Consider the following 72,089-nt stretch of genomic DNA (forward strand, 5'->3'; position numbering starts at 1 on the left):
CAGGCGGTCTCTCAAGTACCCAGATCCAATACCATGAAGGGCTTTATAAGTTATGACTAGCACTTTGAAGCATAAAAATAAAGCTATTTCTCTCGCACCTTCATGGTCTCGAGTCCTAGTTTTTCGTAAGTAGATTGCTAAACAAACCTCAATCTGCTGCTACAATATAGTATGTATTCAAACGAATAAATAAAGTTATTCTAAGTTCTAAAGTTCTAAATTAAAGAACTGGAATTTTCAATAAAGCTACAACAATAGGTAAAGATAATAGTTAAAAAAGGTGCCCAGGATGATGTTTTCCTTCTCATAGTAGTGACCACTGGACACTTATATGAAATCCTTTCCAGGATTTGTGTCAGGCTTAAAATGTGCTGTCATTTTTCTAGCAGTTTTTCTAAGGATATCTCTCTGATTCTGTATAGTGAGGGTGTCAAATCCACAATGCGGTTGGATTCAGCCTGTGGGGCCATCCTGGAAAATGTAAGGGGCCATCCTATGGTGCTTCGGCCAGGTCTACCCAATGCAAAGAGGAAACACCAGGCCAGCATGGCTTCAGCCCCGTCTACCTGGTGGAAAGAGGAAACACGTCAGCAGGTTGGGGAGAAGCATCAAGCTGGCCACGCCCATCCAGTCGGCACATCCATCCAGTCATACCTGCCCAGTGAGGGATGTTAAACTGGCCATGCCCACCCAGTTGGCCACACCCACGCACTCAGCCATACCGACTCAACTCCCTGAGGTCAACACCAGCCTTGATATGGGCCCTTAATGAAATTGAGTTTGACATCCCTGCCCTATAGCTTGAAGCCTATTATATTTACTCAAAGGCAGAAGAAGATCATAAAAGGCTCTATTGAGTCTGTGACTTTAACGAAGGGATAATTAAAGTGACATTACCCCATCTTTCCTAGATATTTAATGTTCGATAGCAATGTTGGCAAATCTTTTCGGCACTGGGTGCCAAAACAGGAGCATGCGCTCGTGTACGGCTGCCAGAAACCAGAACAGTAGCCGCCCCATGCGCATGTGCGTGCCGGGAAGATATCTTCTGGTTTCTGGTGCATGCACATGTGTGCCAGCCACCTGGTTTTCCAGTTTCTGCTGTGCATGCCTGCACAAAGATCAGCTGGCTTGTGCACATGCACACAGCAGAAACCAAAAGAGGAACTGCCTGGTGCGCATGGCACTGGGAAGATGATCTTCTGGTTTCTGGCGCACACATGTGCAGCAGCCAAATGGTGTTTGTACACACAGACCAGTTGGCCAGCACGCATGTGCACCGGGTGGCTGCTTTTCCTGCTTTCGGTGATCCTGGTCGTGTGAAGACCAGCTGAGTGGCATGCCGGAACCTGAAAGAGAAACGGGTGACAGCTCGCGGGCCCAGAAAAATGGCTCTGCATGCCATTTCTGGCATAAGTGCCATAAATTTGCCATCATGGTTCTATGTGGAAGGGGGCGGAATTGCTACATAGCTGTGTGTGGGGGCAATGCACTCAGCTAACTGGTTGTTAAACCGTTAGGATCCCACCCATGGATAAATTGTAGGCCACCCAGAGTCCCTCTCTGAGGAAGATTGGGTATTAAAAAGTATGAAACATCAATAAATAAAAGTAATGTAGAAGAGGGATAATTGGTTGAAAACTAGGTTCACTTGAATGCAAAACTTCTGATTTCTTTCTTTAAAAATGCCTGAATAAAATCTCAACTGTTGTTTTAATTTCTCCAGTTTAATTCCCTCGATAGGTTGGAAGAAGGGAAGGGAAAATCCTAAGGAAATGATAAAATGCTGCCTCTAATGCATGGGTACCCAACCTTTCGGACCTCAGGGTCAAAATTTTAATCCCAAGGATCATTAATGGATCTGCCTAATGGCTGGTGGGTGGGTGTGGCTAAGTGTCATGTGACTGGTGGGCGTGGCCAACTTGATTTCACTCCCCTCGAGGGGTGCCTTGCTAGCCTCTACTTGCCCCTCCCCTCCCAGCCGTCCTTGCACGCCCACCCAGGCTCCTTAGGGCCCCAACAGGAAGCAGTTGTTGGAGCTAAGCAGCCACCACGAGAAGAGTTGGCAAAACAGCTGGTTCGGTTCAAATTCGATCTGACCAGAAGGAGGCTCAGTGGAAACACCTCATTGAAGACTATGAGCATAAGCTTTCCAAGCAGAGGGAAGACTTGTATGAGTGCAAGTCCCAACTACTGGTGCCTGGAAGCTCAGTGAGCTGAGATGATCACCCAGTCCCAAGCCATGATGCAGTTCCATTGGAACAAGGCCCTCTGGCTTTTTGTCACCAGCTGCACTTCCCTCCAGACTTCGCCCAAAGCCCCACCAGGAAGCTGAAGCAGACCCTTTGGAACGATCTCCCCGTGGAGATTCGTACCCTCACCACCGTCCAGACCTTCCGCACAGCCCTTAAGACCTGGCTAGCCCGTCAGGCCTGGGGACAAAGATAACTGTCCCCACCCGAATGATGAATGAATGTTGCTTACTATTTTACTTCTATGTATTGTTGTGTCTATTGTCTGTATACCCCCCCCCCTTATTTTATGTAAGCCGCCCTGAGTCCCCTCAGGGAAAAGGGTGGCCTATAAGCATTAATAAATACAAAATACAAATAATACCCCAAGTCAGAATTTCTCCCCCACTCCAACCCACATAAAAAGACCCCAAAGGGGGAGACTCTCTGCAGCAACACAAACATTCATTGCATGTATCTGTCCTAGGGGCCATAGTTTGAGGACCCCTGATTTAGTGCAATATAAAAAATGCAAATAATTTTTCTGCGGACCACCAAAATGTTCTCATGGACCATGAGTGGTCCACGGACCGCCAGTTGGTGATTGCTGCCCTAATGAATCCTTCTATGAAAATATTGGCACGATTAATAACTGAAGGTTCCAGATCTTGGAATGGAGTTTAATAGTTGACTCCAATAGACTCTTGAGTTGGCCTTCTATTCAAATCATAAAACTTTTATGCCCAAAGGCTGGATACTCATGGGAAATTAGAGAGACCCAAGATTGTCTGCCAATTTACTGCAGGAAATGAGCAGGTTTTCTATGATGCAATCTTTTGGATCTGCTTTCAATGCTAAGGGCAATATTTTAAAGAAGTAAGTAGGATTTTTCTCAAAGGCAAACTGTGCTGCTGTTCATGGGCACATCAATGACTGGTTTAATACTGAGGGAGCATAGGAGAACACATGAAGAAGAGATGAACAGGTGGGAATGATTCATGAAAAAACTAAAAACTAGTTGTGGAGAGGTCTATGCATTTTGCTTTGGTGTGGCTAGTCTAGAGAGAATAGAATAGAATAGAATAGAATAGAATGGAATGGAATGGAATGGAATGGAATGGAATGGAATGGAATGGAATGGAAAGGGATGGAATGGAGTGGAGTGGAGTGGAGTGGAGTGCAATGCAATGCAATGCAATGCAATGCAATAGAATTAGAATTAGAATTAGAATTAGAATTAGAATTAGAATTAGAATTAGAATGGAATGGAATGGAATGGAATGGAAAGGGATGGAATGGAGTGGAGTGGAGTGGAGTGGAGTGCAATGCAATGTAATGTAATGCAATGCAATAGAATTAGAATAGAATAGAATAGAATAGAATGGAATGGAATGGAATGGAATGGAATGGAATGGAATGGAATGGAATGGAATGGAAAGGGATGGAATGGAGTGGAGTGGAGTGGAGTGCAATGCAATGCAATGCAATGCAATGCAATGCAATGCAATAGAATTAGAATTAGAATAGAATAGAATAGATAGAATAGAATAGAATAGAATAGAATAGAATAGAATAGATAGAATAGAATAGAATAGAATTCTTTATTGGCCAAGTGTGATTGGACACACAAGGAATTTTCCTTTGGTGCAAATGCGTCAGTGTACATAAAAAGACAAGATTCATTCATCAAGAATCATAAGCACAACACTTAATGATAGTCACAGGGTGCAAATAGGCAATCAGGAAACAATCAATATCAATATAAATCGTAAGGATACAGCAACAAAGTTACCATCCTGCAGCGATAAGTGGGAGGAGATGAGTGATAGAACAATGAAGATTAATGTCATAGTAATGCAGACTAGTGAATGGTTTGACAGTGTTGAGGGAATTATTTTGTTTAACAGAGTTCAGGGGGAAAAAAACTGTCTTATCTCTAGTTGTGTGCAGTGCTCTAGAGCGTCATTTCGAGGGTAGGGGTTGAAACACATTTGTGTCCAGCACTAGGAGTGATATGATCGCAATGTTATAATATTTGTGGGGCTGTCACAAAGAAGAGGGAGGGGGTGAAGAAGCTGGTGTCAGAGGAATTCTATTGTGAGTAGAGGAGTGGAGTACTCTTCTCGTGAAGTACCTCTGGACCTGCTCAATTGCATTAATGGCCCCATCCTCTTTGTGGCAAGAACCTCATATATCTCATCTCTGGCTACAAGGGACAGAAATATAGCAAAAGGTTGACTCAATATAAATTCTGATTGCTTTAGTAGCTAAAGAGAAGGATGGATTTGACAATGTACAAGACCTGCCTATTCCTCCTGGTTGGATTGTCCACATTTGGGACCATGGAAAGCATGATGTACACCAGTGTCTTTCTCCTCTACCTCCTGATCTGATGGGCAACGGCTCATCATTATGATGGTAATTGTGGACCGACACCTCCAAAAGCCATGTATTTCTTCCTTAGCACCTCTCCTTTATAGACATCGGACACACACACATCCTTCATCCCAAGCTGTTTGCTCAATTACCTCTCGGCTAGCAATTCCATCTCTGCTTTACTGCTGCGTGATTCAGTTGTGTTTCTATTTTCTTTTCGGCGTCACCGAATTTTTCATTATCACTTTGATATCCTTGGACAGATATGTGGCCATTTGCCATCCTTTGAGATACCCACCATCATGACTTCGGGGTCTGCCTCAAACTGGCAATAGGAGCCTGGTTTGGTGGTTTCACCTCCATCATTTGTCAAGTAATCCTGATTGCCAACCTACCCTACTGTGCCTCCAATGTTATCAATCATTTCTTTGTGATGTTGGACCCGTGTTGAAGATTGCCGGAGGAGACACACGTATCATTGAAACCCTTGGTTTCCTAGTTTCCATGGTGGTGATCATGTCCTCCTTGATTTTCACCCTCGTTTCTTACCTCTTCATCATCTACACCATTCTTCGAATGCCTTCAACCTCCAGACAGCAGAAGGCTTTTTCTACCTGTGCTTCCCACCTGATTGTAGTTTTCATTTTGTACGGCTCTGTCTTTTTCGTCTACCTACGGCCAACAGTCAAGAACTCTTCCTTCAGGGTGATGAAGGTGGTCTCCATTGTCTACACGATGATCACCCCGGTGCTCAACCCTTTCATCTACACCATTAGGAACAACGAAGTGAAAGAGGCTGTTCAGAAAATGATAGCAAGAAAGCTTCCAGCCCTCTCCTGTGTTACAAGGAACAGGAATTGATCCCATTTTCAAGGAAATTTCCTGAAGACAAAGCAAAATCTAAACTCTAAGTTCTAACCTTATGTCTTTTTGAAGGACTCCTCTATTTGTAACCTTTTCTTCCAGTTGGGGAAAATGTCAGAAATACAAATCAATATTGTTGAAATATTTCACCATGCCTGTCATAATAAAGGAAAAAATGAGTGATATCCAGGTGGAAGGCAATAAGTTGTTTTCTGCTTGATGGAAGCATTGTTTAGGAGCATCCATAAACACTGTAGAAGATAAGGTTAGGTACTTTCATCTATTGTTTGCCCATGTATTATTGTGGTTGAAACTGAAGTAGTCATTGACAGGTAGGTCATTGTAGCAGACAATTTTGTGTCCTATGCTTAGACCGTAGGTGGCAGGGGTGGGTTCCTCCTGGTTCGCCCCGGTTCGTGCGTACCGGTTGGTTGGTGAACCTGGAAGTAATTAACTTCTGGGAACGCCGGTACAGGTCCTGGCCCCTGTTGCTGCAAAGCCAGCGTGTCGCAGCTCGCTGTCTCGTTCCCCCACCCATCCGCAGCTCGCTCACTTGCTCCCCCACCCATCCGCACTAAGCCCAGCCTGCCGCTCACTGATTGGCTGGAGTTCTCATATCACTCATTCTTTTCTCTCACTCTTCATAGTCTAGTACCACTGTCTTATAGTGTACAATGTATATAAGATGTCTCTATAAAATGAATACCCTCTGTTTAATTTGACAAATGCAGCAATTGCTATGTGACTTTATCTATCTATCTATCTATCTATCTATCTATCTATCTATCTATCTATCTCATATATTTATCAATCTATCATAGATGATCTCTCTCTCTCTCTCTCTCTCCCCTACCTACCTACCTGAGGTCGGTTCCTACCAGTTCAGACTGGTTTGGCCAAACTGGTAGTTGTTTGGTGGCCTGGGTCCCTGGAATTGGCAGTGACCCAGGCCTGCCATGCCACTGAACCGTTTTCCTAAGGGGCCACCATCTTGATTTTCAGTTCTGTGCATGCGCAGGACAATTGTAATTGCACAAATTTAATTTTATTTCTTTTTTTAATGTTTTATGCATGTGCAGACCTATTTTTGTGCAAATGCGCATGTCCGTGCAGACAAAATTTTTGCATACACTGAACTGGTAGTAATGCTGGGAGCTACCCCTGTGTGTACGTGTGCGTGTGTGTGTCTCTTTATCAGTTCTCAGTTCAAAGTGGCTGCGAGCCAAAATAAATTAATTAAAGTCTCTGCCAGAAGATAACGAACTGAAAAACAAATCTTTCTTACGGCAACACACGTTGAACAAAATGAAAGCAAAACATTCCTTCCAAAGTCTCTAAGAATCAGGGTTACAGAAATCCAAAGCACTTATCCAAGTGTATCTTACATAAACCACGACTGACGATCAAGCAATGTTGTACAAACCAAGGAACGCACGAAGGACGTTGACCTCCTGCGACTAGGGCGTGGCAGCATCCATCCTTTTATCTCCAAACCTGCCTCTCACAAGCCCCAGCTGCATATGAATCTTGTATCCCGAAAAGACTTACAGCAGACATCTGCTGAGTCACAAGAGGTTTGTATATGTGGTAAAGGAGAAGTGGAAGATAATTCACATGTACTATTACACTGCGAGCTATACAGAGCGTGTAGGTCTGCATATATTCTCCCCTTATTAGAGAGATTGCCAGGGAGGGCAGACAATTTTTATCTAGGCTTTCTCCTCCAGGACACTAACCCAGTTACCATATATGCAGTGGCAAAGTTCTGTGCTGCTGCAATGTCAATAAGAAAAAAAATTGGCTACAGTATAGTACCATCTTGTACCAATTATCTGGACATACCTTTAACAATTTTTGGACCATTATGTTATTATCCACTTTTAGTGTCAATACTTTTAATTATATTTTAATGTCAGTATTTTTAATATAGTGTAAAACTAATGTGTATTGCTGGTCTTTGACCGTAATAAAGATTTTATTTACTCTGCATCAGTGGTGGTGAGGGCATGATCCAGTTGTTTCCACCAGTGAGAGGGGTTGCAAAGCCTGTGGCAGTAGTACCAACAGCAGGAGGGCCAGTGATGGGTTCCTCCTGGTTCAGACTGGTTCGGCCGAACTTGTAGTAGCTTGGCGGCCTGGGTCGCTAGAACCGGCAGCGACCCAGGCTTGCTACGTCCCCAAACTGGTTCTCCTGGATGCGCTGTAGGCACCACCATCTTATTTTCTGCTTCAGTGCATGCACAGAGCAATTTTTTGTTGTACTGTGCATGTGTGCGTGACGTGCCCCTGAGCAAACTGGCAGTATTCTCTGCTGGAACCCATCCCTGGATGGGGCATTCCACATCTGCGGTGGGGAGTATCCTTGGAGGGCTTCAGACGTGGCCAGTTCCAGTGACAGCAGCGGAGGCAGAGCACACCATGGAGATGCCAGCTGGCCACTCATCAGGGGTGGGGCATTCACAGCTGGATCCAGCTGCAGCAGTTTTAGCAGGCTGCATTCACCCTTGCTCAAACCTCACCATTGATATTGCCACTGCCTTGGGGATGGGATCCAAGATACCGAAAAATGACCACCTTCCTTAGGTTTTCTTTGTTAGGAATATAATCTAACGGTTGGGTTGGCAATATATAAATAATGTAGCAATGTTGTACCTATTTCTTTAAATCATACTGTAAAATGTGATTGGTTGCTGTTTTCCTCAATCAGCCATAAGAGGAAGCCAGAATGACTGTTAGTTCTCTCTGTTAGATGCTGGGCTGATCTGATCTGAGTGTTTTGGAAGCTGGCTGTTAGAAAGTGCCGTGAGCTATTGTAAGTTTTGCAATTGCTAGCAAACATTGAGTACTGAACTGATTATATGATACTGGACTATGTTATTTGGATTAACCTTTAACTGAAAGACATTGATGACTGACTGTCTTATCCGTGTATGACTTGGACTGTTTGATGGACTCTGTTTCCATGAAAGTAAAAGCCTATTTAAACTGCACTGTCTCTGTATGCTGGTTTGTGTGTTCTCCAACAAAACTCTCACAACACTTCTCTGAATGTACTCACTCTCCCAACGGGGAGCTTACCTAACATTCTCCATTGATTTGAAGTGTTCCAGGGTTGGTGACAGTCTCTAAGCAGGGATGGGATTCTACCAGTTTGGCCCTGTTTGGACAAATCAGAAGCTTTCTTGGATGAGAAGCAAAATGTTTTTTAAAGAAAAACCCCAAAAGTTCAGTTGCCTCTTGAAAAAGCACCTTCGGGAAAATATATACAAGACTCTATTTCTAAGAGTGGCACTTGGACATTGGTTTAAAAAGAACTACCATATTTTTCAGAGTATAAGACGCACTGGAGTGTAAGATGCAGCAAAGTTTGAAGAGGCAAATAAAAAAAGTTTTTGAACTCTGCAAACCTCTCAAAACTGGCCCATTTTTTGTGAAAGTGGGCCTATTCCCACAAAAGGCAAGAATTTAGGGGGCTTGCAGAGTGCTCCTGGGGGCACCCCCCCCCAAAACAAGCAAAAATGGCCCATTTTTCACAAAAATGGCCCATTTTTCACAAAAATGGCCCATTTTTCACAAAAATGGCCCATTTTTCACAAAAATGGGCCCGTTTTTTGTTAAAAAAAGGATATGAATAGCCTTTAGGAAGCTTAAAGAGTGCTCCTGGGGGCTGGGGAGTAAAAATGAGTAAAAAACCGCTCATTTCTGCCCTCCCCAACCCCCAGGAGCTCTCTAAAAGCTTCCTACAAGATATGCATGGCCCTTTTGATGAAGGGGCGGAGTTTTGGGAGGCAAAAAATGCTGCATTCAGTGTATAAGATGAACCCAGATTTTCAGCCTCTTTTTTTAAGGGGAAAAAGGTGCATCTTATACTCCCAAAAATACAGTAAGCATGAAGCACGCTGATTCCAAATTACCCATTTCGGGCCATAATCTATGAATACTGATGAGAACTGAGAGACAAATATTTCTAGAAATGGTATCTCAATCTTCTATTCAAAATTAAGTGAAAGTCCTACATTTTCTCTTTTTTGCAATGACAGAAAAATGGGAATCAGGCCAACTATACAAGAGTTGCAGAGTTTATCATTGTGGTGTATCTCCAGGGGGCCTCTTATTTTGCAATGGCACTTGACATCGTTCCAGGGCCCATAAGTCTTGTGCATATTTTAGATATACTACATGGATACCCACGAGAAATTAAAGGCAAATATCCATAGAGACTCTTATCCATGCTTCTGTAGAGAAGAAGTAAATAAACCTTCTATGATGCAATCTGCTAGATACTCTTTAAATGTTAATAAAAATATTCTCAAGAAGTCTACTATTTCCCCCTGAACCTGTGATGGCACCATTTTCTATGATTCTTGAAAACATTGTTTCATAAATGAATGAAAAGATGGAGTGATGGGTACTGCATTTGGCGAAGACAAGTCAGACAATGAAGTAAGAACAAATCAAGATAAGCAACAAAGATGATTAGGGGACTAAGGCTGAAACATATAAAGAAAGATTGCAGCAGTGGTGGGTTTCAAAAATTTGTGGAACCTCTTCTGTAGGTGTGGCCTGCTTTCCGGGTCCACTGGTGGAACCTCTTCTAACCGGTTTGGTAGATTTGACGAACCGGTTCTACCGAACTGGTGCGAACTGATAGGAACCCACCTCTGGGTTGCAGGTATGTCCAGTTTAATTAAAAGGACTAGGGGAGACATGATAGCAATGTTCCAAAGTTTGAGGGGTTGCCATAAAGAAGAGGGAGTCAAGCTATTCTCCAAAACACCTGAGTGTAGAACAAGAAACAATGGGTGGAAACTCATCAAGGAGAGAAGCAACTTAGAACTGAGGAGAAATTTCCTGACAGTTAGAACAATCAGTAGAACAACTTGCCTCCAGAAGTTGTGAATGCTACAACACTGGAAGTTTTTAAGAAGATGTTGGGTCTTCTTTGTATGAAGTGGTGTAGGGTTTCCTGCCTAAGTAGGGAGTTGGGCTATAAAACCTCCAATGTCCTTTCCAACTCTGTTATTCTATTCTATTCTATTCTATTCTATTCTATTCTATTCCATTCCATTCCATTCCATTCCAGTGTAGTGTAGTGTAGAGAGATCTTTAGGTCCATGATCTATAAAAACAGAACATGAAACAGAATGTCACTGTAAAAATAACCATGACTTCCTAGCATATACACACATCCACACACACATCCACCCCGCACATACATAGAGAAACACCTTGGCTTTTATATTTTTGTAGTCCTTTTTCTACTTTCATCTTTCTATCACAGCCCATATTTTGTGTTCCTCTCTTCTTTAAATAGTTAATAGTTGTCAACAAAGTTCCTGGCGGATGTACAGAACTTTTATCAATTCCCAAATTTTAATATTTCAGCCCTTCCTATCTCATCTCATCTCATTTCATCGTGTTATCCTATCTTGTCATCTTGTCTTATCTTGCCCTGTCCTATCCTACCCCATCCCATGTCACCTCACCTCTCATCTTATCTTCTGTCATCTACTATAGCTACACATAGCTTTTGATATCTTGATGTTAAAATTAACTCTTCTGTTCCTTCTGTTGAACTCATAATACTAGTTTCTGAGATAGGATTTTACAAATTTGGCAAAATCTTGATTCCATATTGTATCTTCTTGTAACAGAAGAAGAACATGAATTTGACCCATTGTGCAAGAACAATTGAATTTATTCTTGCTGGACCACCACACGTTACAGGAATGGAAAGGGTGATGTCCTATCCCATCCCATCCCATCCCACCTCACCTCATCGTATCATCTTATCTTCTGTCAGCTACTAAAGCTGTACATAGCTTTTGATATCATGATGTTAAAAGAAACTCTTGTGTTCCCTCTGTTGAACTCATAATACTAGTTTCTGAAAAGGGACTTTACAAATTTGGCTAAATCTTGAGTCAATGAAGATTCCACGTTTTCTCTTTTTGTAACAGAAGAAGAACATGAATTCGACCAACTGTACAAGAACAACTGAATTTATCCTTGCTGGACTGCCAAACGTTACAGGGATGGAAAGGGTGATGTATGCCAGTGTCTTTTTGCTTTATCTCCTGTGTCTGATGGGCAACGGGCTCCTCATTATGATGGTAATGGTGGACCGCCATCTCCAAAAGCCCATGTATTTCTTCCTTAGCAACCTTTCTTTCAAAGACATCGGGCACACCACAACATTCATACCCAAGCTGTTGCTCAATTATGTCTCTTCTAACAATTCCATCTGTTTCTACTGCTGCGTGATACAGTTGTGCTTCTACTTCTTTTTTGGAGTGACTGAGTTTTTCATCATCACTTTGATCTCCTTGGACAAATACGTGGCCATTTGCCATCGTACGTGGCCTTTGAGACACTCCACTATCATGACCTCATGGGTCTGCCTTAAACTGGCAATTGCAGCCTGGTTTGGCGGATTTTTCTCCATAATTTTCCAGGTCGTGATGATTGCAAACTTGCCCTACTGCACTTCCAACGTTGTCAATCATTTCTATTGCGATGTCGGACCCGTGCTGAAGATTGCAGGAGGAGATACCCGTCTCATAGAAGCCCTCGGCTTTCTTGTTGCTGTGGTGGTTGTTGTGTCTTCTTTGGTTTTCACCCTCATTTCCTACCTCTTCATCATCTACACCATTCTTCGAATGCCTTCAGCCTCCAGTCAGCAGAAGGCCTTTTCGACCTGTGCTTCACACCTGGTGGTGGTCAGCCTTTTGTACGGATCGGTCTTTTTTGTCTACTTAAGACCAACTATCAAGAATGCTCTACATGGGGCTGCCCTTGAGGAGCATCCGGCGACTTCAGCTAGTGCAGAACGCAGCCGCGCGAGTGATTGCGGGTGCCCCCCGATTCACCCGCATAACACCTATCCTCCGCGAGCTGCGCTGGCTACCTGTCGATCTCCGGATGCGCTTCAAGGTGCTATTAATCACCCATAAAGCCCTACATGGCAGTGGATCTGGATACTTGAGAGACCGCCTTCTGCCAATTACCTCCCTACGACCTATAAGATCCCATAGATTAGGCCTCCTCCGCATTCCATCGGCCAGCCAGTGTCGGCTGGCAACTACAAGGAGGAGGGCCTTCTCAGCAGTAGCCCCGACCCTTTGGAACGAGCTCCCCGTGGAGATTCGTACCCTCTCCACCGTCCAGGCCTTCCGCATAGCCTTGAAGAACTGGCTCGCCCGTCAGGCCTGGGGATAAGAATTGCTACCCCGCCCGAATGATGAATGAATGTTGCTTACTATTTTTATTATATGTTGTCGTCTTAATATTGTATTCCCCTCTCCCTGGTTTTCTGTGAGCCGCCCTGAGTCCCCTCAGGGAAAAGGGCGGCCTACAAATGCTAATAAACCACTAAACCACTAATAAACCACTAACTCTTCCTTCAGTATGACAAAGTCTGTCGCCATACTGTATACTTTTATCATCCCTGTGCTCAACCCTTTCATCTACAGCATTAGGAACAATGAAGTGAAGGATTCTGTACATAAAATGATAGGAAGAAAGGTTTCAAGGCTCTGAAATCTTTCATCATCTCCAACTTGAACCCTTTGTTAAAAGAAATGGGAGGTGATCCCATTCTCTAACACATTTCTTGTTTATGAAATGTAAACCTCATTTGTCCTGCATGGATGTGTGTTCCTTCAAGTTGGGACGTTCCAGAAATATCAATCAAAATTCTTTTAGTTTTTGTTGCCTATGATAACAGGAAGGTAAGAGTAAATAATATTCAAGCGAGAGTCAACATGGATTTTGTTCAGTGGTGGGATTCAAATAATTTAACAACCGGTTCTCTGCCCTAATGACCAGCTAGGTAGGTGTGGCTCGGTGGTCATGTGACTGCATGGGCGTAGCCATCTCAATGTCACTCATGTCGATGGGCACTTTGCCTTAGCTGCTACAATGTAATAAGGGTTAACCGGAGAAGTGGTTTCTGTAAGCAGGGCAATAAAGATTAGGCTAGAAAAGATACCAGAATGTTTCCTTCCTGCCTTCCTTACAGGATTAGCCCTCTAAAGTGGGGAAAAAACAAAAGGAGATTTCTTCCAACAACCGATTCTCTGAACTGCTTAGAAAGTTAGCAACCGGTTCTCCCGAATAGATGCGAACTGGCTGAATTCCACCACTGATTTTGTTGTTGTTGGTTTTTTTTTTTTCATAGAAACTTTCTTCAAAAGCCTGTGGAAGATCAAATTAGGTACCCCTGAACAGTTGGGGTTCAGAGCATCAACTGTGTTTGGGAAGGTTGGGAAGACACAGTACAAGCATTCTGGTTCTCCTTCATGACTCAGTATCATTCAGTATGATCAATCCTGGTCTCCATTTGACCACCAAACAGCCTTAGAGTGAATGGATTGGGCATAACGGTTCATACATATACCTCTCCTTTTTCTATGATAGTTTCAATTGAGGTTCAAAATTTGCGTGAGGAACTTGGGTGTGGACATCTTTCAGTTTGGGACAAGGTAATATCCAACTATGTATTTCAACCCTCAACCAACCAAGTGACTCTTTCAAGGTCATGTCCCAGTTGAGGTCTAAATGGACTGAGATTGAGTCCTAGAAAGACCCATGGCTGGAGATATTTGGACTTTATTGTCCAAATATTCTGTTCCTCCAGAATGGGACTGCATTTCCATGTCTGGGGCTAGTGAAGAAATTCTATTTGCTATTTTGTTTTGAAATATTTTGAATATTGTGCACCACCAAATGTTATTATGCAGTTGGTGGGCTTCAGAAACTGAGCAAATAAACATGTACTGTATTTTTCGGAGTATAAGATGCACCTTTCCCCCCCAAAAAAGAGGTTGAAAATCTGGGTGTGTCTTATATAGTGAATATAGCATTTTTGGCCTCCCCAAACCTACATATTTTCATATATGGTGGACTTGCAAAAAGGTTAAAGCATTTTGGATAAAAATATGGTGGATTATGCAAAATGTTCTTTAAAAAAGGATAAAGTTTACCCCTCAGTTATTCTTGTTAGGCATAATTACTGATGGTACAGTTGTAGCGACTAATCTGATATTGCATTTAATAACTGCAGCTAGATTGTTGGTGGCGCAATACTGGAAGAAGGAAGATTTGCCTATTATTCAAGAATGGGCATTGAAAGTAACAAACCTAGCCAAGATGGCCAAAATATCTGCATATCTTAAGGACCATTCAAACGAGAGATATAAACTGGAGTGGAAAAGATGGATTGATTATACTCAAAACAAATATGGGACTAAGAAATTCCAGATAGTTTATGATTAGAGATCAGGAATTATAAATTATCTTGAGTTAGTCCAGCAAGGAGGAGCTAGAGTTCAATGGAAATACGTTGGAGGGGGAAAGTTGGGGGGAGGGGGGGGGGGAGGGGGGGAACTAAACATTTTTAAAAGTTTGGTTTTTTTCAAAAATGTTCAATTAAAAAAACCCATGCCCTTCACAAAAATGGGGATGCAGAGGATGTACAGAGGGATTTGGGAGCCTGCAAAGTGCTCCTGGGCGCTGGGGAGGGCAAAAAGGAGCGAAAAACTGGCTATTTTATGCTTGTTGTCCCCCCCCCAGCCCCCAGGAGCACTCTACAAGCCTCCTAAAGGCTATGCATGCCCTTTTTGTGGCAAAAAGGGACCATTTTTTTGCTCGTCCCCCCTCATCCCCCAGGAACACGTTGCAGGCCTCTCAAACTCTCTGAATGCCCTGTTTTTCACACAAAAAAAATGAGGCATGCAGAGGGTTTGGGAGGTCTGCAGAGTTCAAAAACTTTATTTTTAAATTTACCTTTTCAAAATCTCGGTGTGTCTTATACTCGGGTGCGTCTTATACTCAGAAAAATATGGTAAGCAAATAAATATTGATTCACTTTTTCTCCACCATATGCTTTGTGTCAACTCTGAAGCGAACCTGACTGGGGCCATTTTGGAAGCTTTCAGGGTGGCCACAGTGTGAAGAAGCGATGGGGAGTGCGGAGATAGTTAGATGGGAGTTTGGTGTAGCCAACGCAAAATAGTTTCCTGTGGGAACCAAGGACATTCCAACAGGTGGCTGGGGAGAGGAGGAGTCTGGTTACCAAGTAACCAGCCAGCACTTCAACTGGACAATGTGACTGATTGTTTGGGGAAATGGGGAACATTCACTTTTTAATCAGGGGGAAACCGCAGGAATGTTCAGAGTTGGTTTCCACCAGTAACAATATGATAACTCTAATAAATTTGTTTTTTGAGGAACATGCTTGCCTTGGAGTTGTTCTTTCTATGGAGCTATTACTTGGAATCCTAACACTTTGCTCATTTGCACAATTATGCTCTTTTTTCCTAAATTATTAGTCTAAAGCAGTGTTTCCCAAACTTTTGACATATGTGTACCCCTTCTATAATTTTCGTAACGCTGAGTACCTCTCATAAAAAACATATGCTTTAATAAAAATCAAAATATATTTATTTTTTCTTTTTTTGGTACATACGCAAAATAAATGAAAGTTATATTATAAAGAACATTTATTTGATTCAATGAGAAGGATGAAATTGTTTATGTTGAGATGACAGATCATCATAATTTGGTTCCCTGGTTGTTAATTTTAATCTGAGATGCGGCGCAACATCAACTGTTAATGTTCCCGCAGTTTAAAAATGGCCGAACCTGAGCTGCGCGAAGTTCCCACCATAATGAGTTGCGATTCGATGTACGATGGCCCCAGTTCCCATGTAAAAACTGCGATATGCGCCTATTTCTTTCCTTGTTCTGTGGGCGCAGCTAAGCACGGTGCAGTGGATATTCCCACGTGATCCCCACCAAACTCCGGTGCAACGCATACCCCCACCAAACTCTTCCCGTACCCCTGGGGATACGCATTCCACACTTTGGGAAACACTGGTCTAAAGTAATGTATTCTTAAATTCAAATGGAATCCAGAATTTGTGTGGGATTTGTAAGAGCTAATAATGAAGGGGATTTATTTCCCCCAATATTTTTATTTTTATTTTCTCCTTTGGTGCATATTTGATATCTTGATTTTCTGTATTAGAGAACATTTTTTCAAATAAGGAATTAAAGATTTCCCAGAAGGTAACCTGTGCTCCATTTGCCTAATGTATCATTTTTTTAAAAAGAGGTTCTTTAAGAAGAATGCATATTTATGCACATTATGTTCATAAAATAGATGCATACTTTTATAAAATACCCGATGAGCATTCCTTGCTTTTAATATGAGGGGTGAATAACAGTGGTGGGTTCCTACCAGTTCAGCCCAGTTCGGTCGAACCAGTACTGATTTTGCAGCCTAGGTCACTTGAAGTGGCAGTGACCAAGGCCTGCCACGCCCCTGAACCAGTTCTCCTGGTGGTGCTGTAGGCACCGTCATCTTGTTTTTGGCTTCTGTGCATGCACAGAAACATTTTTATAATACTGTGCATGCACACAGAATGTGCATCAAGAGTGCACACTGCACAACCATGACGAACCAGCAGTAGCAGCTGCCAGAATCCACCCCTGGTGAATAGGTAAGTTTTGTTTAACAAATTGATTCAAAGATACCACTTTGTGTAAGTAAAGACATAGATGGAAGCCATTTTTTTTCTGAGGACTCCTTGGTTGTTTTCTTGCAGATGTTTCATTATCCAAACTAGGTAACTTTATCAGTGTTAATATTTGTTTCTTCACAATACTTGAGAGTGTCACAAATCAAGTGTCAGGCCTGCAACCATCTTTTCTTTTGAATCTTTGGTCTGCCACACTTTCTATTATTCTACTATGCATTTTCTATTGTGGTAAAATAGGAGGGGGGATTGTAAGGAGTTAGATGCTAGGTAGCCATAACAAAATTCTTTCTAGAAAGCCAAGGTCATCCTTTGTCTCTGCACTTCTGCACCTGATCGGATCTGTATGGGTGGAACTGCCGGCATGGCAGTGGGATATTGGGCCATGTGATGACTTGTGGGTGTGGGAACAAGGTCTTGAACTTTCAACTAGGTAGGGGAAACTGGGAAGCTTTCAGATTTGGGTTTTCCACAGATGTGCCAACATGTCTCTGTTAATAAATTGGAACTTTGAGCAATACTTTGCCTTGGACTCTGATTTACTTTTGGATACTATTTGGAATGTTGGCATCAAGATTGCGGTTTGGGAGATTCCATACTAGTTGAGATGTTAAGCTTATCATCATGAATTGATTTTGTATCATGATGCATTTCAATAAAGTCTTTTTTTGACATTTTCCTTGGGATGCTGTATGCTACCTGGACTACTGTAATGCTCTCTACATGGGGCTACCCTTGAAGAGCACTTGGAGGCTTCAATTGGTCCAGAATGCGGCTGCACAGGTTATCATGGGGGTACCTAAGTGCTCCCATGTTACACCCCTTTTAGGTGGCCTGCACTGGTTGCTGGTTGTCTTCCGGGTGAGATTCAAGGTACTAATTATGACCTTTAAAGTGCTCCATGGCTTAGGCCCATGGTACTTGTGAGACCACCTACTGCCACCAGTAGCATCCCACCATCCAGTGCAATTCCACAGAGTTGGCTTCCTCAGGGTGCCGTCGGCCAGACAGTGTTGGCTAGCGACCCCCAGGGGGAGAGCCTTCTCTGTGGGAGCGCCTTCCTTCTGGAATGAGCTGCCCCCGGAGCTTCGTATAATCCCCGACCTCCGGGCCTTCCGATGCGCCCTAAAAAGTTGTTTTTTCCAGAAAGCCGGCCTGGCCTGAATAGAATAAAATATAGGATTCATTTGGTTGTTAATTTTAATTTAATTTTTAAATTTTTATTGTGAATATCAATTGGGATTTTTTTGGATACTTTATTTAATGTCCCTTTTAATTTTTGTAATATGTGTTTTATTCTATGTTGTACACCGCTCTGAGTCCTTGGGAGAAGGGCGGCATATTACCTCCCAGAGACCAATAAGCCTCCTCCGGATTCCATCTGCCGGTCAATGTCGGCTGGCGACTTCCTGGGGGAGGGCCTTCTCTGTAGCTGCTCCGGCCCTATGGAACGATCTCCCCATGGAGATCCGGACCCTTACTACTCTTCCAGCCTTCCGCAAAGTGATTAAGACCTGGATGTTCCGGCAGGCCTGGGGCTGTTGATTTATCCAGCCCCATTCTAAGCTATATGAATGTTGTGCAATTTTAATGTCTGTTCTTTTTAATTGTTATGTTCCCCCTCCACATTTTTATCTGTAAGCCGCCATGAGTCTCTCAAGAGTGGGCGGCATACAAATCCTAATAAACCGTAAACCGTAACCATATAAATCCAATAAACCTAAACCTAAACTACCATGGAATGCTTTTGTGGTTGAGGAGTTGGGTTGAGAATGGAGTGGCTCAGATTCAAGTCCCCCTTCATCTTGAGAACTCATGAGTGATCATGGGTTCATCCCATCCCATACAAGAATGTATCTTGTAAGGAAATGTTGGAGGCATATCAATCTGAGAGGAAGAAAATGCTCTTGACATACTTGTCCTATTTCCTAAGTATTTACATGTAGGAGAGCATATATGCAGAGCTTTCCCAGTGTTACAAATGCATGGACTTTATTTCCATGAGGAGAAGAAATGAAACACAGGAAATAGCAATAGCAATAGCAGTTAGACTTATATACCACTTCATAGGGCTTTCAGCCCGCTCTAAGCAGTTTACAGAGTCAGCATATCGCCCCCACAATCTGGGTCCTCATTTTACCCACCTCGGAAGGATGGAAGGCTGAGTCAACCCTGAGCCGGTGAGATTTGAACCGCTGAACTGCAGATAGCAGTCAGCTGAAGTGGCCTGCAGTACTGCACTCTACCCACTGTGCCACCTCGGCTCTTGGTGTGAAATGGTAAGACTGAAAAACGGGAAAGAGTGTCCTGCAACAGAATCAAATTGTGAGCCTTGACCCATAAAATCCTTGTATACTGCAACTTTTCCAACTCCCCGTATCCTTTTACCTCAAGGATAAAACACTCAAGACACAAACTGAGCAATGTGGTATCTGCAGTACAATGCAGTGAGCCGTGTGCAAATCATTGGGGAAACAAAACAACCACTTCATAAACGCATGGCACAACATAGAAGAACAAACCCATCAGGACTAGATTCATCAATCCATCTGCATTTAAACAAAGGCTACTCTTTTCAAGACAGCAAAGTCCACATTTTGGACAGAGTGGAGTTAAGCTAAGACAGAGATGTTAAGCTAAGCCACGCCCAGGCTCCTTGCTGTCTCCTTGTTGCTCACACAGCAAATACTGTTTCCAAACAGCCCTCATTGACTGATTTAGTTGCTATGCCTATTCACTTGCTGGCCTTGTTACCATGTCTCTGCAAGTCATGAATTCTCATACACACTGACAGATTTAGTAATCCGTATATAAAAGTAAAGGTTCCCCTCGCACATATGTGCTAGTCATTCCCAACTCTAGGGGGCGTTGCTCATCTCCGTTTCAAAGCCAAAGAGCCGGCACTGTCCGAAGACGTCTCTGTGGTCATGTGGCCAGCGTGACTAAATGTCGAAGGGACAGAGAATGCTGTTACCTTCCCACCAAGGTGGTCTCTATTTTTCTCCTTGCATTTTTACATGCTTTCGAACTGCTAGGTTGGCAGAAGCTGGGACAAGTAACGGGAGCTCACTCTGTTACGCGGCGCCAGAGATTCAAACTGCTGAACTGCTGAACTTTCTGATCGGCAAGCTCAGCATCTTAGCCACTGAGCCACCACGTCCCATTAGCAATATATACTAAGCTCTATTTCTTGGAAGAAATAGAAAACTGGATATCAGTCATGCTGATTCCAAATTATCTAGTCTGGCCATAATCTATGGATACTTTTGGAAATTGAGTGACCATGTCATTCTTCTGTGCAAGATAAAGCATTGCCTCGTTGAAGGTTTTACACTTTCTCTTTTTGCAGTTGAATGAGAATGGGAATCACATCATTTTATTTTTTAAAAAATGCTTAAAAGTTTATCCTTGTTGGTCCATCTCCAAAGGATCTCCTATTTTGGGGCTGCACTTGTCATTTAGCAGATAACAGATTAACAGTGTTGGAAGGGACCTTGTAGGTCATCTAGTCCAATCCCACACCCAAGCAGGAGACCCCACACCATTTCTGACAGATGGCAGTCTAGTCTCTTCTTGAAAGCCGCCAGTGATGAAGCCCCCATAACTTCCGAAGGCAACTTCTGTTCCATTGGTTGACTGCACTCACTGACAGAAAATGTCTCCTTTTTTCCAGGTTGAATCTCTCCTTGTTCAGTTTCCATCCATTATTATTCCTTGTCTGGACTTCAGGTGCTTTGGAGAATAGCTTGACACTCCCCATCCTCTCTGTGGCATCCCACAGTTTAGATTTGATTCAAAGCTTATCAGCCCTGAGTATATTCTAGATACACTGCATGGATACCCAATGGGAAATTAAATGCAAATATCCATAGAGACTGGTTTCCAAGCTTCTGTGGAGAAGAAGTATATAAACCTTCTATGATGCAATCTGCTTGATGCTCTTTAAATATTAACGAAAATATTGCTCAAGACGTCTACCATTTACCCCTGAACACCTGATGCAACATTTCCTATGGTTCTTGAAAACATTGTCTTCATAAGTGGATGGAATGATGGAGTGAAGGGCATTGTACTTGGAGAAGACAAGGCAGATAATGAAGCAAGAACAAGTCAAGGTACGCATGGAGAGATCTTTTGGTCCATGACATAGAACAGAATGTACTGCAAAAATAACTAGGATTTCCTAGCATATATACACATGCACAGAGAGAAACATATTAGCTTTTATATTTCTATATCCTTTTATTTACTTTCATATTTCTATCACACTGCATGTTTTGTTTTTCAGGATTTTACTCCTCTTTTCTTTAGATAATTAACAAGGCAAAGAAGATTCCTGCATGGGTGTATGGAATTCTGTCGATCCAGAATTCCCAAGTTCTCAAGTTCTAATTTACATCAAAATATTTCAACGGTAGGCTATATCTTGCCAAGTTGTCATTCTATTTTTTTAAGATTTTCCAAACGAAATTTCCAACAGTGACAAATTTCACACACGACACTAATTTCAAATAGTGTTTCTCTTTTTTTTAAAAAAATAATTATTTTTATTTGTTCCAATATAAACATAACATACATTTTTTTATGGACAGTGCATTGACTGGGTCAAGTCTTATTTTTAAACAACATTAACAATAATAATACAAATGGCATGTGGAGTTCTAATCTTCCAACTTCAACAATACTAGTCTCATTTCATATTCCTTTTACATTTCCCCATTAATTCATGTAAACATAAATAACATTTCTTTGTATTTGTTATCCCTTACTAAATGGTATCATTCAATATTTTAAAAAATCATTCATTATTCCACCATAGCATCCATATTCCAAATGTGTGGGATTACTAATAATACCAATTATTAACAATATTCAATCCACTACGGGAGGATCTTTGGCCTGCCACACTCTCTCTTATTTCATTATGCTGTTTCGTTAGTGTAGTAGTTGGGAGGGAGGAATAGAAAGGAGTAGAATGGTGGAATGTGTTGTTGTCATTCTTTTCTAGAAGCCCAAGGTCATCTTTTGTCTCCGTACCTCTGCATCTGACCGGAACCAGCTGGGTGGAGATGCCAGCATGGAAGAAGAAGATTGGACCATGTGATGGATTTGGGGGTGTGGGGACAAGATCATGAACTTTCAACTGGGTGGGAATCCGATGTAACTTCCAGAATTGGGATTCCACAGTTGTGCTAAAATGTCTGATTTATTAAATTGGAACTTTAAGGATCATTTTGCCTTGGACTCTGATTTAATTCTACATGATACTTGGAACACTGACAGGGAGTGTATCTCAATGTCCCCACCATTTCTAATCCTTGGTATTTTAAATTGCCAATAAATTTTAACACACTGTTAATATTAATAATACAATTAAATTACCCAATCTTAAATGACCATCTAGTAATCTGAATTTATTGAAGTTATGGTAATTTCTCATTTTATTAATATATTTTCTCATTATCCATCATCTCTTAGTCTTTCTAAAAATCCATCATTTATTGTTTTTTTTTTAGTTAGCCTTTTATCTCACTCTCTCTTGGAATCTTGTGTCTCTTTATATCAAATAGTGTTTCTTTGATTGTGGCCATATGTGTTTTGTGGTTTCAGTTACAGTCATCAGAACTGATAAACAAATATGTATATTTAATTTCACGTGCTGTAGCTACACATAACCTTTTTTCCCTTTGATGTGTAAATTCACTGTTGTGTTCTCCGTGTTGAGAACACAACAGTGTTCTCCGTAACACTAGTGTCTTTTGGATCTTTATCCTGCCACACTTTCTATTATTCTACTATGCATTTTCTATTATGGGAAAATGGGAGGGGGGATTGCAAGGAGTTGCATACTATGTAGTCATAACAACATTCTTTCTAGAAAGCCAAGGTCATCTTTTGTCTTCGCTCCTCTGCATCTGGCTGAAACTGGATGGGTAGAACTGCCAGCAAATCAGTAGAAGATTGGACCGTGAGATGGACTTGTGGGTGTGTGGGGGCAAGATCTTGAACTTCCAAGTAGGTGGGGAAAACTGGGAAGCTTTCAGATTTGGGTTTTCCCAAATGTGCCAACATGACACTCTTAATAAATTGGAACTTTGAGCAATACTTTGCCTTGGACTCTGATATACTTTTAGATTTTATTTGGAACCCCAACAACGAGTTTCTGAAAAAGGATGTTACAAATGTAACTAAATCTTGAGTCAATGGAACTTCCATGTTTTCTCTTTTTATAACAGAAGGGGAAGATGAATTTGACCAATTGCAGAAGAACAACTGAATTTATTCTGGTTGGATTGCCACGAGTTGTTAGAATGGAAAGGGTGATGTATGCCAGTGTCTTTCTGCTCTATCTCCTGTGCCTGATGGGCAATGGGCTCATCATTATGATGGTAATCAAGGACCACCATCTCCAGAAGCCCATGTATTTCTTTCTTAGCAACCTTTCCTTCAAAGACATTGGACACACCACAACCTTCATACCCAAGCTGTTGTTCAATTATACTTCTTCCAACAATTCCATCTGTTTCTCTTGCTGTTTAATACAATTATTCTTCTATTTCCTTTTTGGAGTCACTGAATTTTTCATCATCACTTTGATATCGTTGGATAGATACTTAGCCATTTGCCACCCTTTGAGACACAACACTATCATGCCTTCAAGGCTCTGCCTTAAGCTGTCAATATCAGCCTGGTTTGGAGGATTTTGGTCCATCATTTGCCAGGTCGTGATGATTGCAAACTTGCCCTACTGCACTTCCAACGTTGTCAATCATTACTTTTGTGACATTGGACCTGTGTTGAAGATTGCTGGGGGAGATTCACACCTTATTGAAGTCCTTGGCTTCCTCCTTGTTGTGGTCTTGATTATGTCCTCCCTGCTTTTCACCCTCATTTCTTACCTCTTCATCCTCTGCACCATTCTTCAAATGCCTTCAACTTGCAGACAGCAGAAGGCCTTTTCAACATGTGCTTCCCATCTGGTTGTGGTCAGTATTCTGTACGGATCGGTCTTTTTCGTCTACTTAAGACCTACTGTCAAAAACTCTTCTTTCAGTACAATGAAGTCCGTCTCCATATTGTACACCATGATCACCCCCATGCTCAATCCTTTCATCTACACTATCAGGAACAAAGAAGTGAAGGATTCTGTACGCAGAATGCTAGGAAGAAAAATTCCAGATCCCTGAAGCCTTTAAGTATATCCAAAAAAATTCAGCTATACTATAGAATTAGAGAACTGGGAAAAATTGTGGGGAAAAAAAATATAAATTAACAATGTCAGCAGCATACGTAGAAAATTTGTATAAAATGTTTTATCATTGGCATTTACCCTCAGCAAGATTCATAAAAACGTTTCCAAATAGATCAGAGGAATGTTGGAAATGTAAACAGAAGCTGGGAACATATCACCACATATGGTGGACATGCCCAGAAGTAAAGAAATATTGGATAAGAATAAGAAAGTGGCTAGAAGAAATAATCAAACACCAAATAGAGTTAAAACTGGAGCTATTTTTGCTAGGCATACTAGGATAGGATAGGATAGGATAGGATAGGATAGGATAGGATAGGATAGAATAGAATAGAATAGAATAGAATAACTGTTAGAAAGGACCTTGGAGGTCTTCTAGTCCAGCCCCCTGCTTAGGCAGGAAACCCTATACCATTTCAGACAAATGATTATCCAACATCTTCTTAAAGACTTCTAATGTTGAAGTATCTACAACTAACGGGAAATTATAATAAAAAAACTCAATACATAATGCTACACATAATAACAGTGCCCATAATTGTTTATGAGAAAAATTGGAAAAAAAATGAAAATATACCTCTTGATGGAATAGTGATAAAGAAAATACTGATGTGCTGAGATAGGTATACATACATACATACATACATACATACATACATACATACATTGGTTTGATAAGAGGAAATTTGATATAAATTGCAAATGGTGACTATGAAAGGAAGTTTAGAAACTATGTTATTAAATATAACCAATTTTTATATAGAACATGTTATAAAGATGAAATGTTATGGGATGATATTGGGAAGAGCTAATGGAATGCCATTATGTGGTTTTGCTTTAAATCTGGAATATTTTATATAAAAAGAGGTAAAAAAAAATCATAGTCAAGGTTGAGATATGATGATAGTAACATATACACCTCCAGGTGGTGGGGGAGGCCATTTTCACCCTCTCCAGGCTTCTAGAAAGCCTCTGGAGCCTGGGGAAGCTGAAAAATGTATCAATGTATCAATCATGCACCAAAAGCGGGGGGCGGGTGGGGGGGAGGCTGCGCATGCACACAAGGGAGGGTTGCACACATATGGTTATGGTTTATTAAACTTGTATGCCGCCCTATTCCCAAAGGGACTCAGGGCAGCTGACAAACCAATAGGGAAAGGGGGCAATACAAAAAACAAAACAAGACAATGACACAATACAAAAAACAAATTAAAAACTCCTCAACAGTCGCAACAATTCGAGTGGGGCTGGGAACTCATCAGCCCCAGGCCTGCTGGAACAGCCAGTTCTTGACGGCTTTGCGGAAAGCCTGAAGGGTGGTGAGGGTCTGAATCTCTACGGAGAGATCGTTCGAGAGGGCCGGAGCAGCCGCAGAGAAGGCCCTTCTCCGGGTGGTCGACAGTCGACACTGGCTAGCTGATGGAATCCGTCTAATTAGATGGGATCTAATTGGTCGTAGGGAGGTAATTGGCATAGCATTATGGCTGTGGGCACACCCAGGCAGAATCTCCATGTGTTCCCCCCACTTTTGGCACATGATGACAAAAAGGTTAGCCATCACAAGAAGAGCCGAGGTGGCGCAAGAAGAGCCGAGGTGGCACAGTGGTTAGAGTGCAGTACTGCAGGCCACTTCAGCTGACTGCTATCTGCAGTTCAGCGGTTCAAATCTCATCGGCTCAAGGTTGACTCAGCCTTCCATCCTTCCGAGGTGGGTGAAATGAGCACCCAGACTGTGGCGGTGATATGCTGACTCTGTAAACCGCTTAGAGAGGGCTGAAAGCCCTATGAAAGCCCTATAAGAGCCAAGGTGGCGCAGTGGTTAAATGCAGCACTGCAGGCTACTTCAGCTGACTGCAGTTCAGCAGTTCGGCTGTTCAAATCCCACCAGGCTCAAGGTTGACTCAGCCTTCCATCCTTCCGAGGTGGGTGAAATGAGCACCCAGACTGTGGGGGCGATATGCTGACTCTGTAAACTGCTTAGAGAGGGCTGAAAGCCCTATGAAGCGGTATATAAGTCTAACTGCTATTGCTATTGCTATGACTGACGTAGAGTTATTACTGAATTGGGCAACTTTAGAAACCAAATAAATAAGTAAATAGACTCAATTTTACTCAATGCACAATTTTACTCATTTTCTAAATCATTTCCCCAAGTTGATGTATTGTAAAGCAGTAGTTTTGAGAAATATGTATTTCTCCAAAACTAGTAAAAAAGATAAATAGTGAAAATAGGAAAAAAAAGGCAAAGAAAATCAGCTAAGAAGATTAAAGTCCTGGAGACTAAAATATATGAAGAACGGCTGCCGCATTAGGGTTTGGCTAGTCTAGGACTAGCCGAAGCTCAGTGGCTAAGATGCTGAGCTTGTCAATCGGAAAGGTTGGCAGTTCAGCAGTTCGAATCCCTAGCGACACATAATGGAGTGAGCTCCCATTACTTATCCCAGCTTCTGCCAACCTAGCAGTTCAAAAGCATGTAAAACGCAAGTAGAAAAATAGGAAGGGAAGAGCATTCTGTGTGACTTTAGCGTTTAGTCACGCCGGCCACATGACCACGGCGACATCTTTAGACAATGCTGGCTCTTTGCCTTTGAAACAGAGATGAGCACTGCCCCCTAGAGTTGGGGACGTCTAGCACATATGTGCAAGGGGAACCTTTAGCTTTATCTTATTCTAGAGAAAAGGAAGACTAGGTGGGACATGGCCGAGGTGACACAGTGGGTAGAGTGCACTACTGCAGATGACTGTTATCTGCAGTTCAGCAGTTCAAATCTCACCGGCTCAGGGTTGACTCAGCCTTCCATCCTTCCAAGGTGGGTAAAATGAGGACCCAGATTGTGGGGGCGATATGCCGACTCTGTAAACTGCTTAGAGAGGGCTGAAAGTCCTATGAAGCGGTATATAAGTCTAACTGCTATTGCTACATGATAGCAGTATTCCAGTATTTGAGAGGTTGCCACAAAGCGGAGGGAGTCAACTTATTTTCCAAAGCACCTGAGGGCAGGACAAGAAACAATGGATGGAAACTAATCAAAGAGAGAAGCAACCTTACTTGCTGTCAGAAGTTGTGGGTGCTTCATCACTTTTTAAGTTTTTAAGAAAAGACTGGACAGTCCCTTGTCTGACATGGTATAAGGTCTCCTGCTCAAGCGAGAGTTGGACTAGAAGACCTCCAAGATCACTTCCAGCTCTATTCTGATTGAAAGCTGTTTTGTGAGTGTTTCTTCCTTTTATAGTTGACCAATGGAAGAGATAATGCTGGTTCAAAAATCCAAAATTGTACAGCTCTAAAGAACACTCCATACATTTCTTCCTCATGTCTAGGTGTTGGGATAATGCGACAAAAACAGTACTTCACAAGGGGGCTCCCTCTGGAAAGGGGGAAAATCCAGGACATTTGTAAATGTCTAATCCAGGATTGGGATAAACAAATATTAACAGCTAGTCAAGGATAAGGTTCGGGATGGGTGGGTGATTCCATACCAGTTGGATCATTAAGGTTATCACAATGAACTGAGTTTATATTGTAATGTGTTTCCAATAAAGTTTATGTTCTAGATCTTTTCTTTGAATTGCAATACTTGTGTATATAAAAGGAAGACTTAACAATATATAGGAGACTCTATTTTTTGGGAATGAGCCTTGGATGTTGGTCCAAATAAAACCAGGCACAAACCATGCTGATTACCTGTATTCTGGGCATAATCTATGAATATTTATGGGAATTGAGAGAACAATATCTCTAGAAATGGTATCTCAAACGTCTGTAGAAACTGGAGCACTGAAGTTTTTTAAACTTTCAATTTCTGCAATTGAAGAAGAATGGGAACTAGACTAACCACAAAACGGTGGCATAGTTTATAGTTGGTTTGCCTCCAGAGGACCTCCTAACAAGGGTTGCACTTGATGTTTTATCCAAAGGTTATCAGCCTCAAGTATATTCTAGCTACAGTATTCGAATGCTCATGGGAAATTAAAGGCAACTCTCCTCAGAGACGGCATTGTAAGCTTTTGCAAAGAAGAAGAAAATCAACTTTCTATGATGCAATCTTCTGGATAGTCTTTAAATGTTAAGGAAATTAAGTTTTCATGAAGTCTGCCATTTCCCCTATCCCCAAGATACGATGAATCTTTTTTTTTTAATAATGTTTCTGCAAATTATTCTTGGTGAATGGATGGTGAGATGTAGCAAAAGGCATTTGACGAAGAAAAGGTGGTAATGAAGGAAGAAGAAGGCAAGGTAAGTGTGGAGAACTCTTTAGAATATAATAGAATAACTTGATTGTCACTTTGATTGTACATTGATTGGCATACATTAAAACAAAATTTTGTTGCATACAGCCCTCAAAGGGTCACCGCCTCCAATATGCCCTATATAAACATGACAAGATAAATAAATACAACATTATGCAAATGCCCACCTATATTATATGACACAGAGAAACAATATAGTCTAGTTCGGATGTATATATGTACATGGGGAGAAAAACGAATCTTGTGAGTTTACTAGACGGATGGTGTAAGAAAGCTGTTACAGAATCTGGTAGCCCTGCTAAAAATACTTTGAAGTTGAACCCACTCCCCCACCTCCGAGAGAAGCAAAAGAAAGAGACCATTAAGTGGCAGTTTGGGGTCTCTAAAAATGCTTTGAGCTCTAAGCACATAGTGCTTATGAGCAGTATCCTGATTAAGAGGAAGCGAGTTTCCTATAATCTCTGCTCTCCTTACCACTCTCTGTATGGACTTTCTATCTGAAACCCATAACTGCAAAATACCAAAAATGATCATTTTACTTTTGTCTAGTATTTAGATTTTAGGAAAAGCCAGAATCTTTATTCTTAGTACTTTCCACACTGCTTCCTTCACTTCATTGTTCCTAATGCTGTAAGTGAAAGGATTAAGTATTGGGATAACTATAATGTTCACCACAGAAACAATCTTCATTCTATTGAAGGAAGAATCTGGTAGATCCATCTTTTTTAGAATGAGTATATGGAATAGAATTTCACTGCAAAAATAACCATGGTTTGCCAGCATATATTCAAATCCACCTTCACCCAGAGAGAAACATGAGAGCTATTGAATTTTTAGAGTCCTTTCAGAGGTGGGTTCCTACCGGTTCAGCCCAGTTCAGTTGAGTAAGTAATAACTCAACTGCCCACACAACCAAACTGGTTCTATTGTCAGCGGCGCCATCTTGGTTTTTGGCTCTGCGCATGCGCAGAACAATCTCCATTGCAGAAATGTAATCCCCCCCGCTTTTTAAAATGTTTTACGCATGCACAGAACTTTTTTGGTGTAAGTGCACACGGACACAGCATTTACACCAAAGTCCTTTATCTATTTCATATTTCTATCAAACCCTATATTTGGTTTTTCAGTATTTTTCAGTCTTTCCTAGATAATAAATAACGTAAAGAAAGTTCTTGCAGAGAAGTACTGGATTTTGGTATCCTATAATGCCAACGTTTCCAAGTTCTAATTTGTGGGATCCTTGGTGCTCTCAGATCTTGGAGGCGTCTTTGCAGATGTTTAATTAACAAACTGGGTAACATTATAAATGCACTGATCAATCAATCAGAATAGAGCTGGAAAGGACCTTCAAGGTCTTCTAATCCAACTTCCTGCTCTAATGATGAACCAACAACTTCTGATGGCAAAACGTTAATTTTTCTCACTGTTGAGAAGTTTCTCCTTAATTCGAGGTTACTTCTCTCCTTGATTAGTTTCCCTCCGTTGTTTCTTGTCCTGCCCTCTGGTGCTTTGAAAAATAAGTTGGCCTCCTCCTCTTTGTGGCAACCTCTCAAATACTGGAATACTGCTGACATGTTCACCCAGTCCTTCTTTTCGCTAGACTATCCAAACCCAAATTCTGCAACTGTTCTTCATATGTTTTTTTTTCTTTTTTTTGGGGGGGGGGGAGATGATGATTTTCCCAGTTCAATAAGGAGACATCTGCAAGAAAATATCCAGGCTCAGAGAGCAGCAAGGACTTCACAGTTCAACCACGAGGTCCAAATCTTCTCTTTATCAAATTCTAATGTATATGAAAATATTTCACTTGTTGTCTATATCTATATCTTCCAAAAATGTCGCTATAGTTTCAAGAACCTCCAAGTGACCTCTGATTCTCCAAATTTTACACATGGCATCAATAGCCATTAGTGGTTATTTTATACTGCATTCAGTTTTGGTCACCATGATGAAAAAAAGATGTTGAGACTCTAGAAAGAGTGCAGAGAAGAGCAGCAAAGATGACTTGTGGACTGGCAGCTAAAACATATGAAGAACAGTTGCAGGAACTGGGTGTTTAATGAAAAGAAGGACTAGGGGTGACATGATAGCTGTGTTCCAATATCTCAGGGGTTGCCACAAAGAAGAGGGAGCCAAACTATTCTCCAAATTACCTCAAGGGAAGACAAGAAGAAATGGGTGGAAACTAATCAAGGAGAGAAGCAACTTACGTATAACTAAGAAGAAATTTCCTGACAGTTAGAACAATTAACCAGTGGAACAATTTGCCTCCAGAAGTTGTGAATGTTCCAATACTGGATGTTTTAAAGAAGATGTTGGATAACCATTTGTCTCATGGTGTAGGGTTTCCTACCTAAGTAGGGGGTTGGACTAGAAGACCTCCAAGGTCGCTTCCAACTATTCTATTCTATTCTATTCTATTCTATTCTATTCTATTCTATTCTATTCTACTCTACTCTACTCTACTCTACTCTACTCTACTCTACTCTATTTCCTTTCCTATTCTATTCTATTCTAGTCCCTTTTCTATTCCATTCCATTCCATTCCATTCTTTTATATTCTACTCTACATTCTACATTCTACAGTCTACATTCTACATTCTACTTTCTACTTTCTACATTCTATTCTATTCTATTCTATTCCTTTTCCTATTCTATTCTATTCCTTTTCCTATTCTATTCTATTCCCTATTCCATTCTATACTATTCTATTCTGGATTCAGGAGTAATGAAATTCCAGTGGTGGCCCTTGAGATATCATAACTGATATTCAAACATGTAACTGGAAATGTCTTATTCAGCTACTGTAACTCCACATATCTCTTGCATCACAATAGCAGGTCTTAAGAAATGTAGTTGAATCTCCTTTTATTGAAGATTTCCATGCTTTCTCTTTTTGTAACAGAAGGAGAAGATGAATTTGACCAACTGTACAAGAGCCACTGAATTTATTCTTGTTGGGTTGTCAGGTGTTTGGCGAATGGAAAGTGTGATGTATGGCAGCATCTTTCTTCTTTACCTCCTGTGTCTGATGGGAAACGGGCTGATCATTGCCATGGTAATTTTGGATCACCATCTGCAGAAGCCCATGTATTTCTTCCCTTAGCAACCTTTCTATCAAAGACATCGGGCACACCACAACCTTTATACCCAAGATGCTGCTCAACCATCTCTCGGGAAATCATTCCATCTGTTTCTATTGCTGTATGATACAACTGAACTTCTATTTTCTTTTTGGGGTGACTGAATTTTTCATCATCTCTTTGATATCCTTGGACAGATATGTAGCCATTTGCTATCCCTTCAGGTATGCCACCATCATGACCTCAGGGATATGCCTTAAACTGGCAATAGGAGTGTGGTTTGGAGGCTGTTTCTCCATTCTTTCTCAGGTGGTAATCACTGCAAACCTGCTCTTTTGCGCTTCCAATGTTATCAATCATTTCTATTGTGGCGCTGGGCCCGTGTTGAAGATTGCAGGAGGAGATACACATCTCATCGAAGCCCTCGGCTTCCTCGTTGCTGTGGCTATGGTGGTGTCATCCCTGCTTTTCACCCTCATTTCTTACCTCTTCATCATCTACACTATTCTCCGAATGTCTTCAACCTCCAGACAGCAGAAGGCCTTTTCCACGTGTGCTTCACATCTGGTGGTGGTTAGCCTTTTGTACGGATCGGTATTTTTTGTCTATTTAAGACCAACTATCAAGAACTCTTCCTTCAGTATGACAAAATATGTCTCCATAGTGTATACTTTCATCACCCCTGTACTCAATCCTTTCATCTACACCATTCGGAACAATGAAGTGAAAGATTCTGTACGTAGACTGATTGGAAGGAAAGTTACCAATCTCGGGAATGTCTAAGTATCTCCAACCCTAACCCTTGGTTAAAAGAAATGGGAAGTTTAACAGATTAACAGTTGGAGGGAACCTTATAAGTCATCTAGTCCAACACCCTAACCAAGCAGGAGACCCTACACCATTTCTGATAGATGGCAGTCCAACTTCTTCTTGAAAGTCTCAAGTGATGAAGCCCCCACAACTTCCGAGGGCAACTTCTGTTCCATTGGTTGATTGTTCCCATTGTCAGAAATGAGAACAATTATTTTTTCAACCTTATTTCTAGGTTGAATCTCTCCTTGACCAGTTTCCATCCACTATTCCTTGTCTGGCCTTCAGGTGCTTTGGAAAATAGCTTGACCCCTCTCCTCAGCCCCTCAAATATTGGAACACTACTATCATGTGTCCCCTGGTCCTTCTCTTCATTAGACTAGCAATGCCCAGTTCCTGTAACTGTTCTTCATATGTTTTAATCTCCAGGCCCCTAATCATCCTGGTTACTCTTCTCTGCACTTTTTTTTTTTAGAATCTCAACATCTTTTTTATAGGGTGGTGACCAAAACTGGATGCAGTACTCTAGGTGTTGTCTTAATAGGGCTTTATAGAGTTGTATTAGTACCTCACTTGGTCTTGACTGTATCCCTCTGTTAATACAATTTAGGATTTTGTTGGCTTTTTTGGTGGCTGCTGCACACTGCTGGCTCATATTTAGCTGTTTGTCCACTAAGACTCCAAGATTCCTCTCACAGTCATTGCTATTAAGCCTGGTGTCAGGCCTGCAATTATATTCCTTTTAGGATCTTTGGCCTGCCACACTTTCTTTTAATTCATTATGCTTTTTCATTAGTGTAGTAGTTGGGAGGGGAGAAATGAAAGGAGTAGGATTGTGGAATGTATTGTTGTCATTCTTTTCTAGAAGACCAAGGTTATCTTTTGTCTCCGCACCTTTACACCTGACCGGAAGCAGCTAGGTGGAGATGACAGCATGGAAGAAGAAGATTGGACCATATGATGGATTGTGGGTGTGGGGACAAGATCATGAACTTTTAACTGGGTGGGATTCTGATGTAACTTCCAGAATTGGGATTAACACAGATGTGCTAAGATGTCTGCTTTATTAAATTGGAACTTTCAGGATCATTTTGCCTTGGACTCTGATTTAATTCTACATGATACTTGGAACACTGACACCTGGTTTCACCCAGTTTATATGTGTACTTTTTCTTACTTACGTGTAGGACTTTGCTTTTCTCTACATTGAATTTCATTTTGTTAAATAGGTGATTAATCAGAAGTGATTCTGTTTTCCAACAGATTTTTTGTAAATCAAATGTAAACCTAATCTGTCTTTTCAAGGACTCCTGTGTGCATCTATTCCTTGAAATTGGGGTGTGCTCAAAAATATCAACAAAAAATCATATGATATTTCACATGGAATCCCACAACAGTGAGGTAATTGTTGAGTCACATTCAAGTGGAATGCAACATTTTTTTCTCTTTGTTGAGAAGCGTCTGTATGTACCGTCAAAAATAAAATTTGGTATCTCCTGATCATTTGGGTTTCAGAGCATGACATTAGACCAGAGGTGGGTTCCTACCAGTTCGCCCCAGTTCGGTAGAACCGGTTCATCAAATCTACTGAACCGGTTAGAAGAGGTTCCACCAGAAAGCAGGCCACGCCTACAGAAGAGGTTCCAAACATTTTTGAAACCCACCACTGACACACAGAGAGAGAGAGAGAGAGAGACTCACACAGAGAGAGGAAGAGAAAGAGAAAGAGAAAGAGAAAGAAAGAAAGAAAGAAAGAAAGAAAGAAAGAAAGAAAGAAAGAAAGAAAAAAGAAAAAGTAAGAGAGAGATGAAAGAAAAAAAGGAAAAGGGGACAGAGAGACAAAAGGAAGGAAAGAGACAGACAGACAGACAGACAGACAGACAGAGAGAAAGAAAGAAAGAAAGAAAGAAAGAAAGAAAGAAAGAAAGAAAGAAAGAAAACACATGGCCGGCAAGCCACTCCCACCAGGTCACATGGCTGGCAAGCCACTACCACAAAGGAGGCCACACCCACAGAGTAGATTCAAAAATTTTTTGAAACCCACCACTGCATTAGACTGAGATGTCATCAACTATGCTTTTAATTGTCAAAGTTGGAAAGGCATGGTGCAAGCATCCTGCTTTTCCTTCATCTCCTAGCATCTTTTAGTACTATCAATCATGATATCCATCTGAACTGCCCAAAGGCATTAGAGTGTGTAAATTGGGCATAATATTCTGCAAATATCTCTCCCCCCCTATGGTTAGTTTCAGTTGGCATTCAACAATTACTTGGGGCAATTGACTGTGCTCATCTGTCAATTCAGAATGAGGTAATATCCAGCTGCATATTTCCAACCTTGGACCAATCAAGGGATACTGTCAAGATCATGCTCTAGTGGAGACCTGAATAGGGAGGAAAAGACTGAAATTCAATACTAGAAAGACTATTGTCTGAAGATATTTGGACTCTATCATCCATAATCCAAGATAGAGTTGCATTTTCACATTTGAGACTAGTGAACAAGTTCTATTTGCTCTTTTGTTTTAAAATGTTGTGAAAAGGTTATGAAAATATGTTCTGAAAATGTTCTGAAAGAACAAAGCATGTTCTTTCTGCGCCAACTCAGAAAGCTCAAACTGCCCAAAGAGCTGCTGATTCAGTTCTACAAAGGAACTGTTGTGTCTGTCCTCTGTACCTCCATAACTGTCTGGTTTGGCTCTGCAACCCAACAAGACAGACACAGACTTCGACAGATAATTAGAATGGTAGAAAAAACAATTGCTACCAATCTGCCTTCCATTGAGGACCTGTTTGCTGCACGAGTCAGAAAGAGGGCTGTGAAAATATCCATAGACCCCTCGCATCCTGGACATCAATTGTTTCATCTTCTGCCCCCAAAAGGATGCTATATGGCATTGCACACCAGAACAACTGGACACAAGGACAGTTTCCCCCCGAATGCCAATATTTAATTTTACATATTTCAATGGCAGGGAGAATAATATATGCACAAAGGACCTGGAAAGGTAAGAGGCGCACTTTACGGCCCAACACCGCCCACCTCGCCCCAATGGTAAAGGCAGCCTGCCTGGTTCCCTTCCCCACTGTCCCTTTAGTCAGGGGTGGCAGGTGGGTTGGGAGAAATGAGATCCGTGTCCTAGCGCTACCAGAGACTGACAGCTCCGCTGTGTTCCTCGCCCTTTCATCCATTGAAGCCCCTTCTAAAAAAAACCTCGCGAGTTGAATTCCTGAGGTTTTTTTACAAGGGGATTCACTGGACGAAACAACAAGGAATGCAAAGGACCTGGGAAGGTAAGAGGCATGCCTCGCTTCTCCCCCCCTACCTGCCACCCCTCATTAAAGGGACGGAAGGGAAGGGAACCAGGCAGGTTGCCTTTACCATTGGGGCGAGTTGAGTGGTGTTGGGCCACGAGGCGCACCTCTTACGGTTCCAGCTCTGTTGCGTTCCTTGCCATTGTGTTCAGGGAAGCCCCTATTAAAAAAAAAACCTTGTCGCAACTTCAAGAAGTTTGATTGAACTCGCGAGAAGGTTTTTTTTTTTTACCAGCGGCTTCCTTGAACACAATGGCGAGGAACGCGATGGAGTTAGCAATAGCAATAGCAGTTAGACTTATATACCGCTTCATAGGGCTTTCAGCCCTCTCTAACCGGTTTTACAGAGTCAGCATATTGCCCCCAACAACAATCCGGGTTCTCATTTTACCCACCTCGGAAGGATGGAAGGCTGAGTCAACCCTGAGCCGGTGAGATTTGAACAGCCGAACTGCAGAACTGCAGTCAGCTGAAGTAGCATGCAGTGCTGCATTTAACCACTGCGTTGGAAAGGTAAAAGGCGCACCTCACTTTTCACCTGCCCCAGAAAATAATAAGCACTTCCCTAAAATAAGGCCAAGGCCATATTTCATGGGGCAAAAGAAAATAAGACCCTGTCTTATTTTTGGGGAAACACAGTAGGAAGCTTTCAGAGTGCTCCTGGGGGACTGGGGAGGGCAGAAATGAACAAACAATGGCCTGTGTTTTGATCAATTATCCCCCCCAAGCCACCAGGAGCAGGTTTTCAAGAAAACATTGGGCAACCAGGTGGTATAAGGCCGCGATGGTGCCACAGCTGGCATGCAGAGCCCTCTCTGTGGGCACGCGAGCCGTCACTCAGATCAGCTCAACCATGCATGCACGCGTGCCTCCTGCTGACCAGCTGATTTTCAAGACTCTGCCGCATATCCGGGAGATGCGCTCCCATGCATGGGGAGGGGGTAATGCATACAAATGGGGGGTGCAGCGTGCCTCCTTCCACACCTTGTTTTTGGTGCCAGGAGGTTTCAGGGAGGCCTGCTAAGCCCAAAATGGGGCGTGAAAGGGTCATGCCAGGGGTGGGTTCCTCCCGGTTCGCACCGGTTCTTGCGATCCGGTTTGTCAGTGAACCCAGAAGTAATTAACTTCCAAGTTCCTAGCTCCTAGCCCCTGTCGCTGGGTGCCTGCAGGGTTTTTCTTTTTAAAAAACGCCTCTCCGGAGAGGAAGCCCTGTCAAAGCGCACCTTTCCCGCCTTGGTGGCTGCAGGAACCGCCCCGCCACTTTATCTTCCTCCTCCTCCTCTTCCCCTTCTGCCATGAGCAGCAGCAACGGCAGCCGAGCTGGGAAAGGGGCGCTTTAGCAGGGCTGTGGAAGCTTTGTCAAAGCGCACCTTTCCAGCCTTGGCGGCTGCAGGAACCGCCCCACCGCTTTCTCTTCCTCCTCCTCCTCTTCCCCTTCTGCCATGAGCAGCAGCAACGGCAGCCGAGCTGGGAAAGGGGCGCTTTAGCAGGGCTTCCGCCGCGCCCCCAAGGACCGCTGACCTCGCGCCGCCGCTGCTTCTTCTTCCCCGGCCTTCCCAGTTAGCTTGCTTGAAGCTCCAAGGAGGCGGGAGGAGGGTCGCAGGAGTGGAAGTGGTGGGAGGTCTCCCCGGCCGGGAAGAGCTGAGAGACTGCCGGCCCCTTTCGCAGGAAAGTTAACTTTTCTTGGCGAAATCCTGCCCCCCCACCCCGCGTGGGTGAGTGGTCGGCTGTCCTCTTCCCGTAAGCCGCCCGGAGTTACCTGTGTGTGAGGTGGGCTGCCCTATGCATTTGCGTGTGTGCGCTGGAAAGAGAGTGAAAAAGAGAGGGAGAAATAATTATATTGATTAGATAGATCAGTCTTTCTCCACCTTGGAGACTTGAAAGTGTGTGGACTTCAACTCCCAGAAAGGGAGTTGGGAGAAAGGGAGAAAGGAGGAGAGAATGAAAGGAAGATGGGGGAAAGAAGAAAGAGGTAAGGAGAGGAGGATGGAAAGGAGAGAAAGAGGGGGAGAGAGGGTAGAAAGGGGAAGAGGAAGAGCAGGAGTAGGAGAAAGGTAAGGGAAGAAGGAAGGGGAAGGAGAGCAGGAAGGAAGAAAGTAGAGAAGGGAGGAAGGGAGAAAAGAAAGGGAAAATAAGGTGGTGTTATAACAGGAGGAAGGGATGGTAAACAAAGCAACCCAAACTGTATATTATAACCTATTAAATGAAATAATAAATGTATAAGAATGATAAATGTTAAAACACTTGTAACCAAACGACATGCTATATGTGATGATGGGTTTTTTTCTTTTTGTTTTGTTTTGTTTTTATTGTTGTGGGTATGTGTCGTCTATGTAACAAAAATAAATAAAAAATATTTTTATAAAAAGGTGGAGAAACACTGAGATAGATGATAATGAGGGAGGGAGAGGGAGAGAGAGAGAGAGACCATAACTAGATAGACAGATAGGCAGGCAGATAGACGGATGGATAGAGAGAAAGAGAGAGAGATAGGTAGGCAAGCAGATAGATGGATGGAGAAAGAGAGGGGGGAAGAGGGAGAGGGATACCACTCTTTACCAATCTGAAAATCTGGTCACCTTACTTGTTTAGGTAATTCTGAGATGGTTGATGGGTCTGTGAGTGCCTGTCCTTTATAATTTTCCACATTGCCTTGATGGTTTTTATTCCAGTGACTTTGTCTTTCCTGTTCTTAGGCTTAGGAAAAAAAAACTGGTTTCATTGGCAGTCTTTTTTTTTTGGGGGGGGGGATTTTTATTTTTTTGGTGTTTTCCTAGCACTGTCATAGTTTGTGGGTGTGGGTGGGTGTGTAATGTCCCACAGTTATCTATGCATTAATAATGATCTAGTAATATTAATAATATCTAGTAATTAGTAATATCTAGTAATAACATCGTCTTGGCCACTCCCACCAGGTCACATGGGTGGCAGGCCACTCCCATCCGGTCACATGGGTGGCAAGCCACTCCCATCCGGTCACATGGGCAGCAAGCCACTCCCACAAAGGAGGCCACGCCCACAGAGTAGGTTCGAACAATTTTTGAAACCCACCCCTGGGTCATGCACATACGTGAAGGGGGTGTGGGGGTCACATGCATGTGTAGGGGGAGTGTGAGGGTCACCCCTATGCATGGGGGTTTGCACACATGCATGGGGGGAGCTTGGGGGTTCAAACACATATGTTCCGGGGGTGGGGTGGGGCACATTACATTATGGGTGTGGGCACGTACATGATTTCAGCATGCAGGGAGAAAAGATTAGCCATTACCTGCTTTCTTAGTTGTTCTTGTCTTCTGGCAGCTGTGCGCATGGGCACTTTGGGAACAGGCTCCAGCTGTTCTTCTGCCTCACTGCTATCTAACTCCATCTCTGCCTCCGATGTAGAGCCTTCATCTGAGCTTTCCTCAACCCCCTGGGACTGCTCCATGTTCCTCCCCAACCGCCTCACTGTCTGACTCTTCTGCCAGCTCGGCTGGCTGCCAGCGGGCCACAACAACTTTGTTGAAAGTCTTAACTTTGAATTCCATGGAAAAATGAATGGAGAAAAAGGGAAAGTGGAAAGAAAATCATTTTTAGATAACATCTCTAATCTGTTCCTTCACTGTTTCACAGTGTCTTGGAAGAGTCATGGAAGACTTAATAAATACAAGACTCTAGGTCTGGGAATGGCCTTTCGCATTTGTCCAGATAAAACCAGATGTGATTGATGCTGATTCTAAATTATCTGTTGTGGGCACAGTCTCTCTATATACAAGATTATGGGAACTGAGAGGCATTTCTCAAGCTTCTGTAGAAAATGAAGCATTCCATCAATAAAGGTTTAACTTTTTTGCTTTCTGCAGTTGACAAAAAAAATAGGAATAATGCAATCCATAATATCAATAACACTAGGACTAATATACCACTTCACAGTGCTTTACAGGCCTCTCTAAGAATCAGCATATTCCTCCCAACTCATTTTACCCACCTCAGAAGCATGGAAGGCTGAGTCGACCTTGAGTCTGGTGGGATTTGAACTGCCAAATTGAAGGCAGCCGGCAGTCAACAGAAATAGCCTGCAGTACCGCACTCTAACCACTGCGCCACTGAGGCTCCTAAAAAAGTTTAATGAGAGTTTATCTTTGTTGGTGTGCCTCCAGAGAATTTCCTCTCTTGGGATGGCATTTGAAGATTCATCCAAAGATATCATCTTTGGGTATCTACTAGTGACCGAGCATGAATGCTCATGGGAAATTAAAGAAGACATCCTTAGAGATTGTATTCCAAGCCTCCATGGAGAACCAATAATTAAACTGTATATGATGCAATCGGCTAGATGCTGTTGAAATGTTAAGGGAAATATTGCTCAAGAAGTCTACCATTTCCCCCTCAAAACATGATGTGCCGTTTTCTTTACTTCTTCAAATCTCTACATTGATGAATGGATAGAGAAGTGCCGTGAAGAGCATCAGGAGAAGACAAGGTGGGTAATGAAGGAAGAAGTCAATGTAATGGTAGATGGTCCATGGACAACTTAGGTCCATGGTTCTTAGAAGAAGCTCATGGAACACAATTTCACTGCTAAAATTACTTTGACTTCCTAGGATTTAGGCACCTCCACCTCCACATGGTGAAGAACATCCTCTATTTTATTTCTAATGCCCCCTTTTTCATTTGCATCAATATTATTGAAATTTTCAAAACATATGTGTTGCTCTTTTGGGTGGCTATAAACAGGGGTGGGGTTGGATTCAGCTAGTTTGGATGAACCGGTAGCTCTGACGATTAGCTGGTAGCGAACTCGTTCACTTCGACGATCAGGTGGACCCTTCAACCTGCCCCTCTGCTTTACTTACCTATATCCCTCTCAGCTGATTGTGTGCCACGCTTCAGTTGTGTTACTCCCCAGAAGTAACGTGGAAGTTCTGTTAAAACTATGCATTCACGTGGAGCGGGCATAAGGCGTGAGGCGAAGCACGCAATCACCGAACCAGTTGTTAAACTGGCAGGATCCCAACACTGGCTATAAAGGTATCCCATTCTCTCTATCTGGTGGGTTTATATATATTTTTCTTGACACTCTCAGATAATATTTTATTTGCTGTACAACACAATCGTTCAGTCTTTATTCTCTCCCTATAGTTTGGTTTCATTCACAAATTCTCTCTTTGTTTGCTCTCAGTCACTTCACTATGTTCCATGTTATCAATAAAATATTTACATTTCCTTATTTTTCTATCACACTCCAGTGGTGGGATTCAAATAATTTAACAACGGTTCTCTGCCCTAATGACCAGCTGGGTAGGGTGTGGCTTGGTGGTCATGTGACCGTGACCAACTCAATGTCACTCAGGTCGATGGGCGCTTCTCCTTAGATGTTACAATGTAATAAGGGTTAACGGGAGAGGCAGTTTCTGTAAGCAGGGCAATAAAGATTAGGCTGGAAACAACACCAGGATGTTTCCTTCCTGCCTTCCTTACAGGATTAGCTCTGTAAAGTGGAAAAAACAAAGGGAGATTTCTTCCAACAACCGGTTCTTCTAACTCTTAGAAAGTTAACAACCAGTTCTCCCGAATAGATGCGAAACAGGCTGAATCCCACCACTGTCACATTCCATTTTGTTGTTGTTTTTTTAGTAGTTTACTGGTCTATTTTTTAGATCACTGACAATATGTAGAACATTTGTGCACAGTTCTCTACTGAGAATTGCCAACTAATTTGCATCAAAATATTTCATCTCTAGACCTACTTTGCAAAATGTCATATTTTGTATGTAAGTAAGTAAATATACTTACCTGGCAGGGGAGACACTTTGATCATATTTTGTATGAATTCCCAATCAATCACCTCTTATTTTCTGATAGTGGGAAATGTCATATTTGACACCAAGCTCTAATAGCTCTAACAGTATGTTTTCTTCTGATGGTATGTTTTGGTCTCATGAGTTGTGACATTCCATTGATGGTCATTTTGAAATCATAACTGCTATTCAAATGTGAGTTCAATCCTAGAGAATCCTAGAGAGTGGCAGATGTTTCTCTCTCTCTGGGCTCATTGAGTTATTGTTTGCTGTGAACTCCACATAGGCATCAAGAAGGGCATCTGGCCATTAAAGGCTCAGTAGCCCTTGCTCCACCCAATACAAGGGATTAGAGGATCATTAAAAAAAAATCATATGTGTTTACTGAAATGTCTTACTCAGCTACTATACTTACAGACAACATTCATTATTCTGAATTTAAAATCAAGTTGTCAGGCGGGCCTCCTTCAAAATCCAAGAAAGGAAACCCCCAAACTTCATTGTTTTAGAGAAAAAGTACTTTTTTTAAATTGAAATTTTTGAAAAAAAACTTTTACAGATGTTTACTTCCCTCCCCCTCCCCTCCCCACCCAAAAATCCCCCCCAACCTCCCCCCCCCACCGGCTTCCCAGAATCAATACAGGGTATAAATCTTTAACAAAAACATTCTAAAATAAACTTTAAAAAAAGTTAATATCTTTCATTTGAGCTTTAACTCCTCTTTGCTAGGCTAGCTCTAAACAGACTATATCATTCCTTGTTTCTTCAGTCATAAGCTATCTGGAATTTCTTAGTCCCATATTTATTTTGAGTATAGTCAATCCATCTTCTCCACTCCAGTTTATATCTCTCGTTTGAATGGTCCTTGAGATATGCTGATATTTTAGCCATCTCTGCTAGGTTTGTTACTTTCAATATCCATTCTTGAATAGTAGGCAAGTCTTCCTTCTTCCAGTATTGCGCCATCAGCAGTCTTGCTGCGGTTATTAAATGCAAAATCAGATTAATCTCTACAACTGTACAATCAGTAATTATACTTAACAAAAATAACTGAGGGGTAAACTTTATCCTTTTTTTAAGAACATTTTGCATAATCCACCATATTTTTATCCAAAATGCTTTAACCTTTTTACAAGTCCACCATATATGATAGTATGTAGCATCTGTGTAATCACATCTCCAGCATTTAAGTTGTAAATTCGGATACATAGAGGCCACTTTTTAGGGTCTAAATGCCATCTATAAAACATCTTATAAAAGTTTTCTCTCAAATTTTGGGCTTGTGTAAACTTTACATTTCTTACCCAAATCTTTCCCCATGTATCCAGCATTATTGGTTCTTCAAAATTTTGTGCCCACTTTATCATACAGTCTTTAACTAATTCTGTTTCCGAGTCCATTTCTATTAATGCATTATATAGTCTCTTTATATGCATCGGACTTTGATCCCTAATTTGTTTTAGAAAAAGTACTTTTATTGGATATGAAATGATAGCAGTGAAAGTGAAGTCTGAGGCCGCAAAAAAATATCGAAATATTTCCCAGATCCCTCCCTCCCACGAACCCAGGCTGAACACTCAATCCCCAGCCACCAAAGGTGTCATGTGGGGTGCATCTTCAGGTGTCTTCATCCACCTGGTATGCAGGAAAGGTTCTCCTTGACAAGTCCATTCAGCTGCGCTGGAGCGATCCTCCCTCTTCATTCCGAGGCATCTCCACTATCATGTCTCCCCTCCCAAATACCTAACCCCCTCCCCTCCAGTTACTATGACAACCGATAGCAAGCAAGCAAGATTGAGGCTGACACAAATCGTGTCTCCTTTCTCTTGCAATAGTTTGTTTCTGAAAAAAAGGTTCTTCAGAAATCGTGACCGAATGAAGATTCCACATTTTCTCTCTTTTTTTGTAATAAAAGGGGGAGATGAATTTGACCAATTGCACAAGAACAACTCAATTTATTCTTGTCGGATTGCCAAGTGTTTCGGGACTGGAAAATGTGATGTATGCCAGCATCTTTCTGCTCTACCTCCTGAGCCTGATGGGCAATGGGCTGATCATTATGATCGTAATCACAGACCACCATCTCCAGAAACCCATGTATTTCTTCCTTAGCAACCTTTCCTTCAAAGACATCGGATACACCACGGTCTTTATCCCCAAGCTGTTGCTTAATCATCTCTCTGCGAACAATTCCATCTGTTTCTATTGCTGCGTGATACAGTTGTGCTTCTACTTCCTTTTTGGAGTCACTGAATTCTTCATCATCACTCTGATCTCCTTGGATAGGTTCGTAGCCATTTGCTATCCTTTGAGATACGCCAACATCATGACCTCAAGTGTCTGCCTTAAGCTGTCAATATCAGCCTGGTTTGGGGGATTTTTGTCCATCATTGGCCAGGTCATGATGATTGCAAACTTGCCCTACTGCACTTCCAACATCATCAATCATTTCTATTGTGACGTTGGACCCGTGCTGAAGATTGCAGGAGGAGATACCCGTCTCATCGAAGCCCTCGGCTTTCTTGTTGCTGTGGTGGTGATTGCGTCCTCCCTGGTTTTCACCCTCATTTCTTACCTCTTCATCCTCTACACCGTTCTTCGTATGCCTTCAACCTCCAGGCAGCAGAGGGCCTTTTCGACTTGTGCTTCACATCTGGTTGTCGTCAGTCTTTTGTACGGGTCAGTCTTTTTCGTCTACTTAAGACCCACTGTCAAAAATTCTTCCTTTGGTATGATGAAGTCTGTTGCCATACTGTATACGTTCATCACCCCTGTGCTCAATCCTTTCATATACAGCATTAGGAACAATGAGGTGAAGGATTCTGTATCAAAAATGCTAGAAAGAAGGGTTCAAGTTCTCTGAAATCCCTAATTTGCCGACTCTAACCCTCATTTAAAAGAAGTGGGAGGGATGCTTTTTGCAATAGATTTCTTGTACATAAAATGTGAACCTTCTCTGTCTTTTGAAGGACTCTTCTATGTGTGTGTTCCTTCAGGTTGGGGAGTGCCAAAGATATCCATGAAGATTGTTGAGTTAGGTCTTACACTTGGGTTGAGTTTTACACTTAAGCAAGAAAAACCAAAAGGACACATATACACTGTGTGAAAACAGGCTTAATAGCAGCAACTGGGAGAGAGATCTTGGACTCTTAGTGGACAACCAGTTAAATATGAGTCAACAGTGTGCAGCAACAGCCAAAATTTGAAATTTGAAATTTAATAAATTTGTATGCCACCCAATCCCGTAGGACTCTGGGCGGCTTACAGAGACAAGATAAAAAAAGTTAAAAATTAGAAATAAAAAGATACAGTTTTTTAAAAATAACATACCATCCATTCTGTCTAGATGGGGCTGGACATTGTTCAACAGCCCCAGGCCTGCCGGAACAGCCAGGTTTTAGTGGTTTTTCGGAAGGCCGAGAGAGTAGGAAGGGTCCGGATCTCTGCAGGTAGTTCGTTCCATAGGGCCAGAGCAGCTACAGAGAAGGCCCTCCCCCAAGGAGCCGCCAACCAGCATTGCCCGGTCGACGGCACCCGGAGGAGGCCCAATCTGTGTGATCTTGTTGGTCATTGGAAGGTAAGTGGCAGGAGGCGGTCTCTCAGGTAGCCAGGTCCTAAACCATGTAGGGCTTTAAAAGTAACGACTAGCACCTTGAAGCGCATCCAGAGACCAATGGGGAGCCAGTGCAGCTTGTGGAGGATGGGTGTAACATGGGTGTATCTAGGTACACCCAATATCGCTCACGCGGCCGCATTCTGGACCAACTGCAGTCTTCGAACACTCTTCAGGGGCAGCCCCATGTAGAGCGTGTTACAGTAATCCAGTCTTGAGGTGACGAGGGCATGAGTGACCATTCGAAGGGCCTCCTGGTCCAGATAGGGCCGCAACTGGTGCACCAGGCGAACCTGGGCAAAAGCCCCCCCCTGGTCACAGCTGACAGATGGTGTTCTAACATCAGCTGCGGATCCAGGAGGACACCCAATTTGCGGGCCCTCTCTGAGGGATGTATAATTTCACCCCCCAGGCTAAGAAATGTGAACCTTCTCTGTCTTTTGAAGGACTCTTCTATGTGTGTGTTCCTTCAGGTTGGGGAGTGCCAAAGATATCCATGAAGATTGTTGAGTTAGGTCTTACACTTGGGTTGAGTTTTACACTTAAGCAAGAAAAACCAAAAGGTCACATATACACTGTGTGAAACCAGGCTTAATAGCAGCAACTAGGAGAGAGATCTTGGACTCTTAGTGGACAACCAGTTAAATATGAGTCAACAGTGTGCAGCAACAGCCAAAAAAGCCAATGCAATCCTAAGTTGCATTAACAGAGGGATACAATCAAGATCAAGTGAGGTACGGATGGATATACAGTAGGCTGGTTTTCACAATTGCAAATACAACCAAGATGTGAAAAATATTTTAGGGAGTATGGTTTTAACTTGGGATGTTCAGAATTGGATGAGGTACTCATGGGAACAGACAAGAAAATGATTAAGAAACTATATAGTTATTTACTAAGAATTAGACTAGAGGATGATGAAGTCAATGGAAAAAAATGATAGCTTGGGCAAAGAATTTTGGTTATGCAATTGAGTTAGAAAAATGGCAAAGATATGGGAAAGGAACTATAAATTAACAATTGCAACAGCATATAAGGAAAATTTGTATAAAATGTTTTATAGATGGCACATGTCACCCGAAAAACTAGCGAAAATGTTTAAAGACAGATCTGCTAAATGCTGGAAATGTCACCATTTATCAGGATCATGTGTGAGGGACATGCATGGAAGCCAAGAAATATTGGGTCAAAATACAAACATGGTTAGAAAAACATTACATCGACATCAGTAATGGGATTCAGCCAGTTCGCACCTATTCGGAAGATCCGGTTCGTAACTTTCTAAGCAGTTCGGACAACCGATTGTTGGAAGAAATCTTATTTTATTTTTTTCCCACTTTACAGGGCTAATCCTGTAAGGAAGGCAGGAGGGAAACATTCTGGTGTTGTTTCTAGCCTCATCTTTATTGCCCTGCTTACAGAAACTGCCTCTCCTGTTAACCCTTATTACATTGTAACAGCTAAGGCGAAGCACCGATCAACATGAGTTGGCCACATTGTCACATGACCACCGAGCTATGCCTACCCAGCTGGTCATTATGAGAGAACCAGTTGTTAAATTATTTGAATCCCACCACTGATCGACATATAGAATTGAGACCAGGGTATCTGGTCTGGGTATCTTATCAGAGAAATTTAGCAAAGATGATGCATATTTGATCATGCATGTTATCACGGCGACTGGAATTATAGTTGCACAAAACTGGAAAGCAGCCCCAGATATTTTGTTACTCCCGAATAGGATTATATTTCCCCATTTTGGATTGGTGAACAATTTATATTTGATTTTGTTTTAAAATATTTTCAATATTGTGTATCACTAAGAGTTAGCAATAGCAATAGCAGTTCGACTTATATACCGCTTCTTAGGGCTTTCAGCCCTCTCTAAGCAGTTTACAGAGTCAGCATATTGCCCCGACAGTCTGTGTCCTCATTTCACCCACCTCGGAAGGATGGAAGGCTGAGTCAACCTTGAGCCAGTGAGATTAGAACCGCTGAGCTGCAGATAACAGTCAGCTGAAGTGGCCTGAAGTACTGCACCCTAACCACTGTGCAGGGGTGGGTTTCTCGCCCCGTTCCAACCGGATCGGTTGGAACGAGGCCGGTGGCGTCCTCGCGCACGCACGCGGCGTCCTCGCGCACGCACGCGGCGCATGCGTACTAGCGTCTGCGCGATGCTCCAGCTGCTCCTGGAGGATCGCGCAGGCGCTGTATGCGTTCTGCGCATGCGTGGAAAGCGCAGAATTCGTAAAAACTGGGTAAGGAGCGGGCGCGGGTGTGTGGGCGCGCGCGGGCGTGGGGGGGGGGGGCTTCGCCGTTCCCGGAAGTTACTTACTTCCGGGTTCAGCGACCAACCGGATCTCAGGGACCGGTGCGAACCGGTCGAAACCCACCCCTGCCACTGTGCCACCTCGGTAATGTAATGTAATGTAATGCAATGCTTGTCTTTGGAAATTGTGGCAGTTTCATCACTGGAAGCTTTCAAGAAGAGACTGGATGGCCAGCTCTCAAAAATTGTGTAGGGTCTTCTTGGGCCAGGAAAGGGGTGTGTGTGTGGACTAGATGATCTACAAGGTCCTTTCAAACTCTGTTAATCTGTATCTGTATCTAAGTGGAGAGGCTATTTCTGAAGTGAGGTGCATGAGAGATATTTCTCTTGAGGGCTTAAGAAGAATTTTTGGGTTCCAAGGGTGAGAAAGAAACATCGCACACCTTAACAAGAAATGGTTGGTTCTATAAAGTACAATGAGGACCTCTTGTGGTTGGTATAAGAACCCAATATTAAATAAATAAGTAAACGGAATAAAATGCCATCTCTGAACATGGACTTTTTTTGACAGTTCTTGTGGTCAATGCATCTGAAGCAGTAATATTTTTAATGGAACCAGTGCAAATTTAAAGTTGTTTGGACTCAATTAAGGAACTAAAATGTGGCATTATATAATGCAAGCCGAGGAATCTGACATCCTGAAGCTAAACCTTGGGTTTTTAAAGTATGGCTTTTTATGGCATTTTTGAAAAAAAAATGAACGCGCATCAGCCCACCCACCCTATTTTCTTTTTCCTTTCTGAAGGTAAATAATGTTTGAATTACAGTAAGTGAAACAAAAGCAGTTGAGATTGATAGAAAAAGAGATAAAAAGAAAGAAAGAAATGAAGAAAGAAAGAAAGAAAGCAAGAAAGAGGAGGAGAGGGAGGGGGAAAGAGATAGAGAAAGAGGGAAAGAGAGAAAGAGAGAAAGAAAGAAAATGAAAGGAGGGGAAAGAAATAAAGTGAGGGAGGGAGAGAGTGGGAGAGAGAGAAAGAAAGAAACAGAAATAAAGAAAGAAAGAGAGAGAAAGAGAAAGAAAGAGAGAAAGAGAAAAGGGGGATAGAAAGAAAGGGAGGGTAAAGAGAGCGCGAAAGAGAGAAAGAGAAAAAAGAAAGAAAGAAAGAAAGAAGGAAGGAAAGAAAGAAAGAAAGAAAGAAAGAAAGAAAGAAAGAAAGAAAGAAAGAAATTACAACAATGGGTGAAAATGAGGAAGAAGACAATTTGCACCGCAAACACATAATAGCTTTCACAAGTGCTTCATATTCATGTTCTAAACACGAAGCCTGCTTTCAAATAAACACATTTAAAATTCAACCTAGACCACATGAATGGATTCCTGACGCCTATTGATCATATAACTTGTGCCAATCTTAAACGGCAGAGCAATATTTTAGAAACAAATAATTTGTCTCCGGTCTTGATCCCTTCAAAAAATAAAGGTGACCTTGATAATTACCAAATTTAAACAAAGACAACACAAGCACACCATTAAAAGGGGAAAGGGAGGGAGGGAGGAAGAGAATATGCCATAAAAGGAATCACAATAGTGAAAGAAGGGGAAGAAATAGACAAGTAATGAGTCCATTGAAACACAACGTAAAAGATCTCTCAGACTTTCAGAAAGCTTAGTGCCTGTTGGAAATCTGCAGTGAAGTGTTTTGCATAAGTCCTCAACTTATGGCCACAGCCAGAGGTGGTATTCCGCAGGTTCTGACCAGTTCTGAAGAACCATAGTGGAAATTTTGAGTGGTTGGGAGAACCGGTAAATGTCACCTCTGACTGGCTCTGCCCCATAAGCAGGGGGTTGGACTAGAAGACCTCCAAGGTCCCTTCCAACTCTGTTATTCTATTCTATTCTATTCTATTCTACTCTACTCTACTCCTATTCTATTCTATTCTATTCTATTCTATTCTATGTGCTTGGGAAATAAATCCCCCCCCCATCCTGTTTGTTGCAGCTTCTCAAATACTAGAATGTTTGAGCTATCATGTTACCCCTGATCTTACTTTTCTCTAGACTGGCCATACCCAATTCCTGCAACTGTTCTTCATAGTTTTCTGCCTCCAGGCCTTTAATCATCTTAGTTGCTCTTCTTTGAACTTTTCCCAAAGTCTCCTCCTTATAGCAGATTTGGGGATTTTGTTGTCCTCCAAAACATGTTTAACTATAGTTCTTAGCAACTCTAGTCAATTAAGAAGTGGATATATTTAATTCACCAATATCTGGAGAGCTACATGTTTTCTGTCCTTACAATACAATACAATACAATACAATACAATACAATACAATACAATACAATACAATACAATACAATACAATACAATACAATACAATACAATACAATACAATAGCAGAGTTGGAAGGGACCTTGGAGGTCTTCTAGTCCAACCTCCTGCCTAGGCAGGAAACCCTACACCACTTCAGACAAATGGCTATCCAACATCTTCTTAAAGACTTCCAGTGTTGGGGCATTCACAACTTCTGGAGGAAAGCTGTTCCACTGATTAATTGTTCTAACTGTCAGAAAATTTCTCCTCAGGTCTAAGTTGCTTCTCTCCTTGATTAGTTTCCACCCATTGCTTCTCGTTCTACGCTCAGGTGCCTTGGAAAATAGTTTGACTCCCTCTTCTTTGTGGCAACCCCTGAGATATTGGAACACTGCTATCATGTCTCCCCTAGTCCTTCTTTCTATTAAACTAGACATGCCCAGTTCCTTCAACCGTTCTTCATATGTTTTAGCCTCCAATCTCCTAAACATCTTTGTTGCTCTTCTCTGCACTCTTTCTGGAGTCTCCACATCTTTTCTACATCGTGGTGTACACTTGGTGACAAATATGAGCTAATGTCACATTACATGATAACCGCTTGATGGCAGCAAAAGCTTAAGAAAAGAAATTGTGTGTGGGGGAGGAAGGGGGACCAGACTATACTTTATAACTTATGCAAAACCACAGCAAGTATCAGAATGATTTATTGGGCTGTGTTTATTATTATTTTTTCTTGCTATCGTTCTCGGTTTCAGTAAGCAACTGGCTGGCATCTTTCGTTCCTTGGAGGCTGGGCTGCTGTTTCGATTCAATGCTCTTGGTGGTGCTCTTGCACTGTGCAAGAACCTTCAAGGCAGAACTAGACTAGAGAAAGTGACTTTTGATCCATGGGAGAAAGCAGTTTTCTATTGCTAATCGAAAGAGAAGAAGAGGAACGAAAGTTATGGGTGCCTAGCTCAACCGTGGCTCCTTTCGTTTCTTCTTGCTTGCAAAGCTCTCAAACCAAATGACTTAGAACTCAACTGTATTGTACAAATTCACGGTAGCTGTTTGGAAGCAGTAAAAGGACACGCAAAAAATCTCTTTTGAGTGTTTCTTCTACGAGGAAGGCCAAACAGTGGTGGGATTCAGCCAGTTCATACATATTTAGGAGAACCGGTTGTTAACTTTCTAAGCAGTTCGGATAACTGGTTGTTGGAAGAAATCTCCTTTTGATTTTTTCCCACTTTACAGGGCTAATCCTGTAAGGAAGGCAGGAAGGAAACATTCTGGTGTTGTTTCTAGCCTAATCTTTACTACCCTGCTTACAGAAACTGCCTCTTTGGTTAACCCTTATTACATTGTAACAGCTAAGGCGAAGCGCCCATCGACCTGAGTGATGTTGAGTTGGCCATACCCACTCAGTCACATGACCATCGAGGCCCGCCTACCTAGCTGGTCATTAGGGCAGAGAACCAGTTGTTAAATAATTTGAATCCCACCACTGAGGCCAAGAGCCACTAAACAGGACACGGATACTAAAAGAAGCAACTTCTAAAATGCAACTTGACTAGAAGCTGAGTTCCCCAAGAGGTTCGGGGCTATCACCTTGGACCAAAGGAACTCAGGCCTAGCAGAAAAAAACTGAAAGAAGGCAAACTCCTTGTCTGGCTGGGGAATTCTAGAAGTTGAAGTCCACAAGTCTTAAAATTGCCAAGTTTTGGAGACCGAGTGGCTGTTGTGTTTCCCTCCCAATAATTTGGCTAGTGCTCCATCACTCAGGCTGGGGGGCCAAACTTTATACCCCTCAGACAGGGTTTGCAACTTGGGAGTCCTCCTGGACCCACAGCTGACTTTCGACCACCATCTGACGGCTGTGACCAGGGGGGCATTTGCCCAGGTTCGCCTGGTGCGCCAGTTGCGACCCTACCTGAACCGGGAGGCTCTCACAACAGTCACTCGGGCCCTTGTGACCTCTAGGCTGGAATACTGCAACGTGCTCTACATGGGGCTGCCCTTGAAGAGCACCCGGCGACTTCAGCTAGTCCAGAATGCGGCCGCGCGAGTGATCGTGGGTGCACCTCGGTTCGCCCACATAACACCTATCCTCTGCGAGCTGCGCTGGCTACCTGTTGATCTCCGGGTGCGCTTCAAGGTGCTACTTACCACCCATAAAGCCCTTCATGGTAGTGGATCTGCGTACTTGAGAGACCGCCTCCTGCCAATTACCTCCTTGTGACCTATTAGATCGCACAGATTAGGCCTCCTCCGAGTTCCATCCGCCAGTCAGTGTCGACTGGCAACTACATGGACGAGAGCCTTTTCAGTAGTAGCTCTGACCCTTTGGAACGATCTCCCCGTGGAGATTCGTACCCTCACCACCGTCCAGACCTTCCGCACAGCCCTCAAGACCTGGCTATCCCGTCAGGCCTGGGGATAAAGATCGTAATCCGTCCCCACCCGAATGATGAATGTTGTGTACTATTTTTACTTATGTACTGTTTTATGTCTTACTGTCTTGTACTCCCCTCCCTATATATTGTAAGCCGCCCTGAGTCCCCTCAGGGAAAAGGGCGGCCTATAAATAATAATAAAACCATAAAAACCATAAAACCCTCTGAAACGAAGGTGGGTTGCTCCTGGTTTGGGCCACTTCAGCCAAACCGGTGGTGGGATTCAGGACTGGGTCTCAGAATTGGCAGCGACCCAAGCCTGCCGTCTCCTGAACCGGTTCCCTCACTGGTGCTGGGCCATCGCCATTTTGGTTTTTAGTGACTGTGCATGTGCAGTTCACTGTAAATTGTTCTGCGCATGTACAAAGAACGATTTACATTGAACAGTGCACACACGGACGCAAGCAAAGCAAGCTTGCTGAACCAGTTATTATAAGGATTGGCTGGCCATGCCCATCTTGTCTCTCCCCTCCCAGGTGTTTCCATGAAGCTCATTTATCATGCCAGGTAAGTGCAGGGCCTAGACAGAGGGTCTGGGAGGGTGAAAAAGGGGCCTCCTAGAAGTCCAGAAATGGAGCCCAGGGGAGGCCATTTACCCCCTCCTGGAGGCTCGGGGAAAGCCTCTGGAGCCTGGGGAGGGACAAATCCCCTCCCACACACAATGGTGCAGGAGGCTGACTAGGCTACGCCCACCATGGCCATGCCTGCCCAGCAACTATCCAAAGAACCAATTGCTAACATTTTTCAACCCAACCCCTGGTGGCATTCTTCTCCAAAGTTGAGACATGCCCAGGCCTTCCGATTTCTCTCGGTAGGATTTCATTGCTCGTCTCCTCATGGTCCTTCTTTGAATCTATTCCAGTTTGTTGACTAGAACTTTATAAAGTTTGCTACTGAAAACCAGATCATGCGCTCTGTGAAAATGAACTCTAAATAAAAACTGTGGTTTGAACTAAGCGGTGGTTTCAAATCTTACGTATTATTAGAAAGGAAGCGTTCTTCAGCCGTCCTGCGCAATTGAAACTGTCTTTGTGGCATCTCTCTACAGAAACCACCTGTTGAATAAGTATCAGAAATCTGTTTGCAGAACTAGAGCTGTAAGATCAAGTTCTTATGAGATCAGCTTCCAAAGGTTGGAAGACTTAAGGGGGAAAAAAGGACTTTAAAAATGAGTAAATCCAGCCATTCATTTCACAGGATAAGTAATGGAATTTGATGGTGATTATGAATGGGTTATCTTCATAGTATTACCAAAGTGATATAAATCTTTTTCTACTTCTTCATTTTTTTTGGAATGTGAGTAGCCAAAGGTCCCTAAATTGCTAAAGGGAAACAACAAACATCACTAGGTCTTAAAACACACCAGATAGCAATGGCACTTAGACTTATGTGCCTCTTTACAATGTTTTTACAGCCCTCTCTAAGCGACTTACAGAGTCAGCCTATTGCCCCCAATAGCAATAGTAATAGCAGTTAGACTTATATACCGCTTCATAGGGCTTTCAGCCCTCTCTAAGCAGTTTACAGAGTCAGCATGTTCCCCCCACAGTCTGGGTCCTCATTTCACCCACCTCGGAAGGATGGAAGGCTGAGTCAACCTTGAGCCAGTGAGATTAGAACTGCTGAACTGCAGATAACAGTCAGCTGAAGTGTCCTGCAGTATTGCACCCTAACCACTGCGCCACCTCGGCTCAACAATTTGGGCCCTCAATTTACCCACCTTGGAAGGATGGAAGGCTGAATCAACCTTGATCCTGGTGAGATTCGAACTGACAAATTGCAGGCAGCTGGCAGTCAGCAGAGGTAGCCTGTAATACTGCACTCTTGCATCAAATAGCATCTCTGGAATTCACAAAAATGATTGTGAGTCAAGTAAACAAGTAAACTAGAATGGTTTTAATGGTATAAATATATATATTCAGACCTATAAATTGAGAGCTAGATAAAGCCATGGTCATATTCAATTTCCAGTTGTGAATTTATAGTTGGCCTATGACTCATCCTAGTAGCAGTCTATTAATGTTTCCTTTTACTAAGGTTTCTGGAAAGTTTAACGCTAAGATGCAGATGTATTTTTTGTGCCACTTGCGCCCTTGCTTGGATTGGAAGGTCTTGCTAACAGCCACTCCCTTCCTGGTTAGATTACTTCAATGTACTCTGTATGGCTCTGCCCTTGAAACTCACCCAGAAGTTACAATTGATCCAGAATGTGATGGCTTGCACAGTGTTGGTTGGTTGTAGAATAAGCTCTTTTAGACTTCTGTGTTCTGACCTAGGCTTCCTGAGACAGTTAAAAGCACACACTTAGTCCCCAAAAGCCTCTTTTTATTTCAACAGCTGTGAATTATGTTCATTCACAGCCCGTAATGAGTCACAAATAGTTTGTAAAGAGTCTGACAGAAGTCTGCCAAAGTCTTTCGGGATAAGGCTGATATCTCCTTTGAAACACTGCCAAAGACCTAATTGGATATTAGCTTTGCAAGGCCACAAGGAGCACAGGGTCACCACAGAGCTTCAGACTTTAAACTGACCAGAACGAACAAAGTTGCTTCATGCAAAGGCTCATGGGCCTTTGCTCCTCCTTTATGTCTTATGGGAGGGGCCAATCATCTCCAAGCCTTACTCACAAGTTGACCCTTTTCTCTTAACTTTTCTTGCCTTCTGGTTGCATGGGCGAACTGGGAACAGGCTCCCATTGTTTCTCTGCCTCGCTGATTTCCGACTCTGGAGGCTCTGGAGGGAGCACATAACTGGCAGATGACCTGGCCCCCTCTCTGCCTCTGATGCAGAGCCCTTGTTCGAGCCATCTTCAGACTCCAGGACTGACCCGTGTTCCTCCCCAACCTCCTCACTGTCCGACTCCGCAGGCCACCGGCAGACCACAACACTTTATTGTACAAGCTACACTCAGTCTTGGTTTTCTTCTAATGCAATTCAAAGTGCTGTCAATCACTTTTATAGACATATATGACACACCGTTAAATAATTTATGGGATTCCCTGTGGATATTTGTCCATCCTAAGAGATCACATAAAGTCGACACACTCCAGGTCCCTTCTCTTCAGTCATGTTGTTGAAAGAAATCTCCATCTGGTTCAGTTCCAAGTGGGGAGAAAGACACTGGAAACATGGAGGCTGAATGAAAAGATGGTTTACTGATGAACAGGACCACATGGGTTTGAAGTCCTGGGCAGCTGACCACGTGGAGTGGAGAGTGAGGGTTATTTATACCCTCTCTTGGGCCTTTCCCTTGAGCTTCTTGTTCCTGTGCAAGCGATTGACTGCTGTAGAGGTGACAGCTAACATTGTAGGTTTTCTGAATCAAGCTTGGTTGAAGCTTGGACAATGGCTGGGTTTGTTGTGCAATTTCTATTGTGGCTGAATGACTTTTCCCTGAAGGATAATCCCATCATTTTGGAGCTGAAGGTCTTTTCTTCTGTAGATAGGCTGGCCCAGACTTTCTTAATGGGCACCAAATATCTTCTCAGGACAGAGAGCTGAAGCTCTGAGTTTCTGTCTCCCTTAAGATTTCCATTACTCTTTTAGGGCAAATATAATATTCTGCCTTTCTAAATATTTCTCAAAATATTCCATTCTTCTAGGAGGACTGACTTCCCTCAGGGGATAGGCAGGAACCAAGAAAAGAAGGGAAATTTCTGAAATGCAAAATTATTTGCTCATCCTGGAGTATGTGAGAACATGCAAATGCTCAACTGAGGTGGCCATTGTAAATATGTCACCCTTGCAATGTGAACCCAAGGCAAATACGGATCTGATATTACATGATGGGCTGGTTTCCATACATTTACCTCCTTCTTCTATGTTTGCCTGGTGAGTAACAACTACAGGTATTGTGTAGAGCTACCCCAAAGAGATATGAGATGGAACATCACTAATTCCGAAGAAGGAGAATCACAACCAAAGATTAACTTTTTTCATTAAATGTATTCAATGTTAATTATGAAGATATTTCCTGATGTTCCTCTGAAATACATAATTTTGGAGCAGAACGGCAGATGGCTGTGATAGGATTAACCTCCTTCTGAGTCCTTCAGGCGGTGCTTGGATTTTACCATTTTAATTTTGAACTATCCTAAACAATCTATGCAGGGATATGGTGGCTCAGTGGCTGAGACACTGAGCTTGTTGATTAGAAAGGTCAACAATTCGGCGGTTTGAATCCCTAGAGCCGCGTCATGGAGTGAGCTCCCATTATTTGTCCCAGCTTCTGCCAACTTAGCAGTTCGAAAGCATGTAAAAATGCAAGTAGAAAAATAGGAACCACCTTTGGTGGGAAGGTAACAGCGTTCTGTACACCTTCGGCATTTAGTCAGGCTGGCCACATGACCATGGAGATGTCTTCGGACAGCGCTGGCTCTTCGGCTTTGAAACGGAGATGAGCAGCGCCCCCTAGAGTCAGGAACGATTAGCACATACTGTATGTGCAAGGGGAACCTTTACCTTTAAACAGTCTATACATCTATAACATCTGTGAAATTCTGAATTTGGATTCCATAGTTCTCAACTGAAACTTTTATTTGCTCAGTGGAATTACCACAGCCTTGTAGCACAGGTTCTGTGACAGCGGCCATAGAAACCTGTGTAGGAATGTGGGAAGATGTTTTTTTTTCTCCTAATCCAAAAATCTCTTCCAATATACAGTAGCCTTTTTTCATATGGAAAAAAAGTATATGGAATTAACACATGATTTTTAATGACGTGCCAAAATCCAGAGTGCATAGGAGGGGAAAAAAAGATGACTACATGGAAAATTAAAAATATTTAAAACTTAAAACAAAACCCCTTGTTTCCTTGTTTTTAATCTTACATTTCTATTAGCAGGTTCTTTGGAATCCCCTACTTTAAGTCAACCCATGGCAGCAACGGCAGTTCCAGGAACTTCTGTAACTCTAGAATGCTTGGCTTCTGGATATGATATTAACCGACATCATATACATTGGACAACTCAACCCGCTAACACAGGACTTGCTTACATAGGTGGCTTCAGGCCTAGAGATCCCATCATTATTGTTAATAAATTTAAAGGACGGGTGGCCCTTTTCACTACGGGCTCTACAAGCAAACTCAGGATCGACGGTGTAACAGCTGAGGATACGGCTATCTATTATTGCGCAAGAGGATTTCCTCACAATGACACAGGGCAATCTTTCCTCTGTACCAAATCCCTTCTGAGAGTACAAGTATTCAGCAGTATATTTCTTAACAACAAGGGGGTCTTCCACTTCCCCTTTCTTTCTGGGTCTACTTCAAAGAGAGTTCACTGAACACAGTTTGAGTCATAAATAAAGGGGGGGGGGGGGGTTCTCAAATACTGGGCTATCCTTTGGTTATGACAGAAGGATGGAGAAATCGTGTTGGCCTGTAGTCTTTTCCCTTCAACACAACTACTGTGATATTAGTCACAAAATCCCCTAAATGAATATAGGAGCATTGAGGTTCTTTCAAATTAAAGATCAATCTCTAGTCACTTCATGGATTTAACATCTGTAGTAACAATGTGGAACTACTTCTCCTTCTCCTCCTCCTCCTCCTCCTCCTCCTCCTCCTCTTCTTCTTCCCTGTCTGCCACCTCTGCCCCTCCCTCTCTTCCTCCTCCTTCTCCCACTCCTCCTTCCCCTCCTTCCTCCTTCCAACTCTCCATCCCCTGTTCCCCTACTTCTCCTGCTTCACCCCTCCTCTTTCTCCTCCTCCCTTTCTTCTTTCTCTTCTTCATCACCTTCAATTTATGAATCAGGAAGTACATTAGCTGAAGTGATAAACGTGTTAACTGAATCACCTGATTGTTAAGTGAATTTGGATTTCTGTTGTGACTCAGCAGACGTCTTCTGTGAGTCTTTTCAGGATGCAAGATGACCAATGCAGCTGGGGCTCATTAGTGGCGTATTCTGGTGATAAAAGGACGGATGGTACCACGCCCTGGATGCAGGAGTCAATGTTCCTTGGTTCGTTCAACATTGATTGATCATTGGTTGTGGTTTATGTAAGATACACTTGGAGAAGTGCTTTGTTTTCTGTAACCCTGATTCAAGAATACACTTGGAGAAGTGCATTGCTTGTAAGAGTTTTTGTTTCGTATTTTGTAATCTCGTCAGAGACTTTATTTATGTTATTTTTGGGCTCGCAGCCAGTCTGAGCCGAGAACTGATAAAGAGAGTTCCTTTTACGTTTGTCTGCCTGTCGTCTGTTAACGAGGGGAGACAGAACAGATTTCCTTGTTGACTTTGCAAGCCAGGTGTGAAAAAAATCACAAATACTGATTCTATGGCCTGAGATGCTGCAATTGTCATAAATGCATTGTTTTTATACATAAATACCTGTTGCCTGAACTTTGATCATACCATGTGACACTCATGAATTCAAGGACTAGTCTTAAGCACCAAGATCAGATTTTTGTCAACACCATCCTAACTTCAATAAACAGTCGGTCATTTGCACATTGATGGGAACTTGTATTTTAGTCTTTCTTTTTTTTAAAAAAAAAGCTTTCATTTAGTTTACATATATACACCTATAAATATAAAATTATTTTTATTATTATTATTATTTTCTTTTTATTCATAAATATTTGGAATACAGTGTATTGTCAGGGCATATCATTTGCAAGAAAGCAAACAAAGAACAAAAAGAAATATTAACACATATACTAATAAGGATAATAATAGTGTAACAGAATAATTTTAACTAGATTTCTCTTTATATTGGCTTATTTGTACTTCTTTTAGTTATATCAACATATTTATAATTATAAACCACCTTTATTTTTAATCCATACATAGCAATAATCTGTCTTCATCTAACTTCTACCTCTTACATCTAACCCCTCATGAAGTCTATTCCATGTTAAGTAATATTCTTCCTTGTCCTTTATTTTTAATGTCAATCTGTCCATCTCTGCACAGTCTAATATTTTCCGAATTACGTCCTCATCTAAGGGAGTGTTCTCATTTTTCCAATATTGTGCAAATACAATTCTTGCTGTTGCCAATACATGTGAAACTATATTTAAATAGTCCCTTTATTCCTAATGACACGTAATGGAGTGAGCCCCCATTGCTTGTCCCAGCTTCTAACAATCTAGCATTTTGAAAGCACATAAAAATCCAAGTAGAAAAATAGGAACCACCTTTGGTGGGAAGGTGTTGTGGTCCAGCAGGTGCCATTGGAGCTGCCACGAGACTCCAACAGCAAGGGGCCCTATGAGTTGACTCTGGAGGATGTGGAGGACCCTGGACAGGGTTCCGACTCAAAGCAGGGCGCAGAGAGACTGATTGGCCACCAGGTGGCACCTGAGCCTTGGACTAGTGGGGAGGAGATAAGGGAGAGTGATCCAGAAGCCAGCAGTGAGTTGTTCCTGGATGCACGCCATCGAAGAGCTACTAGGCATCAGGAACAATTACGCAATTACAGGAGGTAATTGTGCTCAGCTGGTGGTCATTAGACTCCTCTCCAGACTACAAAAAAGACTGCTTATACACACGGCCCTCTTGCAGAAGTCAACACATTGACTAATGAGAACTGTTGTAACTAACTTGGCAGGCTGGATTGCTGCCAAGGTTTGTCTGAGTTGCTGTCAAGGTTTGTCTGAGTTGCTGCCAAGGTCCTTATCTGTTTGTTTGCTTGGCTTTCAGCCACCGGGATTTTGGTTTTGCTATTAAAGGACATTCTAGTTAAGCTTGTCTCGGCTTTTGTTACTGGACGGAGGAGGGGGTCAGAACAGAAGGTAACATCCTTGCCTCTTCAAGCAAGGAAAGGAAAAGAGAACCAGGTTGTCCTCAGCAGAGGAAATATGCAAATGTAACAAAGGTTAGAAGGGAGGGAAGGAGGACAGTAGGGAAGTCAGGATGGAGAGGAGAAAGGAGAGGAATAGGAAAGGCAGAAGAAGGGGGGAAGGATAAAGAGGAGGAAGAGAAAGAAGAGAAGGGAAAGAAGGTGGGAAGGAAGAAGGAGAGAAGAAAGAGAAGAAACTGGGGGAGGAAGGAGGGAGGGAAGAGAAGAGGGTAGTAAAGAGGGAAAGAGGGAGGGAAAGAAAGAGAGAAGGAGAGTTGAAAGGAAGGAAGGAAGGAGGGAGGAAAGGAGGGAGATTAAGAGAAAAGGAAGGAGGAGGGAAAGAGGCAGGGAAGGAGGAAAGGTATGTGAGAAGGAGGGGGGGACCGAGGGAGGGAAAGGAGGGGGAAGGAAAGGAGGAAAGGAGAAAAGAAAGGAGGGAAGGCAGGGGAGAAGGAAGTAAGGGGGGGAGGGAAGAAAAGGGTATGGAAAAGAAGAAATGAGGGAAGAGAAGAGGGAGGGAAGGAATAAGATACCTAACCTTTGATGTTTATAATGATTTGATAGTATGGGAATATCTCGAAATGTAGTTGTATTGTTTTTTACAAGTTATGGATGTTGTATTTTCTTTTTACCAATAAAATCTTTTTTAAATTTTTTTTTTTTTTTAAAAAAGAACAGAAGGTAACAGTGTTCTGTGCACATTCAGCATTTAGTCATGCTGGCCACATGACCACGGAGATGTCTTCAGACAGCGCTGGCTCTTCGGCTTTGAAACGGAGATGAGCACCACTCCCTAGAGTCAGGAACGACTAGCACATATATGCAAGGGGAACCTTTACCTTTATCATAGCCCTGTTGGCATTATATCCAACAACACTATTTCTGGTTTCAGATCTATATGTTGCTTGATCATCTTTTCCAACCAAGTATGTATTTTTGTCCAATATTTTCCACCACATGTGATAATAAGTACCTGGAGTCTGATTACACTGCCAACATTTGGTGGACATATTGCTGAACATTTCTGCCAATCTTGCCAGTGGCAAGTGCCAATAAATATAACATTAGAAGGCTGGACCAGATGAGAAATTGTGGAGAGGGGGGGACATGGAATATAATAAGTAATAGAAGGAAATTATAGCCAACAATTAACATCATGAAGTTCTTGCTTCTGCACTAATATGAGAAAAAAATTGCAATATAAGTAGAGAGACGGATACAAAATTCAAATGAGAGGAGGAAGAACATTTCTGAAATGCAAACTAATTTGCATCTCATGGGTTATATACGAATTAGCTGTCAAAACTATCCAATTGTTCAAATAGATGATCTTAAGTCCCCAAATTCGAAGGAAAGATCCACCTGACATTATGAAATACTTCAATTATATTAGCCTTACCCTTTTGCTCTTCTTGACTGGTGAGTAAATATGTTTCATTTGGTTAGTTTAATATACTTTGTTTCCCCGAAAATAAGACAGGGTCTTATTTTCTTTTGACCCTCCCCCAAAAGAAGTGCTTGGCCTTATTTTTGGGGAGGTCTTATTTTTGAGGTGCAGGAGGCCCCTTAACCTCGGCCCATGGCCCATGGATCAGCTGATCCAAAGACGGCTGGAAGTTCTCTCTCTGTTTCTAGCACACTCTTGTCACCCTGAGCATCACTGGGCCTGTAACTCTTTTTGTGGCTGTCACTAAGAGAAGAAACGTGGTAGCTAGGTTAGTGGGAGTGGCCTCCGTGTGACCTTTTTGCATGGCTGGCAGGTTCATGTGGGGAGCGTGGGACATGTTCCCCCATTTCCCCCAGGAAAATGGTGTTATCCTTCTGCATTCGTAACCTTTTAATGTCCTTGTGCTGTTCTTTTTTAACAGGTGTTTCTGCCACTGTTACTATGACCCAGCCTCCAGAAGCATTGGTACTTCCAGGAAGATCCATTACTCTGACTTGTACAGTGTCAGGATATAATATCAACGACCACCATCTGAGCTGGATTCGTCAATATAATGGCGAATGCCTTGTTTTTATCACATCCTTCAGGTCTGGATATACCACGTACACTGCTAATGAATTTAAGGGCCGTGTTACCCCTTCCACCGACGGTTCGACAGCACAACTAAGGATAGATGCACTAAAAGTAGAAGATTCTGCCACCTACTACTGCTCAAGTAGCACAATGACTGAATTTGGAAGTGTCACTGCCCAAAATCTTGTAGAAGGACCCAACATATCTTCTTGATGGGTTTTCCTCCCCTCTTTCCATGGTTGCTTTCACTTCCTCATTTGAAGAGAGTTAAGAGTCAGCCAAATGCTTTCTAGATTTCCTTCTTTTCACATCTGGGTACAAACAGAAGCTGATATTTTTGTCACGCTTCATCAGCCAAGCTGAGCTGGAAACCCAATGGTTGACTTCCTTGTATCCTACCAAGTCAAAAATTATTTTTGGAGCTATTTTTGGAATAAATGGTCTGAACACTATATGTGTATGTGTATGTGTATGTGTATGTGTATGTGTATGTGTATGTGTATGTGTATGTGTATGTGTATGTGTATGTGTATGTGTATGTGTACGTGTACGTGTACGTGTACATGTGTGTATGTATGTATGTATGTATGTATGTTATTTTTCAAAACACCTGAATATAAAGATGATCTCATCCACTAATCCAGCATTAAAAATATTGTCCAGGTTCAGTGCCAAACAAGTTTTACAACAAAACCAAGCAGCATATCTTCTTCCCAGCAAACATGCCAATTCTGAAATAATATTAAGTAAATCTAACATGGATATAGATTTTGTTCACGGAGTTTGCGTAATATTGTATTTTTCTTCTGACTTTCTTCAACATACCTCAAGGACTTCTTGGTAGGCCTCAAAGGGTTGGGATCTACCCATGCCAATTTAAGAAAGCTAATTAATCTTGAGGAGAATCAGGTCTATGTCACAATCTGTATCATTTCTCTTTCTGTCCATACATACATTCTCACACATACAAACACACATACACAAACCTGTTGTGGCCCAGCAGGAGCCGTTGGAGCTGCCACCAGACTCCAACAGCAAGGGGCCCCATGAGTCGGCTCTGGAAGATGCGGAGGACCCTGGACAGGTTTCACACTCCCAGCAGGGACCAGAGAGGCTGGTTGGCCACCAGGAGGTGCTTGAGGCATGGAGCAGTGGTGAAAGCCAAAGGGAGTTTGTCCCTGACGTCAGGCCCTGGAGCAGTGGGGAGGAGCTAAGGGAGTTGGTCCCGGATGCCAGGCAAAGACGGGTAGATAAGCGCCGACAGTAACTACGGACATATAGAAGATAATTGGGGCCGGGTGGTTATGATTAGGTTCCTCCCAAGAGAGTATATAAGAAGAGACTTTGGGAGGAGGCTGTTTGCAGGACTCAACTATTATACTAAAGCTGGAGAAGCTCTTGTGTGTATTTCTTATCTGTGGAAGTCTGGGTTGCTGCCAAAGTTTTGTCGGTGTGTTAATTTACTGTAAATAAATTGTATAGCAGTAATCTTGTGTCGGCGTGACTCACCGAATGGAGGGAGGTCAGAACACAAACCTGTCTTTTCTCTGAATTACTTCTACCTATAAAATCTATGTACGTTATGTGTCTACCTCTGCTTCTACGTATAGAGGTAGAGTCAGAGGTGGGTTCCTACCAGTTTTGCCTGGTACGGCCGAACCGGTAGTAACTTGGCGGCCTGTGTGGTGGGAACCGGCAGAGACCCAGGCCTGCCACGCCCCCGAATCAGTTCTCTTGATGGTGCCGTAGGAGCCGACATCTTGTTTTTGCCTTCTGAGCATGTGCAGAACAATTTTTCTTGCACTGCGCATGCGCAGTCCCTGAGTGAACTGGCAGTAGTGGCAGCTGGAACCGACCCCTGGGTAGAGTACACTTTATAATATTTCTTGACTTACAACATATGTTTTCCCACTAGGACAGAGGTGTCGAACTCAAGGCTCATGGGCTGAATCTGGCCTGCAGGTTGCTTAGATCTGCCCTGAGGGGCTGGACTGGAATCAGGAAAGGATCGGCCCATGGTGCCTCTGCCAAAGAAAATGCACCCCCCCAGCTCCATTTTGGCTGTCAGAGGGCTATCAAAAGAAACTAAAAACAAAACAAAAGGAGAAATGTTTCCCCTTTTGTATTTGAGCATGGAAGAAGGGACAGGAAAGGAGAAAGGGAAAGAGGGGAGACAAAGAAAAGGAAGGGAAGATGGGAAGAGAGCAAGAAAGGAAAAAAATAAGGAAAGAGGGGAAGGAAGAAGAAAGGAAAATGAAGAGGGAAGGAAAAAGAAGAAAAGGGAAGGGAAGGGAAGGGAAGGGAAGGGAAGGAAGGAAGGAAGGAAGGAAGGAAGTAGATTATAATGAGAATGAGGGAGGGTCTCAGGGAAGTCCTGCCTTAGTACTGTTAGGAATGTAATTCTAACGGTTGGGTTGGCAATATATAAATCATGTAACAATGTTGTACCTGTTTCTTTAAATCATACTGTAAAATGTGATTGGGTGCTGTATTCCTCAATCGGCCATAAGAGGGAGCCAGAATGACTGTTAGCTCTCTGTTCATTAGATGCTGGGCTGATCTGATCTGAGTGCCGTGAGCTATTGTAAGTTTTGCAACTGTTAGCAAACTTTGTGTACCGTCCTGATTATATGATACTGGACTATGTTTTTTGGATTATCCCTTAACTGAAAGAAATTGGTGTCTGACTGTTTTATCCGTGTATGACTTGGACTGTTTGATGGACTCTGATACCTCTATTTCCCCCAAAGTAAAAGGCTATTTAAACTGCAGTGTCTCTGTATGCTGGTTTGTGTGTTCTCCAACACAACTCTCACAACGCTTCGTTGAACGTACTCGCTCTCCCAACGGGGAGCTTACCTAACAAGTACCACAGATGCCCCTGACACAAGTCATGTATCACACCCACCATGATCACACCTGCCCATGGCCACACCCACTATGGCCACACCTACCCCCAGCCCTCCAAGGTCAAACACAACCTTCATACAAGCCCTCAATGAAATCAAGTTTGACACCACTGCAATGGGATGTTTGAAAGTTGAGCCTTTGCATCTAATTTCATAAATAAATTCCTATTTTCCTTGTTGTTGTTGTTGTTGTTGTTGTTGTTATGTATTGTTCAAATCTTTGGGGGAGACCCAGAATTTTTACAGTGGATCAGTAGGAGAGGTCGAAAGGTGCTTTTTCCAAAAAGAAGACGTTTCCTTGAAGACGTTTCGCTTTGCATCCATATGTCCAGTTACCTGTTGAAAAAGCACCTTTGGGACAATGAGGACTTGTATGATTGAGAAGATATTTAGCTATATGCACCGAACTGAAGAAGCTTCTTGGACGAGAAGTGAAACATCTTCAAAGAAAAACCAGGAAGTCCAGCTGCCTCTTGAAAAAGCACCTTTGAGATAACCATGACCTGGATGATTGAGAATCTCTATATACCTCAGGAGGAGAGAGTTATATTATTCCTGAGTCTAGTTCATTCATTTGCTTCATGATAAATACTTCTATTCAAAGTATGGCAACAATTCAACTTTATCTATTGAGAACTCTGCAGGTTAAATATTGCTCATGTAGCCTCTACCACAGGGGTGTCAAACTCAAACCTACAGGATGAATCCGGCCCATGGGGTACTTAAATCCGGCCCACGGGGAATATCAAAGGACCGGCTGGCACTGCCTCTGGAAGCTGACATGGGACGTCTTCATTTTTGGCCCATTTTTGGCCTGTTTCCGGCCTGTTTCCAGCTGGCAGAGTGTTGCAGGATGCCATGGAGGATGAAAATAAGGTTTGGGGGGGAAGCGTGGCACCCCATGCCCCGTTTTAGCTGGTAAAATGCTGCAGGAGGCTGTTCAAGCTGAAAACGGGGCAGAGGGGGCCACGCGCTCCCCCCAGTGCCCTGTTTTGGCAGGCAGGAAGATGCACGAGGCATCTGTCCCATCTCCCCTCCGCTCCCTGTCGCTGCCCCCCCCCCAATTCACAGAGGAGAACAAGAATCCTGATCCGGACCTCAAAGAAATCCAGTTTGACATCCCTGTTCTAAGTGTCCCTCTTCCCCTTTCCATCAGAAAAAAAAAGGGAATATGGGATTCAGGAGGAAAAAGAGGCAATTATAACATTTTTCCTCCTCCCAGTCAATTATGGCTGAATGTCTTTTAGAACAGGAAAAATCATTATGCAGGTTTGTCAATGTTCTGAAAATTAAACCGGGGGTTGGACTAAGGGACCTCAAAGGACCCCTTGAACTCTGCTATTCTGTTATTTTGTTAAGCCCGAGAGCCTACATTTTTGGCACTTCTACATTGATTCTGAGAGAACTTTCGGTACAATTAATGGGGATCTGATTTTTTTTTAAATCTACTTTACCAATATTTTCACCCCCTCACCCCCCACCCCCCCTTAGGATTTTCTTGTAAATATATCAAGGATTTCTTAGGAGATCCCTGAACACCACATAGATCTCTGTGGGCCAATTTAAGAAAGCTAATCTTGGAAGATTTTACGCACTAAATTATTGAAAGATAAAGTCTACCCAAGTGTGTGTGCTTGTGTGTGTGTGTGTGTGTAATATGTTTCTGTGAATGCACACAAACATATTCAGGATGTAAATGTATATATGATATATTTCCCTATTGAAATAACAGTTCTTAAAGAAAAGTATGACATTTCAGCTAGAAAAATAGACATTTAATTATCCATTTTCGGGAGGCAATATTTTTGCTACCAGAACTAAAATTGTTTTTCTAGAAGTTCTATTTTTTATATTACTTTGCAGTAACATTCCTCCTTATGACATGATTGTGTTATGTGCACACCATTCAGACATTATTTTAAAAAAATGATTTCCAATCTGGCATTGAGGATATTTGCTTTAGTTAGAAAAGCATTCTGACAGAAAATAGGAAAACTTGATTCTCTATTTTGATGATGGCATCATTAAAGGATATCTATCTATCTATCTATCTATCTATCTATCTATCTATCTATCTATCTATCTATCTATCTATCATCTATCTATCTATCTATCTATCTATCTATCTATCTATCTATCTATCTATCTATCATCTTATCCATCCATCCATCCATCCATCCATCCATCATCTATCTATCTTTTATCTATTATCAATCTATCTCTCATCTACAATCTGTCATCCATCCATCCATCATCTACTTACCTACCTATCATCCATCCATCCATCCATCCATCCATCCATCCATCCCATCCATCCATCCATCCATCCATCCATCCATCCATCCATCCATCATCAATCATTCTATATCTATCTATCTATCTATCTATCTATCTATCTATCTATCTATCTATCTATCTATCTATCTATCTATCTATCTATCCATCCATCCATCCATCCATCCATCCATCCATCCATCCATCATCTATCTATCTTTCTTTTATCTATTATCAATATATCTCTCATCTACAATCTTTCATCCATCCATCATCTACTTACCTACCTATCATCCATCCATCCATCCATCCATCCATCCATCTATCTATCTATCTATCTATCTATCTATCCATCCATCCATCTATCATCTATCATCCATCTGTTTTTCTGCCTTTCTTTATTTCTTTCAATCTTTTAAACTTTCTATTCTGTCTTTCTTTCTATTCACTCTCCCCTCTCTGTTTATCTATATCTCTATCATCTATTTATATCTCCCTCTAATCCCCATGAAACCCAATCTTTATTCTGGGGAACTGATAGTGTATGGCAGGCTTGTCAAACCCCCAGTTCATGGCCCAGATGTGTCATGCACTGCCCATGCCCATGCCCAGTTTAGCGAAGGGTGGGGGAGTCCTGATACATCACATGATGCTGCCATGATGATGTGAGTTTGACACCCGTGGTGTATGGAGATCTAAATTATACAAAAAAAATCCACTCTCTTTCCACAAGATGCAAAGAAAGGTACATACTAATGGAAGTGGCATGTTCTTGGTTTTTCATAAAGCACAAGGGTAGAATCAGAAGGTATATCTCACTACTGTGTCCTTAAAGTGCCACTTTTCTTGATATTATTGTTTTCAGCAGGACTCTGATACTTAAACTCCAAAAGCTTTCTCTACATAAGCATTGACTTTTTGGTTAAGGTGTTTGTATGTGTGTGTGTGTAAGGGTGCAGCCGTCAGAGTTCTTATTCATCAACAGATAAGCACTTACAATTCCTCACGTTGATTTCAGCAAAACAAAATTGAAACCAATATTTAGACCTGGACTTAGTTCACAATAACCCAAGGCATGAAAAAGAACATCACACTGGGATATACATGGGTATCAGAATCAAACATACTCTTGAATTAAAGGAATGGTCGGTCCTATTTGGGGGCAAGAATGTCCATTCGTTTCAATGCATCTTTGAAGACTTCCTGCATTTTCTCATTCCTTAGAGTATATATGAATGGATTCAGCAAAGGAGTCCCCACGGTGTGAAGCAGGGCCACACCTCTGTAGAAGCCAGAAGAATGGATCTTCTCTGGCAGAAGGTACATGAAAATGGAACATCCATAAAAGGTCACGGCCAAAGTGATGTGAGCACCGCAGGTTGAAAAGGCTTTTTGTCGGCCAGCTGAAGACGGGATGTGTAGGATGGTGGCAATGATATATATGTAAGACAGTGAGGTTAGGAAAAGTGAAGACAAGACAACAAGAGCAATCGATGCATAGCTCAACCATTCCAGGGTGGTTGGGTCCTTACAGGCCAGCCTCAGCACAGGAATGATGTCACAGAAGAAGTGGTTAATAACATTGGGACCACAGAACGGGATCAGATAAAGGAAGATTGAAGAAGAAAGCACTAAGAAGAAAGCCCCTGTCCAAGACCCAGCAACAAGCTGGAAGGTGAACCAACCACTCATGATGACAGAATATCTCAAGGGGTTACAGATGGCCACGTAGCGGTCAAAGGCCATGATTGCCACCAGAATGTAATCTGCAGTTCCCAAGAAAAAATAGAAAAACCTCTGCACCATGCAACCCATAAAGGAGATAACTTTTCGCTCCGTGATTATGTTGAACATCATTTGGGGAATGATAACAGTGGTGAAGCAAAGTCCTGAGAAGGAAAGGTTGCCCAGAAGCCAATACATGGGAGTGTGGAGTCGATAGTCTTTCCACACAAAGAAGATAATCAGAACATTCCCGCTTAATATTAATATGTAGATCACTCCTATGATCAGGAACACAGGAACCTTAAATTTCTGGATGCCAGGAAAACCCAGTAAAATGAATTCTTTCACCATGGTGTAATTTTCAGACCTCCCACTTTCTTTTATCATTTGTAGTCTGCTGGAATAACTTTAAAAAAGTTAAATTAATTGGGCGTCGATTTGTTCAAAATCAAAGAATAACAAGGTCATCATTTTTAAGGTCAGGGAATTTGTCTTCCCCCTGCATTCAGTTACATCATGAGTCAAAACATTGAAAAAATTACATTTCCTCATTCCATGACATATTGGAGCAAAAGTACTACACAATGGCAAGCAGATGAGCTCATGTTAATGATGCATTATTTAAGATTTTCAATAAAAGAATACCCATGTTGTAATAATTTCAGGAATCAATATATAACAGAATAACAGAACAAGAGAGTTGTGTGACCTTGTAGGTCAATCAATCAATCAGAATAGAGCTGGAAGGGACCTTGGAGGTCTTCTAATCAAACCCCATGCTCAGGCAGGAAAACCTATGATAAGTCTAAGCATGCATTATTTAATATTTTCAATAAAAATATTGAGAGCCGAGGTGGCGCAGTGGTTAAATGAAGCACTGCAGGCTACTTCAGCTGACTGCAGTTCTGCAGTTCGGTTGTTCAAATCTCACCAGCTCAGGGTTAACTCAGCCTTCCATCCTTCTGAGGTGGGTTAAATGAGGACCCGGATTGTTGTTGGGGCAATATGCTGACTCTGTAAACCGCTTAGAGAGGGCTGAAAGCCCTATGAAGCGGTATATAAGTCTAACTGCTATTGCTATTGCTATAAAAGAATACCCATGTTGTAATAATTTACAACAGAGCCGAGGTGGCGCAGTGGTTAAATGCAGCACTGCAGGTTATTTCAGCTGACTGCAGTTCTGCAGTTCAGCTGTTCAAATCTCACCGGCTCAGGGTTGATTCAGCCTTCCATCCTTCCGAGATGGGTAAAATGAGGACCCGGATTGTTGTTGGGGGCAATATGCTGACTCTGTAAACCGCTTAGAGAGGGCTGAAAGCCCTATGAAGCGGTATATAAGTCTAACTGCTATTGCTATTGCTAATTTCAGGAATCGATATTTAATAGAATCAATGTATAACAGAACAACAAGTTGGAAATTACCTCGGAGGTCAATCAACCAATCAATCAGAATAGAGCTGGAAGGGACCTTAGAGGTCTTCTAATCCAACTCCGTGCTCAGGCAGGAAACCCTATATTCAGGGTGAATGCCATCACTCTGCTTAAGAACTAATTCCCACAACACTGTCAAATAATTTACTAAGACTGTGTTACTATTCTTCTTCTCTTCCTTCCTTGTATCTATCTCTTCCAACTTATTACTACTAATCATGTAGCTTGTATCTTTCAATGTATACTGTTTTTATTTGTTTCCTAATACAATTTGATAGATTATTGGTAACCTTGACTATCACTAAGTGGTGTATCTTTTTATTCTTGATGAATGTATTTTATTCTCTTATGACTGCAGAAAATACAACTTCTGTATCAGAGTTGTCAATGCCTGGAATGCGCTACCTGGCATTGTGGTTTCTTCCCCAAACCCACAAAACTTTAACCTTAGACTGTCTACGTCAACCTCACCCCATTCCCAAGAGGTCTGTAAGGGGAGTGCATAAGTGCACCAACGTGCCCACTGTCCCTGACCTAACATTCCCTTGTATTCATGTTCATTTCATGTATTTGTAATAATGTTTATACTTGTATATCTGTTATCTAATTCATGCTTGATGAATAAAATAAAAATAAAAATGTACACTGAGAGCATATACACCAAAGACAAATTGCTTGTGTGTCCACACTTGGCCAATAAAGAATTCTAGTCTAATCCAATCCCATGCTCTGGCAGGAAACCCTACATTATTTCAGTCAAATAATTGTCCAGTCTCTTCTTAAAATCCTCCAATATTGGAGCACCGACAACTCCTGGAGGCAAGGTTTTCCACTGATGAATTGTTCTGTCAAGGAATTTCTCCTTATTTCTATTTTGCTTCTCTCCTTGTTTCCATCCATCGCTTCTTCTGTTGCCTTCAGGTACTTTGGAGAATAGTTTGACTCCCTCTTCTTAGTAGCAACCTCTTAAATATTAGAAAACTACTATCTCATCACCCCTAGTCCTTCCTTTCATTAAACTATACCCAGTACCTGCAACTGTTGTTCATATGTTTTCACCTCCAGTCCTCTAATCCTCTTTATTGCTCCTCTCTGTACTCTTTCTAGAGTCTCAATATTTTTTTTTACATCGATGCAATATAAGTACTTACAACTGCACAGAGTTGCGATGAGTTTTATATGTCACAAATCAGATTTATTAATTCACAGGATGGACAAGATACCAGAGAACAAGGTTGGACTTACATCCTAATACATTTTTGAGTGGTGTGGTTTATTTTTTCTGATATATGATTTGATTGGTATTCCTTCCTTTTCTTGTTGAACCATTTTTTTCTTATTGAATGAATATTAATTGAGGAGTCCTTGGTGGTCTCTGAGCTTGCTTGTTTTTTTGCAGATATTTTATTACCCAAATTAGGTAACGTCACATCAGACTGAATTAAAAATAAGGAAGCTCAGAGGGCAGCAAGGACCCTGAGCTACAAACATTCTCCTTCGTTGGTAGAATATTAAACATTTTTTTTCAAGTATATAAACATTCATCTAATGGTGAGCTCTCTTTTTCCAGAAATTGGAAGCTACGGATGTCCTGGAGAATGTGGCGGGGAAAAAATTAATGTGAAGGTTTTTGGATGTAGTTGAATTCAGTTAAGAGGCACTCTAAGACTTATACGGCTTTAATATGAGATATATACATCGATAACATCTATACATAATAAAACTTGGTAATATTGTTAGGGGAAAAAAAGACAAATGATTAATCTCTTTTCTTTTTTTGAAAGCTTTAAAACAACATAGCATATCATTTGGCCAT

The 72,089-nt window shown here is 42.2% G+C and overlaps 4 protein-coding genes, 1 pseudogene and 1 gene segment (V, D, J or C); 5 read left to right on the top strand and 1 right to left on the bottom strand.

The window, feature by feature from the left end:
* Window positions 1–5,111: 5,111 nt before the first annotated feature.
* LOC116521905 (olfactory receptor 6X1-like) lies at window positions 5,112–15,506 on the top strand (the record flags this gene model as incomplete). The annotated part of the gene is made up of 4 exons (XM_032236542.1): window positions 5,112–5,393; window positions 11,432–12,234; window positions 12,857–12,975; window positions 15,478–15,506. Coding segments are annotated over exons 1-4 (1,233 nt in total), but the record flags the coding sequence as incomplete, so codon positions are not given.
* Window positions 15,507–23,256: 7,750 nt separating this feature from the next.
* On the top strand, window positions 23,257–24,198 carry LOC116521907 (olfactory receptor 6X1-like). The gene has a single exon (XM_032236543.1). It carries the CDS (start codon window positions 23,257–23,259, stop codon window positions 24,196–24,198), a length of 942 nt encoding a protein of 313 aa, XP_032092434.1.
* Window positions 24,199–28,479: 4,281 nt separating this feature from the next.
* LOC116521908 lies at window positions 28,480–32,380 on the top strand (annotated as a pseudogene).
* An 11,043-nt stretch (window positions 32,381–43,423) lies between these two features.
* LOC116521909 (olfactory receptor 6X1-like) lies at window positions 43,424–44,365 on the top strand. Its single transcript, XM_032236544.1, has one exon. It carries the CDS (start codon window positions 43,424–43,426, stop codon window positions 44,363–44,365), a length of 942 nt encoding a protein of 313 aa, XP_032092435.1.
* Window positions 44,366–61,284: 16,919 nt separating this feature from the next.
* LOC116521910 lies at window positions 61,285–62,147 on the top strand. The segment is given in 2 exon segments: window positions 61,285–61,333; window positions 61,783–62,147. Coding segments are annotated over 2 exon segments (414 nt in total).
* Window positions 62,148–68,269: 6,122 nt separating this feature from the next.
* LOC116521911 (olfactory receptor 6M1-like) lies at window positions 68,270–69,193 on the bottom strand. The gene has a single exon (XM_032236545.1). The coding sequence runs from the start codon at window positions 69,191–69,193 to the stop codon at window positions 68,270–68,272; it is 924 nt and encodes a 307-aa protein (XP_032092436.1).
* Window positions 69,194–72,089: the final 2,896 nt, after the last annotated feature.

The sequence above is a fragment of the Thamnophis elegans genome, chromosome Z (assembly GCF_009769535.1).
Source record: "Thamnophis elegans isolate rThaEle1 chromosome Z, rThaEle1.pri, whole genome shotgun sequence".
NCBI classification, from domain to species: Eukaryota; Metazoa; Chordata; class Lepidosauria; order Squamata; family Colubridae; genus Thamnophis; species Thamnophis elegans.

Coding starts and splice junctions, on each gene's coding strand:
- LOC116521907 (XM_032236543.1), top strand. CDS start 23,257: ATGAATTTGACCAATTGCAGAAGAACAACTGAATTTATTCTGGTTGGA.
- LOC116521909 (XM_032236544.1), top strand. CDS start 43,424: ATGAATTTGACCAATTGCACAAGAACAACTCAATTTATTCTTGTCGGA.
- LOC116521911 (XM_032236545.1), bottom strand. CDS start 69,193: ATGGTGAAAGAATTCATTTTACTGGGTTTTCCTGGCATCCAGAAATTT.